This window comes from Salvelinus alpinus, chromosome 21, assembly GCF_045679555.1.
Source record: "Salvelinus alpinus chromosome 21, SLU_Salpinus.1, whole genome shotgun sequence".
Classification (NCBI taxonomy): domain Eukaryota; kingdom Metazoa; phylum Chordata; class Actinopteri; order Salmoniformes; family Salmonidae; genus Salvelinus; species Salvelinus alpinus.
In genome coordinates this window covers 27,399,512-27,471,600 of record NC_092106.1, presented here as the reverse complement: position 1 = coordinate 27,471,600, position 72,089 = coordinate 27,399,512, and the positions used below count along the sequence as shown (strand labels likewise).

The 72,089-nt window shown below is 44.4% G+C and overlaps 1 long non-coding RNA gene across 1 annotated transcript; it reads right to left on the bottom strand.

Moving 5' to 3' along the window:
• Window positions 1-48,951: 48,951 nt before the first annotated feature.
• Window positions 48,952-61,635, bottom strand: LOC139548162 (uncharacterized). The gene is made up of 4 exons (XR_011669663.1): window positions 60,881-61,635; window positions 60,467-60,611; window positions 59,358-59,513; window positions 48,952-49,908 (listed from the first exon to the last, which is right to left on the bottom strand). It is a non-coding gene; the product is annotated as an uncharacterized lncRNA (long non-coding RNA).
• Between the last annotated feature and the right edge of the window lie 10,454 nt (window positions 61,636-72,089).

The window sequence follows — 72,089 nt, the reverse complement described above, 5'->3', positions numbered from 1 at the left end:
ACACACTCGCATTCAAACGCACACATGTGCACACACACATACACATGTAAATAGTGCCACACATGCACTAAATGCATACAGTTGGCCTTGCTGTTTAGATTTTTTGTTGTCCTTGATGTCTTCTGTTTTTTGCATTGTTGTTTTTCTATTTTTCTATTTTAGTTTCATTTTGTTGGTTGTTTGCTCATTGGGGGGGAGGGGCGGTGGCTTGGGGGGGAGAGACGGGAGGGAGGGTGGTTTGGGGGTGAGGTGTGGAGGTGGACAGATTTTTTTGGTGGATTTTTTTTGGGGGGAGTGGGTATTGTGAGGGAGGGGCAGCTCTCGCATGGTTGAGGGGCAGCCCTCGGGAAACTGTGGGGGGATCTTGGATGATTGGTGGCCTAGCGGTTGGGAGCTTGGGCTAGTGGCATATAGGCTGCTGGTTCGGGTCCCCGATTTGACTTGGTGGGAGATCTGTCGACGTGCCCTTGGGCAGGGCACTTGACCGTGGTTGCTCCTGTGGGTCGCTCTGGATGGGAGTGTCTGCTTGATGACTGAATGTAATGTAAATCTTGAGCGGCTTCACTGCAGGTAGATTTTTTGTTTTAGTATTCAACATTTTTTTTCCAAAATAAATAAATTAACTAGCAGTGTGATTTCACAGTATACAAGCCCTCACTTGCCAATTAAAAGGAACCCATCATGTCACTTACATTACAATCAGTCCAATGTTGCCAGCCTGTCTGTCTGTCGGTCTCTGTCTGCCTGTCTGCCTGCCTGTCTGTTGGTCTTTGGCTGTCTATCTGCCCATCCGTCTTTCTGCTAAGTATGTAAACATCATAACACGTCATGAAGGATTAACAACACAAAACCACAGAACCATGTTTACATTTTTGAATTTAATCATAACTTGTAATCAATGTTTAGCGTGATCGTGTCCCTGTTGCCAGCTCTAATACCATTATGAAAGAGTGAGATTAAAGGTAGTATTTCTGTGCGTGCGTGGACTGGTTCAAGCGTACACGCTGTTGGCAAGGGGTTTGTGTGTGGCTATGAATTCTGGGACAGTTTTAGAGAGCTCATTGTGATTGCCTGAGGTGTTGGTGTGTTGTTTATGCTTTCATCTTGGTAGCAGTGTGTATATGCCTGTCCACATGTTACCTCAGGGTCAATATGAAAGGCTCCGGTTTGAATGGGGCCTCTTGAGCTCTTTGAAATCTCCTCTAGCCTATTCTCACTGGTCCAGCCTGTCCACCTCTCTTTCCATCCCTCTTTCCATCTCTATTTCTCCATCCCTGTTTCACCCACTTTCTGTCTCTTTTTTCATCTCTCTTTCCGTCTCTCTCTCTTGCTCGCTTGCACACACACACACACACACACGCACGCATGCACGCACGCACGCACGCACGCACGCACGCACGCACGCACGCACGTAAGCACGCACGCACGCACGCACGCACGCACGCACGCACGCACGCACGCACGCACACACACACACACACACACACACACACACACACACACACACACACACACACACACACACACACACACACACACACACACACACACACCAGCTATTTACACTTTCCGCGTTTCATCATCAATGAAGTGCTCCTTCTCTGGGTGTTTAATCTCCCACACGTTTGGCACTGCCCCCTCAATCAGTCTGCCTCACTACTTCACAGACAGATTGGTATCACTGCTCACCTCGACTGCCTCTCACACACACAGCACCCCACCAAAACACACATCAAGTACAGTCGCTCTCCTCTCTTACATTTATGACGTTTGTCATGAAGGTCATCTGAGTTAATAACACGAAAACAGATTTTGTAAAAGACATCCATTTTTATTTTCAAATAGCAAAGATGATTTGTAAAGTAGCCCTATGTCATAGGTGATGACATAGGGCTACTTTACAAATCATCTTTGCTATTCAAGAGGTATTACTAACCTCTTGTTTAGTCATGTGTGTCCATCACATAATGCTGGCCCATGATTGAGAGGAGTCCAACCATAGGAAGAAACCAAATAACTAAACAAACCAACAACTGAACAAATAGGCGCCAATCTCTTACATGTACGTTACATTTATTCATGATTTCAAACTTGTTTATTATTCCGGGGTCCGCTCTTTCCAGAGACAAACGAATGCAGGCTGATAGGAATCTGGCCATGTGGTCTGGGAGTCTTGGGAGATAGAGGGGCCGAAGAGAAAAAAGTTAGATAGAGAGGGGAGAGCCTGGTAGCAGAGGGAAATTAAATATATTTGAAAACAGAAGTGTTTCCTGACTGTCTGGTACCTGTTTTACATTTGGCTTCAGGATAATAAGTTCCTGTCCCTCCCTCACTGAGATGACAATACAACCACCTTGTTCCTAATTCTGCACTCTCTTCCCCACAATCACACAGTCAAGACAATGGATGTTTGCGTGTGTGTGTGTGTGTGTGTGTGTGTGTGTGTGTGTGTGTGTGTGTGTGTGTGTGTGTGTGTGTGTGTGTGTGTGTGTGTGTGTGTGTGTGTGTGTGTGTGTGTGTGTGTGTGTGTGTGTGTGTGTGTGTGTGTGTGTGTGTGTGTGTGTGTGTGTGTGTGTGTGTGTGTGTGTGTGTGTGTGCGTGTGCGTGCGTATGCGTGTGCGTGTGCGTGTTTGAGCGCATGCATGCATATTTACGAGATATTCTGCATACAGTGCTGTTGTGTCTGAACAGCACATTGGGTATATGCTAGCTAGACATTGTATGTAACTAACAATGTGAGCCACAAGTTCAGAATAACCCTCTTTTTCCTCATAATGAGGGCAGCGGTTTCTGTTAAACCAATGTGATTTACTTGTGATTTTGCCAAATGTTTCTAATCTTACAGTTAAGATACAGTAATCTTGTTCATAATTGGCATTTTAAAAATAGAAGTTATTAAATTAGCAGAAAAAAGACTCATATGGTCAATTAGAAATAACACTTGGCACAGGAAGCTTTGGACCTGAGCCATATAAGGGCTTAAATTAAATAGAACTGTAAGGCCCTGATTATAGAACTGGTGAATATAGAAGCAGTACGGTAATTCTTGATGCAAGACTTTCTCTAATGTTGGATCAATGGCTAGAACTTAAATGTTGAAACTACTGTCATTTTGATAGTGTAACATCACTGGTCAATGTTACAAACTTGCATGCACACGCACACACACACGCACACACACACACGTGTACACACAGAAACACATACACATAAACACATACTGCTTCCAATTCATCACCCAGCACGTAGTGAGGAACAGGTTAAGTCTCAGGCCTCCACTACAAAGGGACTGTGAAATGTCGAAATCAAAAAAGTCAACAAGCGACCAAACGAACAAACGCCACACCGATGCCTTTTGGTCTCAACTTCATAGGGCAAAATGCATATTCATGAAGTAAGCAACTTGTGATCCCAAACAAAGTAAAGCTCTGGCTCAGAGAGATTGGCCAAGCCGTAATGACTTCTTCGTTTTAAGCCCGCATAAGAAAGCCAGATTCCCTGTGCTTGTAGTCCATGAGAATATTTAATACCGTTATTAATCATTTTTAATCCGTTTGCTTTTAATTAAGAAACAGCATGTTGCTGTCCTATCAGCGTGTGCCAGGGCTCAGATTAATTGTAGCTTAAGATAGCTTGCCTTGATTGGTGTAATGTATTAGCTAACAAGACGCAGGCTTCTAAAGATACTTGTATACTACCTTGGGAACTTGGCACCACTCCATGGACCCTCTCTCTCTCTCTCTCTCTCTCCCCCTCTCTCTCTCTCTCTCTCTCTCTCTCTCTCTCTCTCTCTCTCTCTCTCTCTCTCTCTCTCTCTCTCTCTCTCTCTCTCTCTCTCTCTATCCCTTCCCTCTCCCTCCTTGCTACCTCTCTATCTCTTTTCCCGTGTGTCTGCCATTTGAAGCTGCAGTCTGGAGTCATAGCAACACCTCTCTCATCTCAGCAGTGGTGGGAAAAGTACCCAATTGTCATACTTGAGTAAAAGTAAAGATACCTTAATAGAAAATGACTCAAGTAAAAGTGAAAGTCACCCAGTAAAATACTACTTGAGTAAAAGTTTTAAAGTATTTGGTTTTAAATATGCTTAAGTATGAAAAGTAAATGTATTTGCTAAAATATACTTAAGTATCAAAAGCAAAAGCATAAATCATTTCAAATTCCTTATATTAAGCAACCCAGACGGCACAATTTGTTTTTTTACAGATAGCCAGGGGCACATCATTACAAATTAAGCATGTGTTTAGTGAGTACGGTTCACCAGGGATGTTCTCTTGATAAGTTTGTGAATTAGACCATTTTCATGTTCTGCTAAGCATTCAAAATGTAATGAGTAATTTTGGGTGTCTGGGAAAATGTATGGAGTAAAAAGTACATTATTTTATTTTGGAATGTAGTGAAGTAAAAGTAAACGTTGTCAAAAATATAAATAGTAAAGTACAGATACCCCAAAAAACTACTTAAGTAGTACTTTACACCACTGCCTCTCAGCATGGTGGTTTATGTGTACCTCTGTTACGACTAGGGCTGGGGCTAGGGCTGGGACTAGGACTGGGGTTGGGACTAGGGCTTGCACTAGGCAGGATACAAAGGAGGAGGTTCAGTATGAGGACGTGGGAACTAGGATCATACACATAGAGATCATATAGTGGTAGGTGCTCTGGGAGGTGGAGAGGAGAGGGTGACAACGAGAGGGTGGCAGGGAGATGGTGACAAGAAGAGGGTGGCAAGGAGGGGCTGCTCTACGGGGTGGCAGTCAGTAGAGATGGTGCTGAGGGAGGGGCTTAACTACTGGTGTGTGAACAGCAGGGGGTGCTCAACTCTGTTACCATACTATGAGGGAGGGGGGACATAGTATTTACACAGATGTACTGTTGCAGTTAAACTGGGAATATTTCTGAATGTACTCTAGGATTACTGTAGAAGTGAACCCAGTGACATTCTTCTGTACTCCTACACTATTGCATCCTCCTTTTGACATGATTTGTGCCAGGCAAGCCATCGCCATCTTGATCAATCATAAAGTTATGGACTGCGTGTGTGCATTTGTGTGTGTGCATGGTTGCAGACATGTGCACCTAGATTAAGGTAGTTGCAATTCTGTTGGAGTGAGAGGTGGGAGTGTGTGTGAGTTGTTGGTAATTTAGAGTATGAATGAATAAATAGATGGCTATTTCCAGCACTAATATCTGCGGCTGCCTAAAATACCCGGTCCCCTCTCTCTCTCTCTCTCTGCTGTGAAGAGATGCCCATTGTGTGTGATGAGAGTTTGATTGGATGTGTCCCCCGGGGAGTGCTCTCCATTAGCTAAGGTGATCTAACAGGTAATCAGGAGATAATTAAAAGGCTTCACTTTCTGCAAGAGCTCTACTGGGATGGGGTGGAGGGAATAGGGGTCTTTGAGTGTGTGTGTGTGTGGGGGGGGGGCTTTCTACAGGCAGTCTAGATCACAGACTGGTGGCTTGCTTGAAGAGTGGCTAACAGCAGGGTATCAGTAGCGAATCAGCACCACTTAAGCGGACAGCGACAAGAACAGAATTCTGGAGTTCAGTCCCACTTGGCGATGGACAGCGACATCTCCGATGCAGACATTCTCCATGGGGAGAATCTCTGAAGGTAAATAGGCCAGTAGCCATAACCAATAAAAAGCCTAGAAGCCTACAAGGGAGAGGCACCCCTTCAAACTCTATTTGCCATCCTGTTCAACCATATTAACTTCACAAGAAATCATTAGACACGTAAGTTATTAGGAATAAATTGCAACAAAGAGAAAATACACCTCTTCATTGTTTCTTTGAGTGTGGAGCACATTTTCTCTTGTGCAGTGACATCATGCATCTTACTCTGGCATTACTCTGGTAGCACTCTGACACACATGCATGCATGCACAAGGTGAGCCTTTAAGTGCTCTGCTGAGAGCCTGCATAGTGGATGGGGCGGCCAGCGATTAAGATTATATTAACAAATAGGTCAATGTCTATTTTCTGCTCAATTTAAAGCCTCACTGCGGTAAAGACTGCCTACTCTCCCTGGAGAGCCCACAAAATACAGAAAGACAGAACAGAAAAAGAGAATGTGTGTGTCAGAAGGAGGCTGAGGTAGATCGATAATTGTCTTTGATGGACTGATTGGAGGTTTGTGCCTGACGTTCTGGATGGACAGACAAGCAGCGGAGCACACCTACACACACTCCTGTAGACACACAAATACACACACACACACACTCCTGAAGGCACTCACAAATACACACACTCCTGTAGACAATCATACACATTTCAAACCGATACTTTTTGCCGCCAACTTTAGCATGCCACCAACTTTTTGCAGACTTTTCTTTATAGCTGAAAGGTTCAACAAAGCCTGTACTTTTATTTCCGCCAACCAACCTAGGGACTCTATTTAATCCGTATAGTGGAAATTCAGTTACAGCGTGATTGAAATGTAAAGGCAATGTTTTTGCGTTAGCGGAGACTGCCTTCATGTTAAACGCTGCATGTGTCGGCTCAATCTAAATTGTGTTCAAATTTCTACGTGCAATATGTAACACTTCAGCGATACAGATTGAATAGTCATGATTGCGGTAACATGTTTAAAAGTCCCGCCAACCACTCCATATAAATCAGTGGAGGCTCCTCAGAGAACGAAGGGGTTGACCATCCTCCTTAATAAATGTAATAAAAATAAGATTAGTGAAACATTTAAAAAGCTATCCTTTTTAGATAAGACTACACTAAATATATTCACGTCACCAAATAATTTATTAAAACTCATTGTTTTGCAATTAAGTTCTACAGTAGCCTCAACAGCACTCTGTAGGGTAGCACCATGGTGTAGTCGGAGGACAGCTTGCTTCCGTCCTCCTCTGGGTACATTGACTTCAATACAAAACTTGGGATGCTCATGCATCTCACCCCCTTCCATAGACTTAAACAGTAGTTATGACAAATCCCGGAGGACGTCCTCCAACCTATCAGAGAATGAACTGACATATTGTCCACCCAGTCAAAAGGTGGATTAATCTAGTACTGAAAGCATACGCTAAAGCTAGCTAGCACTGCAGTGCATTAAATGTGGTGAGAAGTTGACTCAAAGAGAGAGAAAGACAATAGTTGGATAGTTTTGAACAAATACATTTCTTCAAAAATGAAAGTGGAGCGAGAAAGAGAGAGATATTTTATGATTTTGTTTCACTTTCACTTACTTAGCTAGCAAATACAGCCTGCTCAAACATCCGGCTCAAACAATGGGATGCTATGTTTGCTAGCTGGCTATGACTATCCCGCACTGGAACTCTTCCAAGTCAAGGTAAGCTTTTGGTTTGACAAATGTATTGCCACCTGGTGGATGGTTAAGGATTATAATGCTAATGTCTACCCTAACCCTAAAGGTTGAGTGTACGAATCTCATCACGGACAACCTAATCTAATTAGCCACTTTGCAACTACTTTGCATGTTAGCTTCCCCTAACCCTAACCCTCACATTAACCATTTAACCTAACTCCTAACCCTAATCTTAACCTTAAGCCTAACCTTAACCCCTAACCCTAACCCTGAGCCTAGCTAATGTTAGCCACCTAGCTAAGTTTATCCACAACAAATTAGAATTTGTAACACATTCTACGAATTGGAATTTGTAAAATATCATACGCAATGGATGCTGGACCTCCACAAAGTAATACATACCATACAAAACATAACATATCATACTAATTGTAGTGTCACGGATTTACATTTAATATGTTAATTCTACACCTGAGTCCAGGTTGAGTAATTTTTATTCAACAGGAAAATTAACACATTACAAAGTAATTATTTACAAATGATTTACAATATGGCGTGCTGTTAACTTACTGTTATGAATGTGAAGAAATAAAAGAGAATTCTATCAGGGTAATTCAGAATAACTTGCTGCTGTCATGTCAGGTTACCATGACAAGCGATGCAACAACAGGGTCAAAGTTGAATGTCTCTTGCTTCTTGCTGGCTAAAGCAATTATCTGTGCTATCTGGGATCCTTGGTAAGTCCCTACCCCATTGAAGTTGACATTTGAAATTGTTAAGGTAAGGGTTAAGGTTAGGGTTTAGGGTAGGGACATCCCAAGGATTCCTGATAGCACTGACCCTAAAGCAATTGTGAATGCTGACAAGAAAAAGTTAGAAAGGGTGATGTTTGATAGGAGATCCTATAAACATTGGCCAACTGTTTTTACAGGTAGCATAACGTTAATCTTTTGTGAAAACAGTATCACAGACACAATTCACAAAACCGCTGCAAGACAAAAAGTAGTTTAATTGTTCCCCAACGTTAGCCAGTGTATGGTCTCCCAGCCTTTAAGGGCATTGTCCAACATGTCAATAACTATTAACACAACCATGCTGATCTCTTGATTCCTCATGATTCACCTCTACCTCTCAGAACCCTAACTAAGTAATTGCGTATTATAGGAAAGTTAAAAGCACTGGCTAAGTGAAAGTAACATGGAGTGCGCCTACCGGGAACTTACTGTCCCCTATCCACTTATTTTAAATACCAGAGAGGAGGATGAGGATAGTGAAACCTCTTTAGACTATTGAGATATACCCGGGCACCACAGCCCCCTCTTCATGTGCCTTTGTTCCATACTTGTTTTGGCCAACCAACCTCTCCCCTGGGTGAGGCAGGCAGAGTCTCTGATCCTGAATGCCCTTTAAGCGTTTAATCGGCTCAGTAATTACTTAAACGACCTCGGGACGCAGGATCACTCCACATAATTATGAATCGTGAGGCAGGAGAAGATGGAGCTTCTCGTTTTGGGTGGAAAATTAGGCAGGAAATCTCCTTGTTGATCTCAGGTCCTTTACCAAGTCCCACAGGGTGTAGAGGACTGGAGAGAGAGAGGTGGCGAGTTCTGGGAGTGTGTGTGCGTGTACGTGTACATGTGTGTATTAGTCCCAAACGCATAATGCAGCATTGGCTCTCTACTTCCCAGACCCCCTTGCTCATCAGCTGGAAGATTGATCCATGTCAAATCCAATCTGTCAATCTCAACACAGATAGACCAGCCCACCAGCTGGCAGTCCTACAGCATCAAGCCCTATCCATTGCCTCATCTGGTCCCAGCCTCAGCACCAGCACCCAGCCCAGCTCTACGACCCTGCCTCTGTACCAACAGTACCATTGCCAGTTTAAACAGCAATGCCGAGCCACTGAAGCCCAGCCTAAAACACAGAACCCCATCTTCAGCACGCTGCCAACCAACAGATTTTCAGCTGTGAATTAAATAAATTGACGCAGAATAAAAATATTAATCAGACATGATTGATCTGTGGGTGCTCAGATTGACACATACGGTGCATTCGGAAAGCATTCAGACCCCTCAGACCCCGATTACAGCCTTGAGTCTTCTTGGGTATGACGCTACAAGCTTGGCACACCTGTATTTGGGGAGTTTGTCCCATTCTTTGCTGCAGATCCTCTCAAGCTCTGTTAGGTTGGATGGGGAGCATCGCTGCACAGCTATTTTCAGGTCTATCCAGAGATAGTCGATCAGGTTCAAGTCCAGGCTGGGCCACTCAAAGACATTCAGAGACTTGTCCCAAAGCCACTCCTGCATTGTCTTGGCTGTGTGCTTATGGTCGTTTTCCTGTTGGAAGGTGAACCTTCGCCCCAGCCTGAGGTCCTGAGTGCTCTGGAGCAGTTTAAAAAAAATCAAAGATCTCTCTGTACTTTTCTCTGTTCATCTTGCCCTCGATCCTGACTAGTCTCCCAGTCCCTGTCGCTGAAAAACATCCCCACAGCTGCCACCACCATGCGTCACCGTAGGGATGGTGCCAGGTTTCCTCCAGACGTGATGCTTGGCATTCAGGCCAAAGAGTTCAAACTTGGTTTCATCCGAACAGAGAATCTTGTTTCTCATGGTCTGAGAATCCTTTAGGTGCCTTTTGGTAAACTCAAAGCGGGCTATCATATGCCTTTTACTGAGGAGTGGCTTCCGTTTGGCCAATATACTATAAAGGCCTGATTGGTGGAGTGCTGCAGAGATGGTTGTCCTTCTGGAAGGTTCTCCCATCTCCACAGAGGAACCCTGGAGCCCTGTCAGAGTGACCATCAGGTTCTTGGTCACCTCCCTGACCAAGGTCCTTCTCCCCCGATTGCTCAGTTTGGCCGGGCGTCCAGCTCTAGGATGAGTCTTGGTGGTTCCAAACTTCTTCCATTTAAGAATGATGGAGGCCACTGTGTTCTTGGGGACCTTCAATGCTGCAGAAATGTTTTGGTACCCTTCCTCAGATCTGTGTCTCGACACAATCCTGTCTCGGAGCTCTAAGGACAATTCCTTCGACCTCATGGCTTGGTTTTTGCTCTGACATGCACTGTCAACTGTGGGACCTTATATAGACAGCTGTGTGCCTTTCCAAATCATGTTCAATTAATTGAAACTGGATGCACTTGAGCTAAATTTTGAGTCTGATAGCAAAGGGTCTGAATACTTATGTAAATAAGGTGTTTCTGTTTTTTATTTTTAATACATTTGCAAACATTTCTGTGTGTAGATTGCTGAGATTTAAAAAAAAAAATGAATCTATTTTAGAATAAGGCTGTAACGTAACACAATGTGGAAAATGTCAAGGGGTCTGAATCCTTTCCGAAGGCACTGTATCCCCAGGGGAAGGAACTGAAGGGGTTACACACACACACACACACACACACACACACACACACACACACACACACACACACACACACACACACACACACACACACACACACACACACACACACACACACACACACACACACACACACACACACACACACACCGCTGATACTGTATGTATTCAGTGATATGCATGATATAGCTAGACTGTTTTCAGGTAGACAATGTATCTACTGTTGTATTGTGTTGGATGGTGACATAACAGCATATTCGTTAGCAGAAAGGTTGAAATAACAATGCATTCTGTTGAGTACCTATTCGCCACCTGTTGTACAGTCTATTATTATATAATAGCAGTGTGTTTGGTGTGTACATGTGTGTTGGTTTGTTGATGCATGTTCATGAACATAATCAAAGTTGGTGTCTGTGTTGATGTGAACGTGTTTATCAACATAATGACAATATGTGTGCGCACATGCATGCTTGTGTGTGTGTGTGTTTATGAACCTAATGTGTGTGTGTGTAAGTATGCTTGTGTAAGTGTGTTTATGATCCTAATGTGTGTGTGTAAGTGTGCTTGTGTGTGTGCGTTTGTGAACCTAATAAATGTGTGTAAGTGTGATTGTGTGTGTGCGTTTGTGAACCTAATGTGTGTTTGTAAGTGTGCTTGTGTGTGTGTGTGTTTATGAACCTAATTTGTGTAAGTGTGCTTGTGTAAGTGCGTTTATGAACCTAATCTGTGTGTGTGCGTGTGTGTGTGTGAGGGTTAACCTGGCGAGGGCCCTTGTAATGAGTAAGCATCCAGTCGTCGGGGGAAGATAAATGGAGGGCCCGGCACTACTGCAGCAGTCAGCAGGAAGAGAGGCCCGCGGCTTGTTTGTGCCAAATGGAGCTCGCAAAATATCAAAGGCCAGCCATCCAGAAGACGCCCGCGTTTGACAAATTTTAAATTAGCCAGAAAGATAGAGAGTGAGGGAGAGGGAGGGAGAAGAGGGAGGAAAGAGATGGGGGGGGGGGGGGGGGGGGAGAAAAAGCAGAGTAAATTATGCAATCCTTTCTGTTGTCCAACACACTGAAATCCATACCCGTCTGCCGTTTTTTAAAACATTTTTAGGGGACCAAGCCAACTATGTCTTACAGTCTCACATCAGAATAAGAAGTTCAACCATGTTTCTCAAACGTCACATTTCAAAGGTGTTGCAAATGTCACATTTCAAAGTGTTTAAGGTTAGTTTAGGCATTAACTCCCAATTTTTAAGTCTGGGTTAAGGTTTGGCATAGGCTTAAAACAAAAATCTCAAAAACAACTTTCTATCGCTGGATTCAGACTTGCAACCTGTGGAATCAGATGCTTTCGCTCATCCGCCATCCATGTCCACAACACTCCATAAAAATCTAAACCTACTTGAAGGTAACAGCGCTCACTGTTGCCCCTAGTGGCCGATTTCCACCTCATCTCCCGACGTCCTTAGACGTGGATGGACGTTGAATACTGACTTGGATCAAGTGTAACCTGGCTGGTCCAAGCAGTGAAGCTGACATACTGTACATGCTTAAACACAAACACACAGACGAATGCACGCAGGCACACATGCGCACACACACACAGTTTGGGAATAATGTGTGCTCGCCCCAGGCTTAATTGGTTTTAGAAAACTAAACAGGGATCTCTGTTTAGTGGTGGCGATTGCAGGCCTTCTTCCTCTCTTTCCCTCCCGGTCAGCTCAAACACACCAGCAGAGTCAAAGGCTGGTTCTTTACACACACCATTTCTCTCCCAGCAGCCGCTGCCTGCTCGCAACTCCACAGCACAGATCACAACGGCCCATTGGCATGGAATGAGGCACAAAATGACTACCCCAGGCAGGAAGAGATGCTGAGAAGCAGAGGGAAGGGAAGACAACAAGGTCAGTGGTGTCAATGGGCTGTATGTATGCACTGGGTTGTGGTGTGTTGTGTTGTGTTGTGTTTTGGCTATGTGGTGTGGTGTGTTGTGTTGGGTTTTGGCTATGTGGTGTGGTGTGGTGTGTTGTGTTGTGTTTTGGCTATGTGGTGTGTTGTGTTGTGTTGTGTTTTGGCTATGTGGTGTGGTGTGTTGTGTTGTGTTTTGGCTATGTGGTGTGGTGTGTTGTGTTGTGTTTTGGCTATGTGGTGTGATGTGTTGTGTTGTGTTGTGTTTTGGCTGTGTGGTGTGTTGTGTTGTGTTTTGGCTATGTGGTGTGGTGTGTTGTGTTGGGTTTTGGCTATGTGGTGTGGTGTGTTGTGTTGTGTTTTGGCTATGTGGTGTGGTGTGTTGTGTTGTGTTTTGGCTATGTGGGGTGGTGTGTTGTGTTTTGGCTATGTGGTGTGGTGTGTTGTGTTTTGGCTATGTGGTGTGGTGTGTTGTGTTGTGTTTTGGCTATGTGGTGTGGTGTGTTGTGTTTTGGCTATGTGGTGTGTTCTGTTGTGTTGTGTTTTGGCTATGTGGTGTGGTGTGTTGTGTTGTGTTTTGGCTATGTGGTGTGGTGTGTTGTGTTGTGTTTTGGCTATGTGGTGTGGTGTGTTGTGTTTTGGCTATGTGGTGTGGTGTGTTGTGTTTTGGCTATGTGGTGTGGTGTGTTGTGTTGTGTTTTGGCTATGTGGTGTGGTGTGGTGTGTTGTGTTTTGGCTATGTGGTGTGTTGTGTTGTGTTGTGTTTTGGCTATGTGGTGTGGTGTGTTGTGTTGTGTTCAGGCTCAAACCCAATAACCCAACCCGAGGACTCTGTTCTGCCACCTCTGGTCTCTTGGCCCTCCCCCCTTCGGCAGGGCAGCTCCCGCTCAGCCCAGTCTAAGCTCTTCTCTGTCCTGGCACCCCAATGGTGGAACCATCTTCCCCCTGAAACTATGACAGCAGAGTCCCTGCCCATCTTCCTAAAACATCTGAAACCCTACCTCTTCAAAAGAGTATATTAAATAATACCACAGCCCCCCCCCCCCCCCCCCCTTCGTACACCCTTCTCAACCCAGAAAAAATAAACTAGCTCTGACTTTGCTGATAATACTTTATTGAGGAAAATGTACTTACTATGACTGTGATATACGGTTATCTGTAAGTCGCTCCTGATAAGAGCGTCTGCTAAATGACAAAAATAAATGTTTTGTTGTGGTGTGGTGTGTTGTGGTGTGTGGTGATGTGGTGTGTTGTATTGTGGTGTGTTGTGTTGTGGTGTGTGGTGATGTGGTTTGTTGTATTTTAGTGTGTTGTGGTGATGTGGTGTGGTGTGTTATATTGTGGTCTGTTGTGGTGTATTGTGGTGTGTTGTGTTGTGGTGTGTAAGGTAATCCACATTTTACCCCAATCACTGGCTCCATAGAATTCCCCTTTCTGATGTAGATTTGTATAGCATAGTTTTTAACTTGCAGGGATCCACAACAATATTGTATGTCCGATACATATAGTGGTGTAAGTAAAGTCAATGCTGTGGAATGATTTTTATTGTGTGTTTTTTGGCAAGTGTGTGTGTGTCAATGTGTATTGAATGTTGCAAGACAGGACTGCGGTATTAATTTCCAGTGCATTTCACGCGTGGTGTCTCGCCCACAAGGGTCACCGGTGGTTCACACACACAAACACCACTTCCACCAATGGAGTCTCACAATCCCCTTACACCCACAAGCACACACACACACCCACACACCCACACACACACACACACACACACACACACACACACACACACACACACACACACACACACACACACACACACACACACACACACACACACACACACACACACACACACACACACACACACGCACACACACACACAATTCAATTCAATTCCGCTTTATGCTGAATAACCTTGTACTTAGATTGAAACACAAAGAATGTGATACGCTACTCCGAGACACAACATCCAAGCTTTTTTTCTGGCGTTCTTATTCTCTCCCATTGCCCATTGTCACGATCGTGTACTGGAGAGAATGAGGACCAAGGCGCAGCGGGATATGAATACATCTTCTCTTTTTATTTAAACGACGAAGATGAACACGACACGAAACGCTTTAACAAACTATACAAAACAACTAACGACCGTGAAGCTAAATAACGTTGTGCACATACACACACAGGCTACAAACGTTCCACATAGACAATTACCCACAAATACATGATGCCCATGGCTACCTAAAATATGGCTCCCAATCAGAGACAAATGAACAACATCTGTCTCTGATTGAGAACCAATCAGGCAACCATAGACATACCTAGACACAACACTCAACCATAGACTATACTAAACACCTACACTGAACACAACCCCATCTACTCTATGAAACCCACTCAATCACACAAACCACACTATACCAATACAAAAACACATACTAACCCATGTCACACCCTGACCTAACTAAAATACTAATGAAAACAAAGATAACTAAGGCCAGGGTGTGACATAACCCCCCCCTTAAGGTGCGAACTCCGGACGCACCAGCATAAAGTCTATGGGAGGGTCTGGGTGGGCGTCTGTCCATGGTGGCGGCTCTGGTACTGGTCGTGGTCCCCACCCCACCATAGTCACTACCCGCTTTTGTAGCCTCCTCCAAATGTCCACCCTCCAACTTAACCCCACTGGATTCAGGGGCAGCACCGGACTAAGGGGCAGCACCGGACAAAGGGGCAGCACCGGACAAAGGGGCAGCACCGGACAAAGGGGCAGCACCGGACAAAGGGGCAGCACCGGACAAAGGGGCAGCACCGGACAAAGGGGCAGCACCGGACAAAGGGGCAGCACCGGACAAAGGGGCAGCACCGGACAAAGGGGCAGCACCGGACAAAGGGGCAGCACCGGACAAAGGGGCAGCACCGGACAAAGGGGCAGCACCGGACAAAGGGGCAGCACCGGGATAAGGGGCAGCACCGGGATAAGGGGCAGCACCGGGATAAGGGGCAGCACCGGGATAAGGGGCAGCACCGGGATAAGGGGCAGCACCGGGATAAGGGGCAGCACCGGGACAAGGGGCAGCACCGGGACAAAGGGGCAGCACCGGGATAAGGGGCAGCACCGGACTAAATGGCGGATCCTGGCTGGACGGCTCTGGCGGATCCTGGCTGGCTAACGGCTCTGGCGGATCCTGGCTGGCTGACGGCTCTGGCGGATCCTGGCTGGCTGACGGATCTGGCGGATCCTGGCTGGCTGACGGATCTGGCGGATCCTGGCTGGCTGACGGATATGGCGGATCCTGGCTGGCTGACGGATCTGGCGGATCCTGGCTGGCTGACGGATCTGGCTGCTCATGGCTGGCTGACGGATCTGGCTGCTCATGGCTGGCTGGCGGATCTGGCTGCTCATGGCTCGCTGGCGGATCTGGCAGATCCTGTCTGGTTGGCGGCTCTGGCAGATCCCGTCTGGTTGGCGGCTCTGGCAGATCCTGTCTGGTTGGCGGCTCTGGCAGATCCTGTCTGGTTGGCGGCTCTGGCAGATCCTGTCTGGCGGAAGGTTCTGGCTGCTCCGGTCTGGCGGAAGGCTCTGGCTGCTCCGGTCTGGCGGAAGGCTCTGGCTGCTCCGGTCTGGCGGAAGGCTCTGGCTGCTCCGGTCTGGCGGAAGGCTCTGGCTGATCCGGTCTGGCGGGAGGCTCTGGCTGATCCTGTCTGGCGGAAGGCTCTAGCGGCTCCTGTCTGGCGGAAGGCTCTAGCGGCTCCTGTCTGGCGGACGGTTCTGTAGGCTCATGGCAGACGGGCGGCTTTGCAGGCTCATGGCAGACGGGCGGCTTTGAAGGCTCAATACAGACGGGCAGATCATGCGGCGCTTGGCAGACGGACAGTTCAGACAGCGTTGGGCAGACGGGCAGTTCATGCGCCGTTGGGCAGACGGGCAGTTCAGGCGCCGCTTGGCAGACGGGCAGTTCAGGCGCCGCTTGGCAGACGGGCAGTTCAGGCGCCGCTTGGCAGACGGGCAGTTCAGGCGCCGTTGGGCAGACGGCAGACTCTGGCCGGCTGAGACGCACTATAGGCCTGGTGCGTGGCGCCGGAACTGGAGGTACCGGGCTAAGGACACGCACCTTTAGGCTAGTGCGGGGAACAACAACAGAGCATACTGGACTCTCGATGCGCACTATAGGCCTGGTGCGTGGTACCGGAACTGGAGGTACCGGGCTGAGGGCACGCACCTCAGGGCGAGTGCGGGGAGAAGGAACAGTGCGTACAGGGCTCTGGAGACGCACAGGTAGCTTAGTGCGTGGTGCCGGAACTGGAGGCACCGGGCCGGAGACACACACCACAGGAAGAGTGCGTGGAGGAGGAATTGGGCTCTGGAGACGCACTAGAGGCTTGATGCGTGGTGTAGGCACTGGTGGTAATGTGCTGGAGACACGCACCACAGGGCTAGTACGTGGAGGAGGAACAGGGCTCTGGAGACGCACAGGAAGCTTGATGCGTGGTGTAGACACTGGTGGCAATGGGCTGGAGACACGCACCTCAAGGCTATTGCGGGGAGCAGGAACAGTGCGTACAGGGCTCTGGAGACGCACATTAGACCTAGTGCTTGGTGCCGGAACTGGTGGTACCGGGCTGGGGACATGCATCTCAGGATGAGTGCAAAAGGTAGGAACAGGACACACCGGGTTGTGAAGGTGTACTGGAGACCTGGTATGTACGGCCGGCATCAAATCCTCCGGAACTTTAACACCAGTTTCAGGCTGAGTACGAGGAACTGACCCAGGTGGCATCGGACAGCTAACACGCTCCTCAGGGAAAATGCCATGCATACTCTGCCAAACCAACAGCTCTCTCTCTTCACTCTCCTCCAATTTCGTCAACAACTCCTCGAATGTCTCATAATCTCCCCTTCGTTCACTCTCCTCCAATCTGTCCAATAACTCCTCGACCATCTTAGACTCACCCCTCAACTTCGCCGACTGCTCCAAGTGCCCCCCTCCAAAAAATGTTTTGTGCTGTTTCTTGGGCTTCCTATCGTGTCGCCGTGCTGCCTCCATCTCTGCCTTGGGGCAGTGATATTCCCCTGGCTGTGACCAGGGTCCTCTCCCGTCTAGGATCTCCTCCCACGTCCAGGAGTCTTGACATCGCTGCTGTTGCTTTATTTTCCGCTGCTTGGTCCGTTGGTGGGTAATTCTGTCACGATCGTGTACTGGAGAGAATGAGGACCAAGGCGCAGCGGGATATGAATACATCTTCTCTTTTTATTTAAACGACGAAGATGAACACGACACGAAACGCTTTAACAAACTATACAAAACAACTAACGACCGTGAAGCTAAATAACGTTGTGCACATACACACACAGGCTACAAACGTTCCACATAGACAATTACCCACAAATACATGATGCCCATGGCTACCTAAAATATGGCTCCCAATCAGAGACAAATGAACAACATCTGTCTCTGATTGAGAACCAATCAGGCAACCATAGACATACCTAGACACAACACTCAACCATAGACTATACTAAACACCTACACTGAACACAACCCCATCTACTCTATGAAACCCACTCAATCACACAAACCACACTATACCAATACAAAAACACATACTAACCCATGTCACACCCTGACCTAACTAAAATACTAATGAAAACAAAGATAACTAAGGCCAGGGTGTGACACCCATTCTTTTTTTCTTTCTTTTTTTACTGGCTAAATTAGAGTGCTATTCCCGCCCAGTAAAGAGTTTTCTTTTACTAATGTCAATTTACAGCCTAGCAAGAGGTAGCTGCCTCTAATCTTCTCCTACTCATTACACACCATTTCCAAGTCGTTTGGCCGCCACGCCGATTGGCTCCTTGTGGTGTGTGCAGTGACGGGCGACCTGATTGTTTATTATATATTTATTTATTTACTTACACATTCTCTCTCTCTTCCCCCTCCACCCCCGCTCTCCCCCATCTCTCTCTCTCTCTCCTCCCTCTCTCTCTCTCTCCCCCCTCCCTCTCTCCCCCATCTCTCTCTCTCTCCCCCATCTCTCTCTCTCTTCCCCTTCTCTCCCCCCTCTCTCTCTCCCCCATCTCTCTCTCCTCCATCTCTCTCTCTCTCCCCCATCTCTCTCTCCTCCCTCTCTCCCCCCTCTCTCTCTCTCCCCCATCTCTCTCTCTCCCCCCTCTCTCTCCCCCATCTCTCTCTCTCCCCCATCTCTCTCTCTCTCCCCATCTCTCTCTCTCTCCCCATCTCTCTTTCTCTCCCCCATCTCTCTCTCTCCCCCATCTCTCTCTCTCTCCTCCCTCTCTCTCTCTATTCCTGTTCTCTTTCTCCCGAGCCCTTCTCCTGAATTTTCGATGAATAATCAAAGTGGTGCTTAAGCAACTGGATCTGCTCCCCTGCATCCGCACGCACGCACGCACGCACGCACGCACGCACGCACGCACGCACGCACGCACAGTCACACACACACACACACACACACACACACACACACACACACACACACACACACACACACACACACACACACACACACACACACACACACACACACACACACACACACACACACACACACACACACACACACACACACACATACACACATACACACAGCATGGAAAAACATGCATAGTAGGAAAACAAAACACACAGCAAGCCAGTACGAGGTTAGAGTGTGGGCCAGAAACCGCAATGTCGCTGGGTCGCTGGGTCGATTCCCAGAGCCGATAAGGTGAAAAAATCTGTTGGTGTGCCCTTGAGCGAGGCACTTAACCCCAATTACTCCAGGGGCGCTGGACCATGGTGACCTTGGCCGTGACCCCACTCCCTGCGGTGTCACAGGTGGAGTTGGGATATGCAGAAACATATTTGCATTACACAATTGTTTTTAACAGGACAAATATAAGCACCCCCCATTTTATTGTTATACAGAGCTCTACTTTGTTGCTAACCATAGCCAACTCCTCTATACTTAAAGGGCAAAGGTGTACACTGATATTGACTACAAGCTGGTTTGACACTGCCTAGGTGAGAAAGGACCAAGGCTCATCCTCACGTAAACCGTGCAGCCGGGAACTCCTATGATGCACTGCTCCGCCACCTCCCTTTTGTCCGTCTTCGTGTTCCCCCGGCAACAGGGCTGTGGGCCATGGTTACCAAGTGGCCCATGACTATCAAAAATAGGAGAGCAGGTGTGTTTGATACCTAGCTGTCAGTCGACGCACCATCAACCAATGCACAGTCATACACATATACAGTGAATTCAGAAAGTATTCATACCCCTCAACTTATTCCACATTTGTGTGTTTTTTCTCACACATCTACACACAATATCCCATAATGACAAAATGAAAACATGTTTTTAGAAATGTTTGCAAATGTTTTGAAAATGAAATACAGAAATATATAATTTACATAATGTATTCACACCCCTGAGTCAATACATGTTAGAATCACATTTGGCAGCGATTACAGCTGTGAGTCTTTCTGGGTAAGTCCCTAAGAGCTTTGCACACCTGGATTGTACAATATTTTCCCATTATTCTTTTCAAAACTCTTCAATCTCTGTCAAATTGGTTGTTGATCGTTGCTAGACAAACATTTTCTAGTCTTACCATAGATTTTCAAGCATATTTAAGTAAAAACTGTAACTCGGCCACTCAGGAACATTCACTGTCTTCTTGGTAAGCAACTCCAGTGTAGAGTTGGCCTTGTGTTTTAGGTTATTGTCCTGCTGAAAGGTGAATTCATCTCTTAGTGGAAAGCAGACTTAACCAGGGTTTTCTCTAGGATTTCGCCTGCGCTTAGCTCCATTCCATTTATTTTTTATCCTGAAAAACTCTCCAGTCCTTAACAATTACAAGCACACCCATAACATGATGCATCCATCACTATGATTGAAAATCTGGAAAGTGGTACTCAGTAATGTGTTGTATTGGATTTGTCCCAAACATAACACTTGGTATTCAGGACAAAAAATGAATTACTTTGCCACAATATTTGTAGTATTACTTCAGTGCCTTATTGCAAACAGGATGCATGTTTTGTAATATGTTTATTCTGTACAGGCTTCCTTCTTTTCACTCTGTCAATTAGGTTAGTATTGTGGAGTAACTACAATGTTGATCGATCCTCAATTTTCTCCTATCACAGTCACTCAACTCTGTAACTGTTTTAAAGTCACCGTTGACCTCATGATGAAATCCCTGAGGGGTTTCCTTCCTCTCCAGTAACCAAGTTAGGAAGGATGCCTGTATCTTTGTAGTGATTGGGTGTATTGACACACCATACAAAGTGTAATTAATAACTTAACCATGCTCAAAGGAATATTCAATGTCTGTTTCTCTTTTTATTTTACCCATCTACCAATAGGTGCCCTTCCTTATGAGGCATTGGAAAACCTCCCTGATCTTTGTGGTTGAATCTGTGTTTGAAATTCACTGCTCAACTGAGGGACCTTACAGATAATTGTATGAGTGGGATACAGAGATGAGGTAGTCATTCCCCCAATTTTTTTAACACTATTATTTCACGGAGTCCATGCAACTTATCATGTGACTTGTTAAGGAATGTTTTATTCCTTAACGTATTTAGGCTTAACATGAGAAAGGGGCTTAATACTTATTTACTCAAGACATTTCAGCTTTTCATTTTTAATAAATGTGTAAAAATTTCTAAAACACGATTCTACTTTGACATCATGGGGTATTGTGTGTAGGCCAGTGACAAAAAATCGACACTGAACAAAAATATAAACGCAACATGCAACAATTTTATTGAGTTACAGTTCACATTAGTAAATCATTCAATTGAAATAAATTAATTTGGCCCTAATCTATAGATTTCAACTGACTGTTGATCACAGATACCTTTAAAAAAGGTAGAAAACCAGTCAGTATCTGGTGTAACACCCATTTGCCTCATGCAGCGAAACATATCTCCTTCACATAGTTGATCAGGCTGTTGATTGTGACCTGTGGGATGTTGTTCCACTCCTCTTCAATGGCTGTGCGAAGTTGCTGGATATTGGCGGGAACTGGAACACACTGTCATACACGTCGATACAGAGAATCCCAAACATGCTCAATGGGTGACATGTCTGGTGAGTATGCAGGCCATGGAGGAACTGGGACATTGTCAGCTTCCAGAAATTGTGTACAGATCCTTGTGACATGGGGTGGTGCATTATCATGCTGAAACATGAGGTGAGGGTGGTGGATGAATGGCACGACAATGGGCCTCAGGATTTTGTCACTGTATCTCTGTGCATTCAAATTGCCATCGATAAACTGCAATTGTGGTCGTTGTCCATAGCTTATGCCTGCCCATACAATAACCAACCTGCCACCATGGGGCACTCTGTTCACAACGTTGACATCAGAAAACTGCTCGCCCACCCAACTGACTGTCTGCCATCTACCCGGTACAGTTGAAACTGGGATTCATCTGTGAAGAGCACACTTCTCCAGCGTGCCTGTGGCCATCGAAGGGGAACATTTGCCCACTGAAGTTGGTTATGACGCTGAAGTGCAGCCAGGACCCTGTTGAGGACGACAAGCAGGATTATCGTAATCATGATAGCATCCACATTAATGTGCTTAGACATTTTCTATTCTTATTTTCAATAAAAGTGACTCCAAAATGATACAATACAGTTCATACTTTTCTATTGTGCACAAAATAATTTGAAACACAACCAAATCAAACAGCAGATGTATCCAACAAATGTATAGAGTCACAAGCTTGATGTATATCTGTCCGACTTGTCCTATGTGCCCGATTTATACTATACAGACCTTGTCCTAAGTCAAGCAGATAACATAAGTCAGCCAGATAGCATATGTTCCATCGGCCAGCAAGACAGGATTCGTTTGATGGGCTGGCCAGCAAGGACAAGTCTGCTAGATAGGACTAGTCGGCCAGATAGCATAACTTCAGCCGGCCGGCCAGATACCATATGTTTGGCCTGCTGGCCTGTTACGAACCCCTTTGGCCCTGCAGTCTAGGGGGAATGAAACGAGACCCGTAACATATCTCATGCAAATCATAATAGTGAAAAGGAACAGCAAGAACTAATAACAACAGACAACCTAAATCTACCGTCAAACACTTATGGTTTATTTGTTTAACACACGGTGGGTGGGGGGGGTTAGGGAGGGGCTGAGCTGGACCCAAGGAAAAAAATAATAAATATCCCAAAAAACCTAAGCTAGTCTTATTTGCTTCAATAACCGCTAGCTAACTAACCAATAAAATACAGTGGGTGGTCCGCCCAGTTCTAACTAGGGTTCTTAGACAATGTTTTCCTACGGGTAGTGTATCCCCATGGGTGACTTGTCTTGGTATACCCTTTTCCCACCAACAAACAAACAGTCATACACCATAACAATACATACTCACATAATAATGGACAAATGAGAGAGAGAGAGAGAGAGAGAGAGAGAGAGAGAGAGAGAGAGAGAGAGAGAGAGAGAGAGAGAGAGAGAGAGAGAGAGAGAGAGAGAGAGAGAGAGAGAGAGAGAGAGAGAGAGAGAGAGAGAGAGAGAGAGAGAGAGAGAGAGAGAGAGAGAGAGAGAGTGTTTGGGAAAACAACTGACTGGGTTTTTAAACCAAGGGAAAGGGGATGTGATTGGGTAAAGGAAAAGACACAGGTGTGTCTTCTGATTGGCGACTGATCGGCGATTGATGAGTGACACCCATGACTAGGGCAGAAGGGAAGAAAACAAATACACACACAGGATACCTGTATGGCCAAATAGGTAGAAGTTCGGCCGGCTGGCCAGACAGAGTCAGTTTGACAGAGAGGACAAGTTCAACAGGCCGGTCAGATAGGATACATTTGGGTGGCCAGATAGCATAAGCTCGACCAGCTGGCCAGATAGGCATAGTCAGCCAGATAGGACAAGTCTGCCAGATAGGACAAGTCGGCCAGATAGGACAAGTGGGCCAGATAGCATAGGTTTTGCCGGCTGGCCAGATAGCTTCAGTTGGGCCTGCCAGTCAGAAAAAACAAGTCGACCAAATTGCATACATTTGGCAAAACAGGATACGTTCGGATGGCTGGCCAGATAGATAAAGTTTGGCCCGCTGGCCGAACTTATGCCATCTGGCCGGAAGTTTGGCCGACCGGAAAGATGAGACAAGTCGGCCAGATAGTCCCAGATAAGTTTGGCCGGCTGGCTAGATAGGATACATTTGGCATATAGGCATAAATTCAGCTGGCCGGCCAGATTAGACAAGGTTGGCCGGCTGGACAGATTGGACAAGTTTGGCCGGTCAACCAGACAGGCCAAGTCTGCCAGATAGGAAAAGCCGCCCAGACAGCATACGTTCAGCCGGCCAGCCACATAAGATAAGTTGGACAGATAGGGACAATATCTGTCTGATTATCGATTATACACTACCGTTCAAAAGTTTGGCGTCACTTAGAAATTTACCTTGTTTTTGAAAGAAAAGCACATTTTTTACCTATTAAAATAACATCAAATTGATCAGAAATACAGTGTAGACATTGTTAATGTTGTAAATGACTATTGTAGCTGGAAACGGCAGATTTTTAATTGAATATCTACATAGGCAAGTAGACAAGTACATTAGAGTGTCTAGTTTGAGAAACAGACGCCTCACAAGTCCTCAACTGGCAGCTTCATTAAATAGTACCAGCAAAACACCAGTCTCAATGTCAACAGTGAAGAGACGATTCCGGGATGCTGGCCTTCTAGGCAGAGTTCCTCTCTCCAGTGTCTGTGTTCTTTTGCCCATCTTAATCTTTTATTTGTATTGGCCAGTCTGAGATATGGCTTTTTCTTTGAAACTCTGCCTAGAAGGGCAGTCATTTACAACATTAACAATGTCTACACTGTATTTCTGATCAATTTGATGTTATTTTAATGGACAAAAAATGTGTTTTTCTTTCAAAAACAAGTACATTTCTAAGTGACCCCAGTGTATGTTAAGTTGTCCAGACAGATAGGACAAGCTCGGCAGGCCGATAAGGTAGGATAAGTTCAGACAGCCGGCCAGATAGAATAAGTCAGTCTGATAAGACAAGTCGGCCATATGGCATAAATTCGACCAGCCCGTAGATAACTTTAGCATACAGGCATAAGTTTGTCCAGCCGGCCAGATAAGATAAGTCAGGCAGATAGGACAAGTCAGCCCGATAGCATACACTGGCGAAAATGATCAATATCAGGGGATATCTTTTTAAACAATAAGGCACAATGGTGTGTGGTATATGGCCAGTATACCATGGCTAAGGGCTGTTCTTATGCATGACGCAAAGTGGAGTGCCTGGATGCAGCCCTTATCCATGGTATTGGCCATATACCACTGTAGAAAAGGCCCATGGAGTTGGTGGAATAATCCTTTAATTCATGGCCACTTGCTCAGCTGGGCCAGGGGCGTTTTAATTAGGTCAGGTGGAAATGCCCAACAGATCTCAACTCATTAAAAGGAGGAAATCGCCATCACCCGACCTTGCTGCTTCCTCTTCCTTAACTCCGTCTAATCCAGACATTCTGTGCGTCCATGAATCCACGTAAATCCACCGAACCTGTTACCTGTCATGTGAACTATCTGTTGTGATCGGGAGAGCGGGCCATCAGTTATTGTTTATAGTTATTACCACAGAGCATGGCTTGGAGCGCACGCTTCAAACCTATTGCGTAATGTGAATGGTCAATGCTCACGGCCCTACAGATCATAACAGGCCAATTATGCAATCGATATATGGTTAATATGTAATGAAATTACATGTACAGTACATATGAAAACAAACTTGAAAGGGTGATATAATGAAACGTCATTGTTGTTTGCTGAACTGATCAATTCTGATATCAAACTGATGGAGATTATAGATTTAAGAACCGATCACTGATTGAATTATTTGAATTATTATTCTCCTGATTATGATGAATAGTTATGAGCAAATGTATTTATTGAAATGAATTGCTGAATCATCTAATTATGTTAATAATGAGAATGATTATGATTTGACCTTAGTGATTATGAATTTGATTGGATACATGTTATTCTGTTTCCTTTGTTATGCAGCACAGACAGACTACCCAGTAAATATGCCACTTCATGGATAAAGGAATTCCTGCCTCAGTCTCATCCATTCCTCTGTCACCTGACCCGTGACCACCTGTTCACCTTCACTGTCAGTTATCCTAACTGTCCCGTACCCACACAGATTCCAATAAACGTTCAATGGTCCTGCAAGCTGGATGATGACTGAAACAAAGACAGGTGAAAAGAAAATGGAGGAGGAGAAGGAAGAATTGTCTCCACTGGAAGGAAGGAGAGAGGAGGAAAGAGCAGCTGAGGGAAAAGTATTGGAACAAATAAAATATCCAAGAGATAAGCCTAAAGCAACAAAGAAGGCTTCATCCTCAACCACCAGCAGCACCAGAAGAACCAGGCAACAAATGAGCAGACAAGCACCTGGTTATCTTAAGGATTATGTGGTGGAGAATCCCACACCAAAGGGCGAGCCCACCAGAGCTCAAAGCGGCGATGGATCAACTGTACGTTTCAGCCATCAACCATCCCCTTCGAGCCAAAGACCGGAAACTGCTTTGGGACAGGGAAGTGGTCTACAGGAAGAACCCATGGAGGAGGTAACTCCCACCACACAGGTTGACCAGCTTCCTGAGGCGGGCTCCCCTCACCCTTAAGTAATGGGAAATTGTTGAGGAACTCTAGACGGAGTGAGAGTTCGACCAGTGGATACCCCTTTGGAAGTGGCCATGGCAGCCGCCATTCACTAGCCCTCAGCGATTCACAGACCACTGTCCTACGAGAGAAGATGAAACTACTAGCGATGGAGGAAATTGAGCGTCAGATTGAGGAGGAACGACAGTCTGATTAACAATGGCACCTATTGGATGTGCAGGCCCGTAGAGCTCTACAGGAATGGGAATTCATTGCCAAGGACCTGGCACAGCAGCGACGGCACCGTCAAGCAAGAAGGAAATTGGAGGAGGCACGGATGGTCTCATCCTTCCTGGAGAGGAACAAACAGGGAGTTGACCTGACCACGACTCCACATGGACCTGACCTGTCTGCCTTTCTTTCCCAATCTGCTCCTCTGGTACAGCATGGCACACAGTCACCGGAGGCTCCGAGGTCAACAGCCAACACAGAGCACGGGGGACAGGCCGCTCCGACAACGCCCTCTATGCCAGTGCCACAAGTTAGCATTCCTCCTTCATCTAGACAAAGCACCACTCTTTTGTCTTTCCGCCAATTTTCAACCATGGCAAATCGTTCCTCTCGTCCAGGGCCTGGGTCAGGCCAGTCATCAACCATCAGGTGGGAGGGCTCTCACCCAATTCAGGCTGCAACCAATGGAGGAGACATTGTCTGGGACAGTAGGGGACAGACTCAATGAGGCCACAGTGAGTTCATCAGCAGTCCTGGGTGTATCCTTCACGCAACCAGAAGGAGCCAACATCATGAAACTGCTAGTATCCTCAGCCTATGGAATTCGCAGACACAAACTGCCATACTTTGAGAGCGGAAGGAGAGTGATTTTGTTCTTTTGGAAATGGCATTGAAGAGCCTACTGGGTATTCACAGTCATCTGAACGCTACAAATACCAAGTACTGATGGATCACTTACGGTTTCCCAGTGCATACAAGCTGGCCAAATCCTTTATGCACTCCGCAACACCACGCACTGCCGCTCTCCAGGCCCTGAGAGTGAGATATGGTGAGCCACGCCAGCTAGTCCAGAATGAACTAACAACATCCTGAATACGTCTCCAACCAAATGGGAGACCATGCTGCCTTCCAAGAGTTCTCCCTTGCTGTCCAATCCCTGACCTCGATGCTCCAATCCATTAAAGGAGAAGATGGGAACGAGCTGAAATGTGGCTCCAACATGGACAAGCTTCTTAACAAGCTTCCAGCCTACCTCGGAGACAATTTATCGAACATTGTTTGAACAAGGTCATCCTGAAAGAGGGCTCGAGAGGCACCTATGCCCTCAGAGACCTGGCTGCATGGTTGCAGGTGAAGGTGAGGGTGACTAGCATTGCTCACCAGGCCACAATCTCGGCCACAGCCTCCGGGGTAAGGAAGGAGGGACATAAAAGGCAAAATCCTACTACCATGTACTTAAATAGTAAAGCGAGGGAAGAACCCGGGAAGAAGACCTCTCTCAAGAGCATCAAAGAGCATCAAATCGCAAGAACATCAAATTCCAGCCTTACTGCCTCTATTGCAATAGTAAGGGGCACTTCCTTGGCTCATGCCCCAGGGTACAAAAGCTCACTCAACCTCAATTGAAGTCCTCGATAACGTCAGATGAGCGATGCTACAAGTGTGCCCGTAGCCATAAGGTGGAGACCTGCACATTGAGGAAACCCAGCAATCGCTGTAAGGAAATCTATCTCACAATGTTGCATGATGTAATTCTCCAAGCAGCAAGGGAGCAGAGTATGCTCATGGTAGGAGCTGCAAAGGAGCAGTACCTCGACCAGCAGAACCGGTCTCCAAGGGTCATGTTGAAGGTGGTAAAGGTTACTCTGCAAAGTGAAGGGAGGAGCATGGATACATTCGCCGTTCTAGATGATGGGTCTGAAAGAACAATCATTCTCCCTGCTGCCGCCCTACTAGCCTAACCTGGAGGGGACCCCCGAGACCCTTAACCTCAGAACGGTGTGACATGATGTTATCCAAGTGAAAGGCTCTGCTGTGACCTTCTGCGTTTCACCTTCAGGACAGAGGGACGTGGCCTATAATATCACCAATGCCTTCACGGCAGATGTCCTGAATCTCGCAGAGCACTCCTTCCCAGTGAGAGTTCTACAGCAACAATATCCTAATTTCCGAGGATTGCCTCTTTCTAACCTGGCCAGGGTTGCGCCACTCATCCTGATTGGGTCAGACCACCCACATCTTGTCACTCCGACCGAGCTTATACGAGCTGGACCAGAAGGAGGGCCCGTTGCTGTCCATACATCCTTGGGTTGGACTGTGCAGGATCCAGCCCATCTACTTCTCTCCACCCAAGCTGTACAGTCACAGCAAGTCCTCTTCACCAGAAGCAATCCAGCTCCATCCCCCTGTCCAGCCACTGAACTCCTTCGGAATGTGGAGATGCTCTGGAAGATGGACACCTTCTCCAACCGGAAGCTACAGGAGGTAGCCCGCTTGAAACATGACTCCTATGCATTAGACCTCCCGGAGAAGCACACCGCCACCACTGAAATGGATGGCATTCAGAGGTATGCGACCCCACTGCTACAGGTGCCCAACCATCCTCCTATGGCAACCATGACACGGGCTGTACTCCACTACTGTGTGGAACAGAGCGACGCCTGGTGAAGAATCCTGAGGTTGCTGAAGTTCATAACCGAGAGATTCATAGCCTGCCTTCACAAGGTTATGTCACCAAAGTGACAGCGCATGAAGAGGGAAACCCACACTCAATGAATCCTGGTATCTCCCTCACCATGTTATCCAGCAACACGGTGAGAAGTACAGACTTGTCTTCAACTGTTCATTCCAAAATGCTGGTCAAATCCTGAATGACTGTCTACTCCCCAAACCAACCTTAGGTCCTTCCTTGCTCGGTGTCCTTCTCCAGTTCTGGCAGCACTCCACAGCCATCAGTGGAGACATCAAAGCTATGTTTCATCGGATTCGTCTGCTGCCTTTCGAAACCACACTGCTCCGGTTCATATGGCGAGATATGGAACGAGAAGCGGAGCCCACAATCTATGAATGGCAAGTACTCCCATTTGGCACCACCTGAATAGTTATGAGCCTAAATGACTCAATGATGATTCCTATTGACTTCTTATTGAACTGAATTGCTGAATCACCTAATGATGCTAATAATGAGAATTTGATTTGACCATTGTGATTATGAATTTGATTGGATACATGTTATGCTGTTTCCTTTGTTATGCAGCTAAGACAGACTACCCAGTAAATATACCCTTTTATGGTTAAAGAATTTCTTGCCTCAGTCTCATCCATTCCTCTGTCACCTGACCCGTGACCACCTGTTCACCTTCACTGTCAGTCATCCTAACTGTCCCGTACCCACACAGATTCCAATAATCTTTCAACCACAAACCCCTGAGGTGCCTTATTGCTATTATTAACTGGCTACCAACGTAATTAGAGCAGTAAAAATACATGTTTTGTCAAACCCGTGGTATACGGTCTGATATACCATGGCTGTCAGCCAATCAGCATTCAGGGCTCGAACCACACAGTTTTTACATGTACAGTATATATACAGCACCAGTCAAATGTTTGGACACACCTCATTCAAAGGTTTTTCTTTATTTTTTCTATGTACTACATTGTATAATAGTAGCAAGTCTCTTCTTCTAATTGGTGTACTTTAGTAGTGGTTTCTTTGCAGCAATTTGACCATGAAGGCCTGATTCACGCAGTCTCCTCTGAACAGTTGATGTTGAGATTTACTTGAACTCTGTGAAGCGTTTATTTGGGCTGCAATCTGAGGCTGGTAACTCTAATGAACTTACCCTCTGCAGCAGAGGTAACTCTGGGTCATCCTTTCCTGTGGCGGAAGTGAGAGCCAGTTTCATCATAGCGCTTGATGTTTTTTGCGACTGCACTTGAAGAAACTTTCCGGATTGACTGACCTTCATGTCTTAAAATAATGATGGACTGTCGTTTCTCTTGCTTATTTGAGCTGTTCTTGCCATAACATGGACTTGGTCTTTTACCAGATAGGACTATCTTCTGTATACCACCCCTACCTTGTCACAACACTGATTGGTTCAAACGCATTAAGAAGGAAAGAAATTACACAAATTAACTTTTAACAAGGCACACCTGTTAAATTGAAATGCATTCCAGGTGACTACATCATGAAGCTGGTTGAGAGAATAAAATATATATAAAATATAACACATTTTTGGTTACTACAATATTCCATATGTTATTTCATAGTGTGGATGTCTTCACTATTATTCTACAATGTAGAAAATAGTAAAAATAAAGAAAAACCCTTGAATGAGTAGGTGTGTCCAAACATTTGACTGGTACTGTATATCCAGATACACTATAAATATACTTCACAATAACAGCACTTACAGTTAACTGGGGCAGCTCTAGAATGGCAGAAATTTGACGAACTGACTTGTTGGAGGAGTGGCATGCTATGACTGTGCCACATTGAAAGTCACTGAGCTCTTCAGTAAGGCCAGTCTCCTGCCAATGTTTGTCTATGGAGATTGCATGGCTGTGTGCTCAATTTTATACACCTGTTAGCAACTGGTGTGGCTGAAATAGCCAAATCCACTAATTTGAAGGCGTGTCCACATACATTTGGCCATGTAGTGTATCTGGGGTGAGATCCCTTCAAGACACGCCCCTGATGCGTGTGCACCCGATTACATATTTGTAGACTATTTTAACACCGGAAAGTGCATGTGTCAACATGCTGACGTACAGTACAGTACCTTTATACTTAGGCATGAAGGAATCCACATACTTTCAGAAATGTATCATATCTCTAGACATTACCTGATAATTTATGGATCCGTACTTCTCACAAAAGTACATTTCAATGTAATATTCATCCTCATATGTCTGATTCAGATGGGCTAAATTCGACGCATGATCAATGTCCAGTGCCCAAATTATTTTACCTGTTCAGGCGTCAAAAATCATTGCTTTTTCACATGAAGGTGACATAACCAGTGGCAACCTGTCACTAACGAGAAATTCCTGCCCTGTTCGTTATGGACGACGGATGCGATGGGTGCAGATTGAGTCATCAGCGGCGCCGGCGGTGGTCCCGCGCAGTCCAGACCTAGCGTGGTGGTAGTTTTGGTCTGTGATCCAATCCAAACTGTTGCATATATCATTAATCAAAATTGTGCCGATGTTGCAAGAAAATATTGTCATTTTACATAACCATACCACAACTAGGATTGCACATTTTGGGGAATAATTAGAGGTGGAAACCTTCTGTGGGAATTAAAGGGAATATATGGGAATTAGGAAATATATGCAAATGTTAATTAATACCATTTAAATGTAGATGTTTTTTTGCATTGGATATATTTACCATATCATATGGAGACAGAAACATTCATATTTTACCTTATCATAAGGAGACATAATTGCAAATGATTAAATCCTTCTAATAGATATTTAAAAAACGATTTAGTTACGGATTGAACTTTAATTAAATGAGTTGACTTCACATGGGATGATTTCACTGAACAACAAAAGAAAGGGAATATTGAATGATCCCCAATGATCCAAAACGTTTTCAACATACATCTCTAAAATGATAGTTTAGAAACTAAAGCTTTGGTTGTCTTCTTCTCAGGCTTCCATGTCTTCTCCCTGGACCTCCTCAATGTCCACCTCTTGAACATCAGACTCTGAGGCCTCATCTTCACTGTCACTTTCCAACCTCGTTGAGGATGGCTCGTTGTCAGGCTCAAAAAAACACAAATTTGCCCGGATGGCTATCCATTTTTCAACCCTTGTATTGGTCAGCCTGTTGCGTGCTTTAGTGTGTGTGTTCCCAAACAAGGACCAATTGCACTCTGAGGCGGCTGATGTTGCTGGGATTTGGAGGATGATGGAGGCAACAGGGGAAAGAGCCTCAGATCCATAAAGTCCCTTCTACCAGGTAGCTGATGAGATATGTTGGCACAACTGTCATATTGCATCTCCATGCCAAAGCCCTTGCTTGGAAGTGTACTTCGCCAGACTGCAAAGAACCTTGCCCTCATCCAAGCCAAGGTGGCGAGACACGGAAGTGATGACACCATAGGCCTTGTTGATCTCTGCACCAGACAGGATGCTCTTGCCAGCATACTTGGGGTCCAACATGTACGCTGCAGTGTGTATGGGCTTCAGGCAGAAGTCTTCACACTTTTTGATGTATTTCAGAACTGCAGTTTCCTCTGCTTGAAGCAAGAGTGAAGTGGGCAGGACAGTACGGATTTATTCTCTTACATCTGCAAGCAGAGTCTGAACATCAGACAGGATGGCATTGTCTCCCTCAATCCGTGCAATGGCTACTGCTATAGGTTTCAGGAGTTGCAGGCTGCTTACCACTCTCTCCCAAAATACATCATCCAGGAGGATCCTCTTGATGGGGCTGTCCATATCGGCAGACTGTGATATGGCCATTTCTTGGAGAGACTCCTTCCCCTCCAGTAGACTGTCAAACATGATGACAACACGACCCCATCGGGTGTTGCTGGGCAGCTTTAATGTGGTGCTCTTATTCTTCTCACTTTGCTTGGTGAGGTAGATTGCTGCTATAACTTGATGACCTATCACATACCTCACCATTTCCTTGGCTCTCTTGTAGAGTCATTGATGACTGCCTTCAGCTCATCTGCAATGTAGAGACCTGCTGTCCCTTGTGTCTGTGTTCTTGTAGAATACTGGTTGAGGGGTGGAGATGTACATACTACCTCATTTGGGCCGACCAACCAGTGCTCCCGCACATTGGCTAACCGGGCTATCTGCATTGTGTCCCACCCACCACCCGCCAACCCCTCTTTTACGCTACTGCTACTCTCTGTTCATCATATATGCATAGTCACTTTAACCATATCTACATTTACTTACTACCTCAAACTAACCGGTGTCTGTATGGAGTCTCGCTACTTTTATAGCCTCGCTACTGTATATAGCCTATCTTTTTACTGTTGTTTTATTTCTTTACCTACCTATTGTTCACCTAATACCATTTTTGCACTATTGGTTAGAGCCTGTAAGTAAGCATTTAAAATCAAATCAATCAAATCAAATCAAGTTTATTTTATATAGCCCTTCGTACATCAGCTAATATCTCGAAGTGCTGTACAGACACCCAGCCTAAAACCCCAAACAGCAAGCAATGCAGGTGTAGAAGCACGGTGGCTACGAAAAACTCCCTAGAAAGGCCAAAACCTAGGAAGAAACCTAGAGAGGAACCAGGCTATGAGGGGTGGCCAGTCCTCTTCTGGCTGTGCTGGGTGGAGATTATAACAGAACTATGCCAAGATGTTCAAAATGTTCATAAGTGACAAGCATGGTCAAATAATAATCATGAATAATTTTCAGTTGGCTTTTCATAGCCGATCATCAAGAGTTGAAAATAGCAGGTCCGGGACAGGTGGGGGTTCCATAACCGCAGGCAGAACAGCTGAAACTGGAATAGCAGCAAGGCCAGGTGGACTGGGGACAGCAAGGAGCCATCACGCCCGGCAGCCCCGACGCACGGTCCCAGGGCTCAGGTCCTCCGAGAGAGAGAAAGAGAGAGAGAAGGAGAGAATTAGAGAGAGCCAAGATTTTCAAAATGTTCATAAATGACAAGCATGGTCAAATAATAATCAGGAATAAATGTCAGTTGGCTTTTCATAGCCGATCATTAAGAATTGAAAACAGCAGGTCTGGGACAGGTAGGGGTTCCATAACCGCAGGCAGAACAGTTGAAACTGGAATAGCAGCAGGGCCAGGCGGACTGGGGACAGCAAGGAGTCATCATGCCCGGTAGTCCTGACGTATGGTCCTAGGGCTCCGGTCCTCCGAGAGAAAGAAAGAAAGAGAGAAGGAGAGAATTAGAGAGAGCCAAGATTTTCAAAATGTTCATAAATGACAAGCATGGTCAAATAATAATCAGGAATAAAAGTCAGTTGGCTTTTCATAGCCGATCATTAAGAGTTGAACAGGTAGGGGTTCCATAACAGCAGGCAGAACAGTTGAAACTGGAACAGCAGCAAGGCCAGGTGGACTGGGGACAGCAAGGAGTCATCATGCCCGGTTTGCCGTGACGTATGGTCCTAGGGCTCAGGCTCTCCGAGAGAGAGAAAGAAAGAGAGAACGAGAGAATTAGAGAGAGCATACTTAAATTCACACAGGACACTGGATAAGATAGGAGAAGTACTCCAGGTATAACCAACTGACCCTAGCCCCCCGGCACATAAACTACTGCAGCATAAATACTGGAGGCTGAGACAGGAGGGGTCAGGAGACACTGTGGCCCCATCCGATGATACCCCCGGACAGGGCCAAACAGGAAGGATATAACCCCACCCACTCTGCCAAAGCACAGCCCCCACACCACTAGAGGGATATCTTCAACCACCAACTTACAATCCTGAGACAAGGCCGAGTATAGCCCACAAAGATCTCCACCACAGCACAAACCAAGGGGGGGCGCCAACCCAGACAGGAAGATCACGTCAGTAACTCAACCCACTCAAGTGACGCACCCCTCCTAGGGACGGCATGAAAGAGCACCAGTAAGCCAGTGACTCAGCCCCTGTAATAGGGTTAGGGGCAGAGAATCCCAGTGGAGAGAGGGGAACCGGCCAGACAGAGACAGCAAGGGCGGTTCGTTGCTCCAGAACCTTTCCGTTCACCTTCACACTCCTGGGCCAGACTACACTCAATCATATGACCTACTGAAGAGATAAGTCTTCAGTAAAGACTTAAAGGTTGAGACCGAGTCTGCGTCTCTCACATGGGTAGGCAGACTATTCCATAAAAATGGAGATCTATAGGAGAAAGCCCTGCCTCCCGCTGTTTGCTTAGAAATTCTAGGGACAATTAGGAGGCCTGCGTCTTGTGACCGTAGCGTACGTGTAGGTATGTACGGCAGGACCAACTCGGAAAGATAGGTAGGAGCAAGCCCATGTAACGCTTTATAGGTTAACAGTAAAACCTTGAAATCAGCCCTTGCCTTAACAGGAAGCCAGTGTAGGGAGGCTAGCACTGGAGTAATATGATCAAATTTCTTGGTTCTAGTCAGGATTCTAGCAGCCGTATTTAGCACTAACTGAAGTTTATTTAGTGCTTTATCCGGGTAGCCGGAAAGTAGAGCATTGCAGTAGTCTAACCTAGAAGTAACAAATGCATGGATTCATTTTTCTGCATCATTTTTGGACAGAAAATTTCTGATTTTTGCAATGTTACGAAGATGGAAAAAAGCTGTCCTTGAAACAGTCTTGATATGTTCGTCAAAAGAGAGATCAGGGTCAAGAGTAACGCCGAGGTCCTTCACAGTTTTATTTGAGACGACTTTACAACCATCAAGATTAATTGTCAGATTTAACAGAAGATCTCTTTGTTTCTTGGGACCTAGAACAAGCATCTCTGTTTTGTCCGAGTTTAAAAGTAGAAAGTTTGCAGCCATCCACTTCCTTATGTCTGAAACACAGGCTTCTAGCGAGGGCAATTTTGGGGCTTCACCATGTTTCATTGAAATGTACAGCTGTGTGTCATCCGCATAGCAGTGAAAGTTAACATTATGTTTTCGAATAACATCCCCAAGAGGTAAAATATATAGTGAAAACAATAGTGGTCCTAAAACGGAACCTTGAGGAACACCGAAATGTACAGTTGATTTGTCAGAGGACAAACCATTCACAGAGACAAACTGATATCTTTCCGACAGGTAAGATCTAAACCAGGCCAGAACTTGTCCGTGTAGACCAATTTGGGTTTCCAGTCTCTCCAAAAGAATGTGGTGATCGATGGTGTCAAAGGCAGCACTAAGGTCTAGTAGCACGAGGACAGATGCAGAGCCTCGGTCTGACGCCATTAAAAGGTAATTTACCACCTTCACAAGTGCAGTCTCAGTGCTATGATGGGGTCTAAAACCAGACTGAAGCATTTCGTATACATTGCTTGTCTTCAGGAAGGCAGTGAGTTGCTGCGCAACAGCTTTTTCTAAAATTTTTGAGAGGAATGGAAGATTCGATATAGGCCGATAGTTTTTTATATTTTCAAGAGAGGCTTTATTACTGCCACTTTTAGTGAGTTTGGTACACATCCGGTGGATAGAGAGCCGTTTATTATGTTCAACATATGAGGGCCAAGCACAGGAAGCAGCTCTTTCAGTAGTTTAGTAGGAATAGGATCCAGTATGCAGCTAGAAGGTTTAGAGGCCATGATTATTTTCATCATTGTGTCAAGAGATATAGTACTAAAACACTTGAGTGTCTCCCTTGATCCTAGGTCCTGGCAGAGTTGTGCAGACTCAGGACAATTGAGCTTTGGAGGAATACGCAGATTTAAAGAGGAGTCCATAATTTGCTTTCTAATGATCATGATCTTTTCCTCAAAGAAGTTCATGAATTTATTACTGCTGAAGTGAAAGCCATCCTCTCTTGGGGAATGCTGCTTTTTAGTTAGCTTTGCAACAGTATCAAAAAGAAATTTTGGATTGTTCTTATTTTCCTCAATTAAGTTGGAAAAGTAGGATGATCGAGCAGCAGTGAGGGCTCTTCGGTACTGCACGGTGGTACTGTCTTTCCAAGCTAGTCGGAAGACTTCCAGTTTGGTGTGGCGCCATTTCCGTTCCAATTTTCTGGAAGCTTGCTTCAAAGCTCGGGTATTTTCTGTATACCAGGGAGCTAGTTTCTTATGACAAATGTTTTTCGTTTTTAGGGGTGCAACTGCATCTAGGGTATTGCGCAAGGTTAAATTGAGTTCCTCAGTTAGGTGGTTAACTGATTTTTGTCCTCTGACGTCCTTGGGTAGGCAGAAGGAGTCTGGAAGGGCATCAAGGAATTTTTGTGTTGTCTGAGAATTTATAGCACGACTTTTGATGCTCCTTGGTTAGGGTCTGAGCAGATTATTTGTTGCGATTGCAAACGTAATAAAATGGTGGTCCGACAGTCCAGGATTATGAGGAAAAACATTAAGATCTACAACATTTATTCCATGGGACAAAACTAAGTCCAGAGTGTGACTGTGGCAGTGAGTAGGTCCAGAGACATGTTGGACAAAACCCACTGAGTCGATGATGGCTCCGAAATACTTTTGGAGTGGGTCTGTGGACTTCTCCATATGAATATTAAAATCACCAAAAATTAAAATATGATCTGCTATGACTACAAGGTCTGATAGGAATTCAGGGAACTCAGAGAGGAACGCTGTATATGGCCCAGGAGGCCTATAAACAGTGGCTATAAAAAGTGATTGAGTAGGCTGCATAGATTTCATGACTAGAAGCTCAAAAGACAAAAACGTCATTTTTTTTTTTGTAAATTGAAATTTGCTATCGTAAATGTTAGCAACACCTCCGCCTTTGCGGGATGCACGGGGGATATGGTCACTAGTGTAACCAGGAGGTGAGGCCTCATTTAACACAGTAAATTCATCAGGCTTAAGCCATGTTTCAGTCAGGCCAATCACATCAAGATTATGATCAGTGATTAGTTCATTGACTATAACTGCCTTTGAAGTGAGGGATCTAACATTAAGTAACCCTATTTTGAGATGTGAGGTATCACGATCTCTTTCAATAATGGCAGGAATGGAGGAGGTCTTTATCCTAATGAGATTGCTAAGGCGAACACCGCCATGTTTAGTTTTGCCCGAGGCACAGACACAGTCTCAATGGGGATGGCTGAGCTGACTACACTGACTGTACTATTGGCAGACTCCACTAAGCTGGCAGGTTGGCTAACAGCCTGCTGCCTGGCCTGCACCCTATTTCATTGTGGAGCTAGTGGAGTTAGAGCCCTATCTATGTTTGTAGATAAGATGAGAGCACCCCTCCAGCTAGGATGGAGTCCGTCACTCCTCAGCAGGTCAGGCTTGGTCCTGTTTGTGGGTGAGTCCCAGAAAGAGGGCCAATTATCTACAAATTCTATCTTTTGGGAGGGGCAGAAAACAGTTTTCAACCAGCGATTGAGTTGTGAGACTGCTGTAGAGCTCGTCACTCCCCCTAACTGGGAGAGGGCCAGAGACAATTACTCGATGCCGACACATCTTTCTAGCTGATTTACAGGCTGAAGCTATGTTGCGCTTGGTGACCTCTGACTGTTTCATCCTAACATCGTTGGTGCCGACGTGGATAACAATATCTCTATACTCTCTACACTCGCCAGTTTTAGCTTTAGCCAGCACCATCTTCAGATTAGCCTTAACGTCGGTAGCCCTGCCCCCTGGTAAACAGTGTATGATCGCTGGGTGATTCGTTTTAAGTCTAATACTGCGGGTAATGGAGTCGCCAATGACTAGGGTTTTCAATTTGTCAGAGCTAATGGTGGGAGCCTTCGGCGTCTCAGACCGCGTAACGGGAGGAGTAGAGACAAAAGAAGACTCGGCCTCAGACTCCGACTCGCTACTCAATGGGGAAAACCGGTTGAAAGTTTCTGTCGGCTGAATGAGCGACACCGGTTGAGCATTCCAACAGCATTTCCCTCCAGAAGCCATGAGAAAATTGTCCGGCTGCGGGGACAGTGCGGGGGGATTTATACTAACGTTACTATCTGTACTTACTGGTGGCACAGACGCTGTTTCACCCTTTCCTACACTGAAATTACCCTTGCCTAACGATTGCGTCTGAAGCTGGGCTTGCAGCATAGCTATCCTCGCCGTTAGGCGATCATTCTCCTGTATATTATGAGTACAGCGAATGCAGTTAGAAGACATCATGTTAAAGTTACTACTTAGCTTCGGCTGTTGAAGGTGCTGACGAACCATGTCCAGATAAAGCGTCCGGAGTGAAAAAGTTGAATGAGGGAAGAAAGTTGTGATGGAAAAACTAAAAATATAAACGTAAAGTTGTCAGCTAGCAAAGCAAAGCTAGCAAAGTAAAGTTGGCAACAAAACGCACAGCAACACGTCTGCAAATTCAAGAGGTAGACTTACATTTCACTGTAAGGTCTACACCTGTTGTATTCGCCGCACGTGACAAATAAACTTTAATTTGATTTGAGATGATGTAGTTAATTATTCCTTGCCCACGAACATTCTCCCACCAATCAGAGATAATTGCAATACAGTCTGCTTTCTCTATGATTTGCTTGACCTTCACTTGAACTCTGTTGAACTCTGCATCCAGCAAATGAGTAGATAAAGCATGTCTGGTTGGAGGGGTGTATGCTGGGTGAGGACATTCAGAAATCTCTTCCAATACACATTGCCTGTGAGTATCAGATGGGAACCAGTTGCATACACAGCTCGAGCAAAACATTCATCAGCATTTCTCTGACTATGTTCCTCCAATGAGTCAAAAAAACTTCTGGTTCCAGGAGGACCATGAGCTGTTGCTATTGATAAGGTGTCTGGTTCATAATTTTCACCTCGAATAGAAGTAGAGGGACTTTTGTCAGAGGTTGCTTGTTTTGAGCACTGAGGGAACTTTATGCACTTGGCCAGATGATTCAGCATCTTTGTTGCATTCTTCACATATGATTTGGCACAGTATTTGCAAATCTACACAGCTTTTCCTTCTACATTAGCTGCAATGCCTGTGGAATTTTCCTGTAAAAACAGTTTATTTTTATTTTTTTATAAATAAATACAATTCCTTGTTGCATTCTTCACATATGATTTGGCACAGTATTTGCAAATCTACACAGCTTTTCCTTCTACATTAGCTGCAATGCCCGTGGAATTTTCCTGTAAAAATAGTTTAAAAAATTGTAAAAATAAATAAATACAATTCCATGTTCAGATAAATAGTTAGGCAGTTAGATTAAACAACTCCTTTGTAAGATAAATGTTTTAAAATGAAACATGTATGGAAATAGGTGAATTAACACTCCTCAGTTAGCAGGCTCAAGTAAGCTAAAACCCACATGGTAGCAAAAACAAGCAGAAATTGTTAACAAGTTAGAAATTATTTAAACACACTTTGCTGTAGGCTACTATTTACCTGTTAACAAAAAATCATGTATGTCATATAAAATATATTTACCCCACCTAGTATTGCAATCAAAACTTACCAGAAAGCATGTAGTCCTTGGCTCAGACAGTGTAGTAGTGTGGGCTCAATAGTATCTCATTAGTGTGCAAGATCTTGTGAATCAGCAATGCATGTGATGGAAGAGTGCACTGCACATGTGATAGAAAATGCACTGTGCATGCAGAGGGTTGCAATTCCATTCAATTGGGGATAGTTTAACCAAAATATGCCACAAGACCTAGAATTGGCTTATGTGAAGCCCGCAAAAACGGTTCACTGTTATAAGCTAACTTTTTTGATGAATTTAAGAAAAATTCCCCAAATTCCCAGGCTTAACTTCCAATGGAAAATGTCCAGAAATATACCGGAAAGTTTCCGACACTTTGCAACCCTAACCACAACACAAGGTTGCTACACTTCCTGCTTCATTCATGATGAGAAAGCTAACTGGAACAAGCTAGCTATCCAAGTTGCTGTTTAGCTAGCTGGCTAAGTTAGTTAGCTATCTTATATTAACCAGTAAGGCAAAATATGCCCAAATGTTTTAAAACGTTAGATGTCATTGCTTGAGGCTTGATGGGGGTAAAAAAAAATCCCTGAAGGGAAGGGAATGTTGTTATTTGTTAGGTAGCTAGCTAGCTAGGCTATCAGTTAGCTTTTACACCCTATCAAGCCTAGCTAGCTAGCTAGCCATACTGGCTATTTGCCAAATTAGCTAAAGTTCCTGATTCTAGTTACTAAGACAAATAAAACATCTCAAATTAGCTACTCACTTTAGCGTTAACTTCTTTGAGGTATTTTTTTTAACAACTACTAATTTCTTTGTTTCTCCAGTTATCAGTTCGGCCACATAGCATTTACAAATTAATTTGTGGCACCCAAATTAAAAAAGGATGTTTTTTGCGCGCCTTTATGTAAAAGGTTTATCTAGTGTCTCAAAGATATATCTGGATTTAATATTTGACAAATTATTGAACATGTCCTCAAAACTCAAATAAGATTCAGAAATCGTTCTTATTTAGCATATCAAAAAGCATATCAAGATCCGGATTTGGACCTAAGCCAAGAGAAGCTATATCGATATAGCTTAATGTCCAAATATCATATACAGTATGTCTAAAAGACACATCTGGATTCAGAATTTGTAAGGATCTGGTGCAAATCCACAAAACTCAAAATATGCTTTGGAAATGGTCTGTATTCTGTAGAATATCAAAAACTTGTAATGTAAAGATTTCCCCTGAAATTGACCCTTTTCGCCCAGTGATAAGTTTGGCTGACCAGGCTTGGTGGGTTAGGCCAGGTGGCCAGATTTGGCTGGTCAGACAAATAGGACAAGTCGGCAGACAAGTTCGGCTAAGTTCTGCTGGCTGACCATATAGGCTAAATTTGGCCTACTGGCCAAATAGGATAAGTTCGACCAGCCAGATAGTACAAGTTCGGCTTATTTCTGCTGGCTAGCCAGATAGAATAAGATTGGTCGGTCGGGCGGTCAAATAGGACAAGTTGGCTGGATAGGACAAGTCGCCCAGATAGCATAAGTTCCACCGGCCGGCAAAACAGGATACGTTCAGCGGGCTGGCCATACAGGCAGATAGGTAGAAGGATGGGTTCGGCCGGGTGGCCACATATAGGCCGGTCGGCCAGATAGGACAAGTCAGCCAGATAGGACAAGTTGCCAGATAGGTCAAGTTCGGCCAGTCAGACAGTACAAGTTCGGCTTATTTGTGCTGGCTGGCCAGATAAGATAAGATTGGTCGGGCGAACAGATAACATAAGTTCGGCCACATTTTGCCCACCCCTGGGACAGGACGTAGGGAGTAGTAAGGGGTAGGGTTTAAAATAACTGATCTGAGTGTTAAGTACAGTGAGGAGACAGGACTGACCTTCAACCCTACACAGGCACATGTTATAGCTACATCAGGCCTAAATGCTTTCGTCTAGGCAGCCACCTGCCACCTGCCTCTATGTGCTAGATGAGTGCTGCTGGAGATAGGAGGGGGTCAGAGGGAGGGAAGAGGGGATGATTGTATGGATAGAGGGAGGAGGGAAACGGCCATGGGGTCACCGTGAGGGCAGTGCATTAGTCTGTCTGACACGTATGTGTGTGTGTGTGTGTGTGTGTGTGTGTGTGTGTGTGTGTGTGTGTGTGTGTGTGTGTGTGTGTGTGTGTGTGTGTGTGTGTGTGTGTGTGTGTGTGTGTGTGTGTGTGTGTGTGTGTGTGTGTGTGTGTGTGTGTGTGTGTGTGTGTGCGCGCGCGTGGGTGAGTGAGTGAGTGAGTGCGTGGGTGGGTGGGTGAGTGTGTGGGTGGGTGGGTGAGTGTGTGCGTGGGTGGGTGAGTGAGTGCGTGCGTGCGTGGGTGAGTGAGCAGTACCTTTGTCTTTATGTTCAGGTTAGCAGGGTCAGCTTGGACAGACAGAGCCACAGATTTTGTCACCAAGGCAACCAGTCTTGTAGGAATTTCACCGAGGCCAACAACCGGCAGCAACACTCATCACCGTCACTGGACACGCATCCTGGAAATGCTCACAAGCGCTAACAGACACACACACACAAACACAAACACACACACACAACCATCACAACCAACAGCAGCCTACATTCAAACTATGACAGACTCACAATCCCATTGTAACAAATAATTTTTGTTCTGTCATACTTTATAGTACTCCAATAATACTCTGTTCATTATCCTCAATGGAGCCTTTGTCGATTCCATTTTGCCCTGTGTCTGTAATGGCATATCACCAATTCCAATAGCATTCTGCTGTCATTACCAACCACCAAGCAGCCATCAGTGTCATTGGACACTCACAAAAGTAGGGCCCTATCCAGACAGACCGACAGACAGACCTACCGACCTATGGTGGACGGACAAGCTGACTTTGGCTTCACACACACATTACCATCTCTGCCCGTCCCTGCTCTATTCAAAGTGTAACTGTGTAATTGGGATGTTTTTCATTAGCTGTTAGATGAGAATCCAGAGATTAGGGGAGGAAATGGCCTCATCATGGTGTGGATGTGTGGTGTCACGCGCGTGTGTGTATGTTTCTGTGTGTGCGCGTGCGTGCCTGCCTGCCAAGCGGCCCGGAACGAAGACGCTCCCGCTCAAAAAAGGGAACAAATTGCCCTGGCTCTTATAACAGCAGGCCTTATTCCACCATTACCACAGAAGAAGACAAGGAGCCATCCCACAAGCCAAAAAAGATTGCTTTAAAGAGAGAGAAAAAGATGGAGAGTTGGAGAAAAACAAGACCAGGGATGAGGAGGGGAAAATGAAAAGAAAAGATGAGCTGATGATGAGGCAATTGGTTGGGCTGGGATGAAAACGAGAAATAAGATAGAGGGACAAATGAAACGAGAGAGAGGGAGGCAGACAGATGGAGGGAGGGAGAGAGAGAGAGAGAGAGAGAGAGAGAGAGAGAGAGAGAGAGAGAGAGAGAGAGAGAGAGAGAGAGAGAGAGAGAGAGAGAGAGAGAAAGAGAAAGAGAAAGACAGAGAGAGAGATAGGGAGGGAGGGAGGGAGAGAGGGACAAATTAAACGAGAGAGACAGATAGGGAGGGAGGGACAGAGAGAGAGAGGGACAAATTAAATGAGAGAGACAGAGAGAGAGGGAGGGATAGAGAGAGTGAGGGAGAGAGAGGGAGGGAGAGAGAGACAGAGAGAGAGAGAGAGAGAGGGAGGGAGAGAGAGAGACAGAGAGATAGAGAGAGAGAGAAAGAGAAAGAGAAAGAGAGAGACAGAGATAGAGATAGGGAGGGAGGGAGGGAGAGAGGGACAAATGAAACGAGAGCGAGAGAGCGAGAGAGGATGGGAGGGAGAGAGAGAGAGAGAGAGAGAGAGAGAGAGAGAGAGAGAGAGAGAGAGAGAGAGAGAGAGAGAGAAGCAGCCCAGTGAAGCAGAACGGTGAGGGGTTAGAGAGGGACAGAGCAGTCGGGGGTAAATGTGGTTTATATGAACCTGGAACATATTTGATGTTTGCAGTGGCCATACTGTTTATAGAGAATACACAGTATATGTTTTGGGATATTCAAACTGTGTATTCAATGTTTACTATACAATGTGTGAATGTATTTTGCTGATTGTGGAGTTTGGAGAGTTCCAGTGTGTGTATGTGTGTGTGTGTCTAATGCGTGCGTGTGTGTGTGATGCTTTATCTCACGCTGTGGTCTGGTGGATGAGACAGGGACTGACGAGCACACAAAAGGGCCCTCTCAGCACTTCTCTTTCCCTCTCCCCCTTCCCTCCATCTCTCCATCTCTCCCACCCTCTCTCTCTCTCTCTCTCTGCAGTGTTAGCACAACAGTTCCAGAGGTTACCATTCAATTAAGCGTCAGCGCTCAGCTCGGGCTAGACAAAGACTCCACTCCTTCTCTCTTCCTTCCCTCCCTCCTTCCCTCCCTCTCTCTTTCCTCCACCAAACTTGTAATTACAATGTTCAACACTCTGTTCCTGTGTGACCCACTGTAAAATATGACTATCAATTTGGACCTTATCCTTTCATCAGGCTTGCTTGGCCGATGCTGGGTGATTCTGGCTAGGCCCCCGTCATGATGAAGAATATTGCTGGCTGCTATCTCCCGTAATGAATTACTTTCACTTTTCACCTTACCCAGATATCAATTTGAACTTATCTCCACAAATCATTTTTTTTGTTTCTTTTTTTTAACCTCCACCCTCCCTTTTAACCATGTAGGCTTACACTAAATGAAAATGTGAAGTCACTCCATTTAGAAGTTGCTGCTGCAAGCATGTGTGATGTAGAGGGATAACGATGACCTGAAATAAAAAAGACGTGATTAAAAAGAAAAATATAGATCTTTTAGAAACACAGAAAACTCCCACTCTAATTTGAACGCTGTAGATTGTAGAGGCTGTTAATGTGGCCGGACCGTCTCCAGCCAAAGAGAACATAAATCACACAGGGGGTGGGGGTGTGTGTGTGTGTGTGTGTGTGTGTGTGTGTGTGTGTGTGTGTGTGTGTGTGTGTGTGTGTGTGTGTGTGTGTGTGTGTGTGTGTGTGTGTGTGTGTGTGTGTGTGTGTGTGTGTGTGTGTGTGTGTGTGTGTGTGTGCGTGTGTGTGAGAAGAGTATGTTCAGTGCTTACCCAGTAGCCTACAGTAAGGGTGTTCATGCTTTGGTTGTGCATGTGTTTGTGCATTTGAATGTGTGTGACATGTGTTTGTTGATACATTTTTTCCACCGTTTATTATGACATTTGAAAGCCAAACTAGGCAAGCTGACTAATAAAGGCAGTCGATTCCACAGCGTTACAAAACACCTCAAGGCTTGGCTACCTGCCACAGACCACTGTGTCCAGGGCAATGTGTCCCACTGATAACTTCAGTGTCCAGGGCAATGTGTCTCACTGATACCTTCAGTGTCCAGAGCAATGTGTCTCACCGATACCTTCAGTGTCCAGGGCAATGTGTCTCACTGATACCTTCAGTGTCCAGAGCAATGTGTCTCACCGATACCTTCAGTGTCCAGGACAATGTGTCTCACTGATACCTTCAGTGTCCAGGACAATGTGTCTCACTGATACCTTCAGTGTCCAGGACAATGTGTCTCACTGATACATTCAGTGTCCAGGACAATGTGTCTCACCGATACCTTCAGTGTCCAGGACAATGTGTCTCACTGATACCTTCAGTGTCCAGGACAATGTGTCTCACTGATACCTTCAGTGTCCAGGACAATGTGTCTCACTGATACATTCAGTGTCCAGGACAATGTGTCTCACCGATACCTTCAGTGTCCAGGACAATGTGTCTCACTGATACCTTCAGTGTCCAGGACAATGTGTCTCACTGATACCTTCAGTGTCCAGGACAATGTGTCTCACTGATACATTCAGTGTCCAGGACAATGTGTCTCACCGATACCTTCAGTGTCCAGGGCAATGTGTCTCACCGATACCTTCAGTGTCCAGGGCAATGTGTCTCACCGATACCTTCAGTGTCCAGGGCAATGTGTCTCACTGATACCGTCAGTGTCCAGGACAATGTGTCTCACCGATACCTTCAGTGTACAGGATAATGTGTCTCACCGATACCTTCAGTGTCCAGGGCAATGTGTCTCACCGATACCTTCAGTGTCCAGGACAATGTGTCTCACTGATACCGTCAGTGTCCAGGACAATGTGTCTCACTGATACCTTCAGTGTACAGGATAATGTGTCTCACCGATACCTTCAGTGTCCAGGGCAATGTGTCTCACCGATATGTTCAGTATACAGGACAATGTGTCTCACCGATACCTTCAGTGTACAGGACAATGTGTCTCACCGATACCTTCAGTGTGCATGGTAAGACTAAGTCTGACTCTGAGTTAATGTATTTCTTAACTGTTATTTTTATCTGAAAGAGACAAATTAATGTGAAACCACTGAATCTCTGTATGTACAGTATGATCAGAAAGTATTCAGACCCCTTGATTTTTTCCCACGTTTCGTTACGTTACAGCCTTATTCTAAAATTGATTAAATTGTTAGTTTTTTTTATCACCAATCTACACACAGTACCCCATAATGACAAAGCAAAAATATTCCATTTACATAAGTACACAGACCCTTTACTCAGTACTTTGTTGAAGCACCTTTGGCAACGATTACAGCCTCGAGTCTTCTTGGGTATGAAGCTACAAGCTTGGATGGTGAGCGTCCAACCTAACAGAGCTTGAGAGGAGCTGCAGAGAAGAATGGGAGAAACTCCCCAAATACAGGTGTGCCAAGCTTGTAGCATCACACCCAAGAAGACTCGAGGTAGTAATCGCTGCCAAAGGTTGGGCCACTCAAGGACATAAAGAAACTTTTTCCAAAGTAGCTCCTGCGTTGTTTTGGCTGTGTGCTTACAGTCGTTGTCCTGTTGGAAGGTGAACCTAGCAGGTTTTCATCAAGGATCTCTCTGCACTTTGCTCCATTCATCTTGCCCTTGATCCTGACTAGTCTCCCAGTCCCTGCCACTGAGAAGTGGCTTTCGTCTGGCCACTCTACCATAAATGCCTGATTGGTGGAGTGCTGCAGAGATGGTTGTCCTTCTGGAAGGTTCTCCCATCTCCACAAAGGAACTTTGGAACTCTGTCAGAGTGACCATCAGGTTCTTGGTCACCTCCCTGACCAAGACCCTTCTCCCCCGATTGCTCAGTTTGGCTGGGAGACCAGCTCTAGGAAGAGTCTTGGTGGTTCCAAATTTCTTCCATTTAAGAATTATGGAGGCCATTGTTTTTGGGGACCTTCAATGCTGTATAAATGTTTTGGATCCCTAGATCTGTGCCTCAACACAATCCTGTCTCGGAGCTCTAAGGACAATTCTTTCGACCTCTGACATGCACTGTCAACTGTGGGACCTTTTGCAGACAGGTGTGTGCCTGACCACAGGTGGACTCCAATCAAGTTGTAGAAACATCTCAAGGATGATCAATGGAAACATGATGCACCTGAGCTCAAATTTGAGTCTCATAGCAAAGGGTCTGAATTCTTATGTAAATAAGGTATTTCTGTTTTTATTTTTTGTAAATTTGTCATAATTTCTAAAAACCTGTCATTATGGGGTATTTTGTGTAGATTGATGAGGCGAAGAAATATTTAATCAAATTTAGAATACGGCTGTAATGTAACAAAATGTGAAAAAAGGGGAAAGGTTCTGAATACTTTCCGAACGCACTGTACGCCAAAGATATAATTCTCCACTCTGATAAACCAAAAAGCATTTGAAAATGTTCAGAAAATGAAATGCTGTACACGTTCACTTCCTGGCTTCATCTCTTAGAGGAGGACCTCTGTGATAAAAGGCTGGATGTGTGTCTGTGCACAAATATCTGGGGGAAGTACAGTCAATGTAGGTCCTAGGCTGAAGGTTCTAGGCTGAATTTTTTTATTTTATTTTACCTTTATTTAACTAGGCAAGTCAGTTAAGAACAAATTCTTATTTTCAATGGCAGCCTAGGAACAGTGGTTTACTGCCTTGCTCAGGGGCAGAACGACAGATTTTTTTTATCTTGTCAGCTCAGGGATTCGATCTTGCAACCTTTCAGTTGCTAGTCCAACACCACTAGGCTACCTGCCGCCCCGAATGTTTGCCACTGGGCAGGACTGGTGTCATCGTGTCTATAAACACACAAAGAGCTATACAATATACTACCTGGCCAACAGGCATACAGACACAGGTATATTACCCTCCATGCTCCCCACTGCCTCCCCCTCTGATAACAGAAAGGACTACCTTTGATGATACCGATTCACAAGGCCGATTCTCATCTCTCCTGTGGAGCACAGCACCACTGATGGTAGGGCTGTCAGGGCCACCGTAACCCCCAACCCTCCACACACAGCAGCAGTATTGTTAGAGAGGGGTAAAGATAAAGATTTTTGTTGGGGTGCAAGGCAGATATTTACACTGCTCAAAAGAGTAGGAGAGAAAGAGTACTGCTACTAGAAACACATCAGCAGAACAGACATACTATAGTGTAGCCTGTTTACCAGTGGATACTAAAATGTAGCCTGTTGGCCAAATAGCCAGTGGAGACTAGAGTGTAGCCTGTTTTCCAGATAGCCAGTAGAGACTAGAGTGTATCTTGTTGGCCAGATAGCCATTGGAGAGAAAGGATAAAACACACCATATAACCACAAGTTACAGCACAGGTAAACCAACCAATAATACCTTATACAATAATTATGGCGAAGCAATTCAAAGGCAACTTCATAGAAACAACTGACAAGAAACAACCCATTCATAAACTGTCACGAGAAATTTCAATCCTAATGATGATAACAATCACTATAGCTTTGATCAATTCCTCCTAGGTTGTAAAGCTAGGGTTAATAAGAATTAGGCAAAGACTCAGATTCTGCAAAAGGTTCGTTGTAGTTTATTCATGAGAGCTCTCAAGTCAACCAAAATTTGAACAGACTTTATAACCCCCTCTACGCGCGCACACACACACACACACACACACACACACACACACACACACACACACACACACACACACACACACACACACACACACACACACACACACACACACACACACACACACACACACACACACACACACACACACACACACACACACACACACACACACACACACACACACACAGAGAGACAGTTTTATCACTTTCCTACCAGCCTTGGAAGTTTCTCGCAATTCTCTTCCTCCCCAGATAAGAGAGGCCTTGGAAGGGCCCTCCTGTTGTCAGCTTTTTCAGAGTGATCATGTGTAGTCTACCAGCCTCTGATTTCTTCACATATTTCTCCCTCTTAACTTGTCCCACACATGTATTATTGGAATATAGTCTTATATGTTTCAGGGTGGAATTCTTTAGTCCTTACCTTAAACATAAAAATTCCCTTATCAATCCACCCTTTGACTAAATATTACACACTGATACGTCAACCTTGATTGTGATTGAAATGATAAATGTCACACAAAATCAAACAAAACCAATACATATAATTACATCATATACCCATCAACGACTGTTCTAGGCCTATATCCAATATAACTCTTCTTTTTAGGATTTTCATTATAGTCTTTATTAAATGAACAGTCTGTCTAAACATTGAAGATAGACTCATCCAACATGGGCATCTCGTGGTTGAAAGAATCGAAGCCATCTACTAGGCCTGGAGGCATGTAGTTGTCATCCCACTGGTCGGAGCTCGGAATCGGTCCGTACCTCATCATTTGTTGCGTCATCGATCTCTCTAGAGTCCTGGTAATTAAACCTCTCACACATGGGATCAAACAGCATCCACACAACACCAACACACTCATGCAGGTGAAAGCAGCCCACAATACAGTACTTACAGCATTTTTCAATTTTCCGAACATACCATCGAACCACCCAGTCAGGGAGGTATCCACCCCAGAGATCTCTGCTAACTCATGAGCTAATGTGGTTAAACCGGCCAGGGCCTTGGTCACAGATCCATCTGGAGATGTGTTATTAGAAATACACGTGCAACAATGAACCCCAATTATTCTACATACCCCACCCTTTTTTGCCAATAACATATCAAGAGCCAGTCTATTTTACCAGGTCATGAGTTAGGTGGCGGATAATTGGTCAGAGAACCCCTTTACTGCATCCCCGGTTTCATTCATGAATCTCTGTTGATTATAATAGATGTAATTAATCCAATCCACATTTTTATTTATTGTCAACCACCAAAGAACCTAGTGGTAAAGCCTTCACCTATTTGATTCATAGCTTTGTATTCATCTGGAACTTCCCTGGAGATGCCAATAGCATCCATCTAGACAAAGCTACTCCCATCCTGTGAACTAAACGCGCAAACAAAAAGGAGGTATTTGGACATAAATTATGGACTTTATCGAACAAAACAAACATTTATTGTGGAACTGGGATTCCTGGCAGTGCATTCCGATGAAGATCATCAAAGGTAAGTGAATATTTATAATGCTATTTCTGACTACTGTTGACTCCACAACATGGCGGGTATCTGCATGGCTTGTTTTGGTGGCTGAGCGCTGTACTCAGATTATTCCATGGTGTGCTTTCGCTGTAAAGCTTTTTTTGAAATCTGACACAGTTGCATTAAGGAGAAGTATATCTTTAACAAACAGTCTTCTCATGTGTTCTGCTATTATATCTCCAACTGCTATGTCTTCCTGTTCTGGTCTCCCTAACTCTGGCATTCTATATGGTCTACCTGATTAGCTGAAATGTAATCCATTGTTTAAAGAAATAGATCCTATTAAACCAACTCTAGGGATAATATCTGGATCTAATATTTTAGCTACCATAATCGTGTCCGCCAAGTAAGTTGGGAATGCTTCTACCCATTTGCTGTATATATCTATTATATATGTATTTTTAAGTAGTTCGTAACCTGCAGTGTTTCCTATGTGTCATCAAGGCAAAGGGTGGCTACTTTGAAGAATCTCAAATATAAAATATATTTTGTTTAACACTTTTTTGGGTATTACTTGATTCCATATGTGTTATTTCACAGTTTTGATGTCTTCACTGTTTTTCTCCAATGAAGAAAATAGTAAACATTAAGAAAAACCCTTAAATGAGGAAGTGTGTCTAAATTTTTGACTGGTACTGTATATATTTGATGAAAAACTTGTTTGGACCTTACTCCTATTAGCCCATACAAAAGCTACAGACAATTTTGTTAAATCAATATTTTCAGGATGTCTCATGGTCTGACAAACACTGCTCAGCTCTGTCACCTTTCACTGCTGATGCGGAATTGTTACATAGGCGGATTCGGTGGGAAGTTTTACAGCTGCACCATCGAGAGCATCCTGACCAGTTGCATCACCGCTTGGTATGGCAACTGCTCGGCATCCGACTGTAAGGCGCTGCAGAGGGTAGTGCGTATGGCCCAGTACATCCTTGGGGCCAAGCTTCCTGCAATCCAGGACCTATATACTAGGTGGTGTCGGAGGAAGGCCCAAAAAATTGTCAGACTCCAGTCACCCAAGTCATAGACTTTTCTCTCTGCTACCTCACGGCAAGCGGTACCGGAGCGCCAAGTATAGGTCCAAAAGGCTCTTTAACAACATTCTAAAGACATCGTTTGACATGTTTCTACTGACTGTAACGGAACTTTTGGACATTTCGTCACGTTATAGTGGACGCGCTTTGAGATTTTGGTTAGGGAGTTTGGTAAACAATTCGAAAGTAGCTAATTGGACATAAATAACGGACATTATCGAACAAATCAAGCATTTATTGTGGACCTGGGATTCCTAGGACTGCATTCTGATGAAGTACATCAAAGGTAAGCAAACATTTATCATGTATTTTCTGGTTTCTGTTGAGACCAACATGGCGGCTAATTTGGCTATTGTTCTGAGCTCCGTCTCAGATTATTGCATGGTTTATTTTTCCGTAAAGTTTTTTTGAAATCTGACACAGCGGTTGCATTAAGGAGAGGTATATCTATAATTCCATGTGTATAACTTGTATTATCATCTACATTTATGATGAGTATTTCTGTTGAAACGATGTGGCTATGCAAAATCACTTGATGTTTTTGCAACTAGTGAATCTAACACGCCAATGTAAACTCTGATTTTTTTATATAAATATGAACTTTATCAAACAAAACATGCATGTATTGTGTAAAATGAAGTCCTATGAGTGTCATCTGATGAAGATAATCAAAGGTTAGTGATGAATTTTATCTCTATTTCTGGTTTTTGTGAAAGCTATCTTTCGCTGGAAAAATGGCTGTGCTTATTGTGGTTTTGTGGTGACCTAACATAATCGTTTGTAGTGCTTTCGCTGAAAAGCATATTTGAAATCGGACACTTTGGTGGGATTAACAACAAGATTACCTTTAAAATGATATAAGACACATGAATGTCTGAGGAATTTTAATTATGAGATTTCTGTTGTTTGAATTTGGCGCCCTGCACTATCACTGGCTGTTGTCATATCGATCCCGGTAGCGGGATTGCAGCCATAAAAGGTTTTTAACATACATCTTGAATAACGTTCCAACCGGAGAATTACATCGACTTCAATTGACCGATGGAACGGAGCTCACTCTCACGTGAACGCGCCTGTTCAATGCGTGGGCACCTCATGGAAGTGATTACTCATTCCTGTCTCCTTCGGCCCCCCCTTCACATTAGAGTCATCAGACAAAGTTCTATTGACTGTTGACATCTAGTGGAAGCCGTAGGATGTGAAAACCCATCCATATCTCTCTGTATTTTCAATGAGAGCTTGGTAGAAAATCTGGCACCCCCAGAAAATATCCAAACAGGAAGTGGAACTTCTCAGGTTTTTGCCTGCCATATGGGTTCTGTTATACTCACAGACATAATTCAAACAGTTTTAGAAACTCCAGAGTGTTTTCTATCCAATACTAATAATGCTCTGCCCATGTGTCAATATTGCCGCATAGCTAAACAGTGACTTAGGTAGGCCGATACTATCTGTTTCTTTATTATGAGCCTCACACTTACAAATAGCTAACTTTTCTAGATGCTGGCAAAAGTACAGCATCTAATAGATTCAAAATCAACTGAGCATGTGTAATAGGTTTCCCAGAGGTATTTACCATACCTATGTGGCAGGTACATTGCAGGTTAGGAAAGACTTTAGAGCAGGTGGTAGAGCAGGTTAGGAAACACTGCAGGTTACGAACTACTTAAAAAAATGTTTTAAGTAGTTCGTTATCCCATAGGCCACAAAGTCTTTCGTGAACTGCAGTGTTTCCTAACCTGCTCTATCAACTGCTCTACCATCCTTCCTCCCTGTTGACACATGGCTCTGCCCATGTGTCAATATTGCCGCATATCTAAACAGTGTCTTTGGTAAGATTAGTAAATGATCCTTATGTCCGACATGATCTTGTAGGATTGCCCCTTTCTTTTTCCACATGTCCAATTCTTTCTGGGGCATTTGTTCTTGGCTATCCCGTAACAATTCTCTGTCAATTGTCTTATCTTAAGATGTATCTGTGCTGCTTTGTATGGTTTTAAATGCATATGTGCTGTCTGTGTAAGTAATAACCTTTCTCTCCTTTCTTATTTCGCAGGCTCTAGTCAATGCTACTATTTCGGGCTGCTGTGCAGAATAATTTCTAGGCAATAGTTCAGTGTCTAACACCTTAGTTCCTGAAACCAACTAAGCTTTCATTCCCCTTTTAGTTAGGGTAACAACTACGTTCAATAAAATCATCATATCTCTTCCTAGCGAATTTACTAAACATATGCTGGTCTCCACTCAGTAACTGTTATCTACCCATTCTGTGTCACTTTTATCTCCTCTCCATCCTGGCTTATTATGAAATTCTAACCTTCTGCTCTCTATCTTTCTCTCCTCCTCTCTTCCTACTATTCCAAAACCATCAAGGTCTCAGCATAGTGCGGGGGAGGACTTTCTCATAACAGTCAGTATCAAATATGGTTTCTGTTTCCAAATATTGACTAAATGTCTCACTGTCTCCCTGTTTGCACTCATGGATTTTAGAAAAATCAACATGTCTATGGTAGTAATCTCTAAGATTATTACATAGTTGATTAAGTTTATCTCGATACTCTCAATGATCCTGGATCACCACAGATGTCATACATCCCTGTCCTGTTGGCTTAGAATATGTCCTAAATACTTAACAGAAGTCTACCAGTATTAAAACTTATTCTTGCTAACTTTATAACCTTATTCAACAACAAACTATAATAATACTATTATATAAATTTCACAGCCTTGTTGTGCTAAATTTCTTACACTGCATACAACAACAGCTGACTACCTAAGGGAAAATAAAACTTAGCTAGGTTACTAAACATTACTTAAGCCAAAATAGTGGGAGTTTCAAAATAACCTTATGACCATTTTTTATAAACCCACCTTCGCCCCATTTTTAACACATAATTCTCCATGAGAGTAATGTATAAAAAATACTACTACTACTGGTCAAAAGATAAAATAACATTTCAAATAACATAATTAGAACAAAATCACTACTCTGAAACCCTCCACAAAGAAAAATGATTGTACCCTTATGGTCATAGGAAGATAGACTTAAGGACGCCTACCATTAGTCAAAGGCTATGCCCTTTCTCTCTTCTCATTGGTTCAAATTACAAATATGTCTAAGAACTTTAAATTACATTATTATTATCAATTACACAAATGACCTTAAAATCAGTATTACAAATGACCTTAAAAACTTCTTGAGAATACAGGGGGTGCTATTTTCCCATTAGCATAATTTGCTCTACAGATTAAACTGCCTCTTATTCAATTATTGCTCTTACTATATGCATATAAATAATACCATTGGAAAGAAAACAATCTCTAGTTTCTAAAACCGTTTCAATTTTGTCTCTGAGTGATACAGAAGTCATTTGACAGCACTTTCCCTGACCAAGAAGAAAAAAGCAAGATGTGTTATGCCAGCTTCAACGCTCTGCCTATATATGGTCGTGCCCCCTATGACCCGAAACACACCTCATTGGCCTTCCTCTGGGTGACAAGAGGACGTCAGAGGAAAAATATCTTGTTTATCTGGGACTGACGTGAAATGAGAGCTAATTCTTTGGCGTGACCGACAACTTCCGGTTCTCTATATCGTGCGACTTGGAGCTGCGATTGTCTTCTGTTGTACGGCCATTATTATCTCCGTCTCGAAGTTTGTTTGATACATGTGACCAGATCATCGTAATGTATGTTTTTTCAATATAGTTTAATCAGATTATTTGAATTTTTTCGGGAGTTTTGCGGTGTTCCGTTGTCTGATTTTATTATCGTTTGAGAAATCCGTGCCACTCGACCAGTACCTGTGCTAAATGGAGTGGGAAAGGAACCATTCTGAACGCAACCAACGACTCATCTTGACAAAGGACACTTTGATCAACATTCTGATGAAAGATCAGCCATAGTAAGACCCAATTTACGATGTTATATCATATCTGTTGTGCATGTGAACTGGCCGTGGGCGCCCAGCCGAATCTGCCTGGTATAGCTATGCTAATTTAGCGCTACATTTTGTTTTCATTATAAAACATTTAATAAATCTGAAATATTGTTTGGATTCACCAGATGTTGGGCTTTCAATATCTGTACGCTGTGTATTTTTTTGAAATGTTTTAAGATGAGTAATTCGTTATATGACGTTGGTCTCTGTAATTGTTCTGGTTGGGTCAGCACTATTTCAGATTGCAGCTGCAATGTAGAACTGTGATTTATACCTGAAAAATGCACATTTTTCAAAAAAAGAACTATGCTATACCATAAATATGTTATCAGACTGTCATCTTATGAAGTTGTTTCTTGGTTAGTGGCTATATATATTTTTATTTAGTCGAATTAGTGATAGCTACTGACGCAGGAAAAAACTGTTGGGAGTAAAGAAATCGTGTCCTTTGCTAACGTGGTTAGCTAATAGATTTACATATTGTGTCTTCCCTGTAAAACATTTTAAAAATCTGAAATGGTGGCTTTATTCACAAGACCTGTATCTTTCATCTGGTGTCTTGGACTTGTGATTTAATGATATTTAGATGCTACAAGTTACTTGTGACGCTATGCTAGCTATGCTACTCAGTGGGGGGGTGGTGGGGGGTGCTCCCGGATCAGGGTTGGTGACTCGTTAGAGGTTAAATTCATTATCCAAATGGCTTTCCAATGAGGCTGATCATACCACAATGGAAAGTCATGATAGAGGTCATAGGTCATACTAACCCTTCAAAGAAGTGTTTCTTACTATATTAGACAAATTAAAGAAAAAGCGTCAAACATTTTCTACATGTAGTATCCCAGGTTCGCAGAACATTCTGTTATCAAAAGAATTCACGTGTTTAATTAGTACTCAGAAAATAAAACTTCTAAAATTCCATGTGTGTCCGTGCCCCTTTAAGATATCGTGGCACTAAGAAAAATGGAAATCTCCTTTTAAGATATTGTGGCACTCAGACAAATGGAAATCTCCTTTAAGATATCGTGGCACTAAGACAAATGGAAATCTCACCAAACCCAAAGGAAATAGAACACACCAATCCAAACATTGTATTTTAAAAATATCAACAAATAGTTATACACTATTTGTTGTGTGTGGGTATTTGCAAACCCTAGGTTAAAAACAAACAAAACATTTCCAGGTCTTTTCAATTTGGTAGTTTTTATGGCTCTATCTCACTCACTCTCCCCAAGATTCTATCCCCAGGAAACATTCCAAGGAGAGAGAAAACAACTGATGCCCCTGAGACAGATGTCTATGTATCTGCTAATTTCCAAAACATATTAAATTGCTTGACTACAGAGGTAACAAACTGTACTTCAAATCTATGATACTCCCCCACTTAACATACTACCTGACTAGTTTGGCCCAAGTTTGCTTTACAACATTAAAACCCATTCAGTCTGTTCTGCAAACAGGCTCTCAAAGTGCTTGATAGGAAGCCCAATAGCTATAATCACTGTTACATTCTCCGATAGCATGAGCTCCTGCATTGGAAAAAAATATTTAGCAATAAACTGATGCATATCTCGTATTCAAGATTCTAAATGTCCAGGCTCCCCCTCCACTCACTAATGACCGGACATTGTTCCACGTAATGGAAACAGATTATAATGTTAGAATACATTAAACGTCCTGCTCAAATTCACCAAGCAACAATAAACTTCTCAATATTTTATTTCATCAGATCATTTAGGCAACAGACAACGTATTACATCGAAATCGCCTCGCTATTATTTTGAATGAATTAGTCTTTCAATTGAACCTAAACAAGCTATTATAACGTTCAGTCTATATCTTAAACCAGGCAAAACATACCAATAGTTGAATTACAATCAAGAAATCCAGATTTTAGTCAATTGGTGCATAGGCTGGGAAACAAACCCGAGCCTCCCATGTGGCAGGTGAGAATTATACTTTATTATACCACTGAACCACCAAAGCTATTGAAATGACGAAGACTCCTAACAAATAACCCTATTTATAATTGCCTGTAGTCGTAAAATCAGGCACGTACTACCGAGACAATTCCCAGAAAATAGCCCTAATTTAAAGGTCCAAGCATTTCTCCAGCGATGATTCTCATTACTCTCGCTCTCGTTGTCTCTCTCTTTTTCTCTCTATCTTTCTGTATGTCACCTTATCTTTTCTTTTCCTTTCCTCTCTTAACTTTTGTCACCCTCTCTATCTCCTACTCAGAATTTAGGAATAATTACTATTGTGACTTTTGATAAGTTATTAGGTCTCACACGCACATAATTTTTCCACTGTTGATATCCTTCTTGAAACTTTCTCTCTCTCTTTCTCTACTCTTGCCTTCTTTTCCGGGCTTCAGACAGCCACACCCTGGCTGTATCTAGCCCTCGACCTGCTGTTTCCCTTAATTATCTACACACATCTTATGTATCTGCTTTATCATTAATTCAAATTTTTCTATATTTAAACGTCCTTCAAATTCATACTTTTTTCTCCATCTTGGGCCAAAATAAATGTTCCTTCTATATATCTCCCATTTCCGGTTAATTCCGGAATCTCCTTAGAGGATCTGCCACCCATGTTTATTCAATTACTATTGTTGTTATTATGCTTATTCTCACAATCTATGTGTGTGTTTCTATAATTTGTTATTATCCTTAATTTATATGTATGTGCTTTTACTTTCTATGTTGATGAATACCTCTTTCTCTATCTCTCCTAGGATCTTAGAATAATTATTTTTATTTGCTTTTGATAGATTATTAGGTCTCACACGTATACAACAATAAGCTATTTCCCAGGGGTTGTAAGGCCCTGGTTAACAGCCCATTTTTCCGTTGTTTCTTATGACTTTCGACTGATTAATATATCTATCTTATTCGCAAGTAATTATCTTCTTATCCTTGTTGAAAACTTTCTATGTGTGTGCTTTTTACTTTCTTACTCAATTACTATAGTAATTTTCTAATGTGTATTCTTTCTATGTGTGTGTCATATATCTCTCATCTCTTCCACCCATGGTATCCTCTATTGGTTTTAGAGAAATTCTCCTATACGGTATAGGGTTATATGGTTGTTATTTACCTACACGCGTTCTTAGAATAATCCTAACCCCTTTTCAATTGGATTTCTATCTGTTAACTATTTGAATGTATCTCTACACCAATACTTAACAAGTTCAATCCTAGCGGGATTTCTATCTATTAATTATTTTTTATTTTATCTCGACACCAATACTCAACAAGTTCAAGCCTAGCGGGATTTCTATCTGTTAACTTTCTTAATGTATCTCTACACCAATACTCAACAAGTTCAAACCTAGCGGGATTTCTATCTGTTAATTATTTTAATGTATCTCTACACCAATACTCAACAAGTTCAATCCCCCCTGTATACTTTTAACAGTCTTGGACTATCTCGATACCGGGTAGTTTCTTTTGGTAATGGCTTTAACTACCACGAATCATTTCGGACCCGTCCCCTTGTTTCCCCGATCTGTTACCCAGTGCCGCCAACACTAACATAGATACTTTTGTATTTAAACTTTCTCTACATTAGATTATATGGACGGTATACTCGATACAAATCTTACTTACTGTTAGTTTTACAGTTAAAATCCTCCCTCACATTTATCTTGACCAATGCTTTATAGGAATGTAATCCAGTCCATAACTAAGTACATTTTTAGTAAGTTTAAAATTTAACCCCAAACTAATGAATAAAGATTACTGACCTTATCTTGAAGCTGAGAATTCAATGTAGGTTGGATCTCGTCACCGCATCTGTCGTGTACCAGTTTACCACTGGCCTGAAGTAGACCCTCAATCTTAGAGGTCAGGTCTTTGTCTTACGGATCCGTGATCCGCCCGTGCACGGTTTTCAGCAGTTCCTTGGGATGACAGAGGCAGGGATTGAGATCTGGCTCGAAGGACCAAGCTGTCACGAGAATCTTCAATCGCAATGATGATAACAATCACTATAGCTTTGACCCATTCCCCCTGCAAAAGGTTCGTTGTAGTTTATTCATGAGAGCTCTCAAGTCAACCAAAATTTGAACAGACTTTATAACCCCCTCTACGCGCGCACACGCACACACACACACACACACACACACACACACACACACACACACACACACACACACACACACACACACACACACACACACACACACACACACACACACACACACACACACACACACACACACACACAGAGACAGTTTTATCACTTTCCTAACAGCCTTGGAAGTTTCTCGCCGTTCTCTTCCTCCCCAGATAAGAGAGGCATTGGAAGGGCCCTCCTGTTGTCAGCTTTTTCAGAGTTATCATGTGTAGTCTACCAGCCTCTGATTTCTCCACATATTTCTCCCTCTTAACTTGTCCCACACATGTATTATTGGAATATAGTCTTATACATTTCAGGGTGGAATTCTTTAGTCATTACCTTAAACATATGAATTCCCTTATCATAAACCTTAGAGAATTTTCTATATTCTGTCTTACCCCCCAGTGTAGGAGTGAGGAGGGTATGAATGGATGTGTGGGTGTGTTAACTTCTCTGCGCTACGGATCCCTTTAGCGGGATCATTTTCCTAAACAACCGCTGAATTGCAGGGCGCAAAATATTACTAAAAATATTTATAATCATGCAATCACAAGTGAAATATAGCAAAACACAGCTTAGCTTGATGTTAATCCACCTATCGTGTCAGATTTTGAAAATGTGCTTTACAGCGAAAGAAATCCAAGCTTTTGTGAGTGTATCAATCGATGCTAGAACAGTTAGCCCCAAATTAGCATGGTCACGAAAGTCAGAAAAGCAATACAATTAATCGCTTACCTTTGATAATCTTCGGATGTTTGCACTCACAAGACTCCCAGTTACACATAAATGTTATTTTTGTTCGATAAATATTACTTTTATAACAAAGAAACGCCATTTGGGTTGCGCGTTATGTTCAGAAAACTACAGCCTCGTTCCGGTCCTGAAAGGCAGAAGAAAATTCCCAAACGTATCAGATTCAAAAATATTACAAAAAATATTTATAATCATGCAATCACAAGTGAAATATACCAAAACACAGGTTAGCTTGTTGTTAATCCACCTATCGTGTCAGATTTTGAAAATATGCTTTGCAGCGAAAGCAATCCAAGCTTTTGTGAGTGTATCAATCAATGCTAGAACAGTTAGCCATATATTAGCTTGGTTAGCTTGGTCACGAAAGTCAGAAAAGCAATAAAATTAATCGCTTACCTTTGATAATCTTCGGATGTTTGCACTCACGAGACTCCCAGTTACACAATACATTTTATTTTTGTTCGATAAATATTACTTTTTTAACAAAAAAACGCCATTTGGGTTGCGCATTATGTTCAGAAAACCAAAGCCTCGTTCCGTTCGACGAAAATTCCAAAAAGTATCTGTAATGTTCGTAGAAACATGTCAAATGTTTTTTATAATCAATCCTCAGGTTGTTTTTAATAGGCAAAAACAAAGAAGACCTTAAAATGTCCCAAGTCTCCTTGGCCAAATCACAATAGTATCACAAAAAAAAGACCTAGTCCAATCAATAAACCAAAATAATTAACCATCTAAAATGCACTCCATTGAAGACAAATGTCAAAAACAACACGGCCAGCAGGGCAATAATAGTCCAGCGACAGTGAACATCAAATGACGCGCAGTGAAAAAGCACTGGAGTGAGATAGGTCAAATGTGAGTGAGAGAGAGGGGGGGCGTCTTTGCTGTGGACTTCAGAATTGCAGTTGAACTTGTCTGTCTGTCCAATACTCCTGATGGTTTGTTGGTTAGTTTGTCAAAGCTCACAACAATGCTGCTACTAATCCATGCGATTAATGACAGGAGCGGTCCCAACAGATTAACACCGCCAATAGACTTAAAAACTTTACAAACTAAGCACGCTGAAAATAAACGAGAGTTGCAAACACTGTGAAACTCCCGCGCCAATCGAGAGCTCTCACACAGAGCTGGAAGAGCCATCTTCCTCCCTTTCCTCCTTCCTGACTGCTGATTCCATCTTAAAGTGGCAGCGCACGATGAAGGCTCTGTGCAGGATTTTGCAAAACACACACACACACGCACACGCACACGCGCACGCGCACACGCACACACACACATAGAGGGTTTTAGTGGACTGATTACGAAGCTGGGTGAGACTATGTGATGGTACACAGCAGGATAGGGGGCTCAACAGGATGAGACAGGACTGGACATAAACACACACACTCTGCGACTGTGCCGACGCAGCTGCCTCGGACATGCAGGCTCCATGTGTCACAGGCAGTAGGGGAGCGATGCTCTTCCCAGCACAGCTAATCAATCACAGAGACCCCATCCTCCAAGGTTCAGCACAACACCACAGGGTACAGGGCAGAGCACAGAGCAATGCTCCAAAAACACCCGAGAGAATTCTCACCACGACTTCAGTCAGGTCAAATGAGAGAGAGGGATGGAGTTGACATCTGATTTTCCTTTGTGACAGAGACAGGAAACAAAGGTGAAAGATGGGCATTTTGGTGTCCATTATTCTTTGCCCCCGTAGTTGGCCCCTCGTCTTTTGAACCTCAAAGTTACAGACTGTGAGTAATGCTCCAGAAACCACATACAGTTGCCTCTTTCTGTTTTCAATGGTTCCCTCTTCACTTTCTTTCCTCCTGTCTACAGTATGCCTTCCTCTTCTACTCATCATCCCTCTCTCCACAGCTGAGAAGAGAAGAATAAGCAACAGATTCGTGTTAATGGTCGGTCGTTTCAGTGTTGTCCCCCTTAGTGAGCCTGCCATCTGGCCCGGCATGTAATGGCTCTCGTAATCTGCCCATTATGGGTCAGGGACGAGGATTACGTCACCAGGGCAGTCCAAGTCCCAAGTCCCAGGGACCTCTGGATCAATGAAGGCCTCCACAGGGACTCCTGCCCTGGCAGACGTCAAAACTGTCCATTGGGTATTAAAGAGCAGTCCGTCAGGCCGTCTTCACTAGAAGGTTCGGGCGTGGGCCGGGGTGGATGGGGGGTCCCTCTCCCCTAAGGGAGGCCTCTGTAACCTCCAGTGTGTATTAACACCCCAGCGGGTCTCCAGTGACATGCCATACCTCCTGAGTATCGACAGATCGGGTAACAAAGGGCCTCCTCTGGGCCCTCGTTCTCCTCCGCACTGCGGTGTGGTGTGATCAGCCTGAGGAGAGGAGAAACCTAACTCTTCCCCTCTCAAACTACTCTTTCTCAGTTTACACAGGCAGTGAATGTTGGGGGATTTGGTATTATGATTTTGAATGGGCATTTTCTTTACTGAGCTCTCCCCGCCCCGGACCTTTGCCTGTTCTCAGACCGATGGCCACTGCATGCCCGCTGTGTCCCTACCCACTGCTGCCTCTCTGCTCTGCAGCCCCCTGCAGCCCCCTGCACAGCCACCACCATCTGCTCCCTGCCACTACCCTGGCACTGCCCTCCGCTCTCCTCTCTCATGCAGGGCACTGGCGACTGCGCTGACACCCTCTCACCATGCTACCTCTCACCTGGCAGGAAGCACACACACACACACACACACACACACACACACACACACACACACACACACACACACACACACACACACACACACACACACACACACACACACACACACACACACACACACACACACACACACACACACACACACACACACCCTGCACGCTGGGAGCTGTGGTGCATCCGGCCCAAACATGAACCTTCTAATGTCACTGTGGAGATGACACATAGGAAACAAATAATGTAGTGTGTGTGTGTGTGTGTGTGTGTGTGTGTGTGTGTGTGTGTGTGTGTGTGTGTGTGTGTGTGTGTGTGTGTGTGTGTGTGTGTGTGTGTGTGTGTGTGTGTGTGTGTGTGTGTGTGTGTGTGTGTGTGTGTGTGTGTGTGTGCAGAAGTGTGAGCATCGCATGAAGGATGGTACCGGGGCCACTGAACTCATTTTCGCTTCTCCCACTACACCCTGACCTCTGACCCTTATGTCTCATTTACCCCACTTCCCATCATGCCGTTCACCCCAGAAAACGAGGGAGGGAGGAGGAGGGAAAGGGGGCGGTGTCACTGTCTTACCGTCTCATCCTCTTGTGTTTTAACCTCTTCACCCATCATCTCTGTTTATTTATGGCCACCATGGGTTATGGCGCCGGCCGTGCACCTAAAGCTGTCAAACCGGCCCAGGACCCCAGGCAGGCAGCACGGTCACCTTGGCCTGGAGACGCACAGCACCGCACACAGGCAGTAGCCCAGGACACAATGCACACCCACAGACACACACATTCCTCTCCTTTTGGCTCCCCAGCACCACTCCGCCAGAGGCGGGTTAATATTCCACAGGCGGTCGTATAAAGATTATAGCAGTCTTCTCTTTTTCTTCTCTTCCACTGCACCCCCCTCTCCTTTTTTATTTTCTCTTTCTATTTGCTGGTAATCAGGTGGTAATCAGGTGGTAATCAGGTGGTAATCAGGTGGTAATCAGGTTGTAATCAGGTGCTAATCAGGTTGTAATCAGGTTGTAATCAGGTGGTAATCAGGTTGTAATCAGGTGGTAATCAGGTTGTAATCAGGTGGTAATCAGGTGGTAATCAGGTTGTAATCAGGTTGTAATCAGGTTGTAATCAGGTTGTAATCAGGTGGTAATCAGGTTGTAATCAGGTTGTAATCAGGTTGTAATCAGGTTGTAATCAGGTGGTAATCAGGTTGTAATCAGGTGGTAATCAGGTTGTAATCAGGTGGTAATCAGGTGGTAATCAGGTTGCAATCAGGTTGTAATCAGGTTGTAATCAGGTTGTAATCAGGTGGTAATCAGGTTGTAATCAGGTGGTAATCAGGTTGTAATCAGGTTGTAATCAGGTGGTAATCAGGTGGCCAGCAGCTCAGATGACTGACCCTGTCGTTAATTAAGTGAATGCTTCCCTGGCTGGGGGGAGGCTGGGTAAGATTGTGGGTGATGCCGTCTTGCTGTGGACACCCCTGTAAACTGTCAGCAAGGCAGGGCAGGGTTGGGATGGCGGGGTACCCCCTTCTCAGTCTGGTCTGGCCCCCTGCTCTGAGGAGGCTGTGAGGGGGTGCGCTCCTACAGGGGTGTAAAGTACTTTTAAGTTAAAATACTTTAAAGTACTACTTAAGTAATTTTTGGGGGTATTTGTATTCTACTTTACTATTTATATTTTTAACTGTTACCTAAAGAAAATTATGTACTTTTTACTCCATACATTTACCCTGACACCCAAAAGTACTCGTTATATTTAGTAAGTTTAGCAGGACAGTAAAATGGTCTGATTCACACACTTATCAAGACAACATCCCTGATTGTCCCTACTGCCTCTGATCTAGTGAACTCACTAAGCACATGCTTAGTTTGTAAATTATGTCTGACTGTTGGAAGCGGGCTGCGACTATCCTGGCTATCTGCAAATTTAAAAAAACAAGAAAATGGTTCCGTCTGCTTTGCTTAATATAAGGAATTTGAAATGATTTATACTTTTACTTTTGATACTTAAGTATATTTTAGCAATTACATTTACTTTCAATACTTAAGTATATTTAAAACCAAATACTTTTAGAATTTTACTCAAGTAGAATTTTACTGGGTGACCTTCACTTTTACTTGAGTCATTGTCTATTAAGGTATCTTTACTTTTACTCAAGTATGACAATAGGGTACTTTTCCACCAACGCTCTCCTATTGTAATTATGAGGAGCTGCAGCCCAATATGGTGCCCGGAATATGGGTGAGTGGGTGTATCGAAAGGAGTGGGTGTATGGAAAGCGAATCAGCTAATTGGGCAGATTTATTGCCACTCAATGTTTTGAGTGGCTGATTGGGCAGCATGACGAGTCGATAAGTCGGCGACCAGTGCACCGGTGTGCATCGACATACTGCTGAACTGAATTGCTTCCTACTGGGCAGCTGCAAGGTCGTGTCGCCGGTGGTAACTAACGAGGCCATTTTTTCCTCCCATTATTGTTGTTCAACTATGATAGCAGCCTACACAATAAACTAATATTGATAACCATGTAGATGTGACCTTGATACATACATACACTCAATGGGGATGGCATGAATGGCAACAACACAGGGAATCAGTTCCCTTCGCTCCTGCTTGACAAGCACTACTGTCCAGCAACGGCATTGGAAGTAGATACCTGGTAGCCAATATCAAAGTGACAGTCACTATAAGAACATGTATTCAACACTGGAAGCAACAGTACACCCATCATCAGTACTTTAAATAAAAAATAAACTATCTTCAGTTTTATAACTGAAAATGTACAATTGTTTGTGGCAAACTAACAGTGAAATACAATTCAGGCTCATCCTCTGGCTTCAAAACACAAGTCCATACTCTCGCGGTACGGTAGCTCAATGTATGGATATTGCGTGGTAAGAAACGGAAGAAAAAGAACACAGCTCAATCAAAGCCGTCTAACTTATAGCAGAGCGCTTTCGACACACCCACTCATTTTTATGGATCACCTTCCTTTTTCTCTTTCCCATTGTGCCCGTGTGCCCGTGTGTGTGTGTTTGTGTGTGTGTGTGTGTGTGTGTGTGTGTGTGTGTGTGTGTGTGTGTGTGTGTGTGTGTGTGTGTGTGTGTGTGTGTGTGTGTGTGTGTGTGTGTGTGTGTGTGTGTGTGTGTGTGTGTGTGTGTGTGGCAGGGGAGCAGGGCTGGATAGCATCAGTGGGCTCTGTCTGTGCCAGCGGGTCAGAGACGTAGAGCTGACACATTCCCTGGCGCTGCGCCACACGCCCTGTCCAACTATATCAGCAGTGCGGGAACTCAAACACCCAGCGCCAACCCAGCACCAGCCCAGTATCAACCAGGTGCCATCCATCCCCTCCCCACACCACGCCACGCAGTGCCAAGCAGCACAGTGGTGAAAGTCACACCAACCCGACCAAGGGCAGCCGAGTAGGAAGAACGAGAGGGGGGGGTGGAGGGGGAGTGGAGGGATAGTGTTAGTGCTGCAGTGTGTTTATTCATATTGTGAATGCAATACATTAGAATATGTGTAAAGTCTGACTGGCCCTGACTGTGGCTGTGTCAGAGACACACTATGAACCGGTATCAGTGCCAGTGCTACAGAAACATCAATGTCCAACAGCACACATCCACACCGGCCTCTATAAAAAAAGTACATTGAAATGTACATGTTAGTGAGAGGTGGTGGTTCACACAGCGATTTGAGATGTCATCTAATTTCAAATCGAGCCACGCTAATTCACAGAGAGGGAAACGAGAGGATGGGGAGGGGTGGAGACTAGAATGAGAGATGTGGGTGGAGGAGGAGGAGGGGGTGGAGGAGAAAGGGGAGGAGGGATGAAGGGTTGAGGAGGAGAGGGAGAGAGGGAAAAAATCTCTGTCTCAGCAAAAGTTTCCATTAAAATTTGAGACAAATGATCTCTGTGTCCTTCTCCCATGCTGCCTGGGGCATCATGCTATTTCTATGCAAATAACAACCTCACGCCTTCACTCCTATTATATCTACTAGAGCTAATACAACATGACCCGAGAGAGGGAGCGAGAGGGAGAAAAGGAGAGAGAGAGAGCAACAGAGAGAGAGAGGGAGAAAAAATAACAGAGGGAGAGTGAGGGAGAGAGTGAGAGCACCAAGCACGTACCAGTGAGTGAGGAGAGACAGAGGAAGAGAGGGAGAGAGAGAGTGTGTGGGGTGGATTCACTGAGCTGTGAAAATATATAATGCCAAGAGTGTGAGAGAGAGACAAGAACAACACAAAGACATGGCCATAATTTGTCTCTGGCTGCCTCCCATTTAATATATGACACCCCTCCACTGACGCTTCGCTGGTTCACGGTGCACTGCTGTTTAACTGTACACTTACAACCACATCAAACCCTCTGCATTGATATCACAGTCACACACCTTCAGAATTACACACTGTACCGTGCCAAAGCCTAATACAAATAACAGACTTTAAAGCAGTATCATATGGAAATAAATAGTCATGGGAATGATTGCAAATGCATATGAAATTCTGAGCAAATATTTCACTCGAAATAACGCATTTGTAGTGGGCTTTTGTGCAATGCAGTACCATGCTTTCTTTAGTATCCTATGTAGACAGACGTTTAAATATCTGCAAATGCATATGCAATTCCAAGCACACATTTTACCCAAATTCAAATATGCCACTATTTACCTAATTTGTGGTCTCATCAAGCAGTGTCATATATTGAATATTAATACATGGCACAATGTCTTGTATTATAATAATGAAAGCAGGTGGGAATTGTGCCTGTTTGAGAAGACATGTCTCAACCTTTTCCAAGCAAACACTATGAATGGACATAGAAATGGAAATGTTTAGAGGTCCTCTACACGTTCGGTCTCAGGTGGCATTTCAAAACATAGAGCTATATTGTTCTGAGGAGGCCATGGCATTTTCCTATATATAAATATATATATATCCAGCTGACAAAAAGATACAATGCTGCTGGCTGACTATCCTATCCATAACCCACTCACAATAAATAGACAACCTCCCCTCATATCTAGCTTTCTCTATTTCTCCATCCCTCTTTCCCTCTCTATTTCTCCATCCCTCTTTCCCTCTCTATTTCTCCATCCCTCTTTCCCTCTCCTTTTACTCTCTCTCTCTCTCTCTCTCTCTCTACACACAGCCAGTGCTCTGAATGACAGGCACATACCCACTCAGTTGGCAAGACCGATCGATTTGCTCCTGTGTCTGTATCTGGCTAGCGAGATGGACAAGAAGAGAGGGTTTATGGGGTAGGAGGAGTGTCCACCTGCACAGACGGGCTCTGAGTCCAGACAGAGGCACCCTGTAGGGGGGCAGCTAGCTACCCAACTGGAACTGAACTGTAACACAACTGCAGTCAAAACAACATGCTGGTTAGCAACTAATTGCGCCTGCCTCCATATGGCGCGGGCTGACCCCGATATGTCCCAAAAGTAAGTGCGTGTGTGTCCGTGTGAGAGAGAGCCCACTCAGACTCGTGTGAAGGCAAAACAAAAAGCCCGACATCAGCGATGATAAATCTAGCCATTATTACATGTGAGTTGGGAAAACAGAAACAACCTGCGAATGACTTCTCACACATACCCAATCCCATACCTCTCCATTCCACCCCTGTCCCCCCATAGTATCCCCCCACTGTCACCCCAAAGGCTGCACCCCCCCTCCCCTTCCTCTCCTTAAGAAGGCACCTCAATCCATCTGCTACACATTGCCATTTGCATTTCATGCCTCCCGGCTTTTTTTTGAAGTGGCAATATTTTGATGCAGTCAGAAGGACACATTATCATTATTTCAATTTCCTTTGCGAGGGAAAAAGATAGATGAGAGAGGAATGGAGGTAGGGAGAGAAGGAGGGTGGGAGGAAAGGAGGGAAGGAGGGAGGAAAGGAGGGAAGGATGGAGAGAGAGAGAAAGAGAGAAAGAGAGTGTGAGAAAGAGAGTGTGAGAGAGAGAGTGTGAGAGAGAGAGTGTGAGAGAGAGAGTGTGTGAGAGAGAGAGTGTGAGAGAGAGAGAGAGAGAGAGAGAGAGAGAGAGAGAGAGAGAGAGAGAGAGAGAGAGAGAGAGAGAGAGAGAGAGAGAGAGAGAGAGAGAGAGAGAGAGAGAGAGAGAGAGAGAGAGAGAGAGAGAGAGAGAGAGAGAGAGAGAGAGAGAAGGACAGGGACTCTCAGTTTGTGAGTACAGATGTGCCTGGTAGCAATGCTGTCCACCTATCCCTGCCAGTGTACCTGTGGTGTGTGTCCACTTGTATGGATGTTCTGTATGTGCAGTAGAAAGAGGTAGAAGGAAAAAAAGAAGGCAGAGAGAGAGAGGAGGGGACACACAGAGAGAGATGAGAGAAAGGCAGAACGAGAAGCGAGAGAGTGGTGAAGAGAGAGAGATGAGAGAAAAGAGTACTGTGAATTTTGAGGTGCCGTCTGCAAGCCTCTCCTACAGTAATATGCTTTGTGCTTCGTGATGTGCCTCTCTCTCTCTCCACCCTAGCTCTCTCTATTCCTGAACAACGACACTGCCAGGCTAGCTCTGCAGAGAGACACTTATAGCACAACATCCTAAATCTCTCTCACTACTGGACTTTACGTTTTAGGAAAAACAGCGATATTAGAGCAGCTCTTCTTCAACCCGGGAAAGAATCATGAGCCTACTTAATTCTAGGTATATGTCTGCTATTTTGAATGTGATTTGAATGTTGGCTCTACAATGTGGATTTACATGCAATAGTAACAGACAGCTATCATAGAAAAGGCATAAAAAGGAGTGATTGAAGGCGACTAGAAAATAAGTCTGACTGGAGAGAGAGGTAGAGAGAGAAAGAGAAAGAGAACAATCTCCAGCTAACATGAGAGAGGATAGGACACATAGTCGGATTCTGCCAAAGCCACACTGGAAGCTACTCTCTGTGGCAGTGTTCCACATAACCCCCCTCCCCTCCCTCCATAAATCCACTGTGGAGAAATGAGAATGCACAACCCTCCATCCACCCTGCAACCAGCCCTCTCTTCTTCCCCTGTCCTGTCTATCCTGGTTCCATGGACCAGGTGGGCATGGTGACTGGGACTGCCTGGTTGGGCCTCCCTCCCCATCTGTCTGCGAGCATATTTTAAAAACTATCCAGCAGGGAGCCGGCAGTGGGGAGTAGAGGAGAGGAGCCCTATACAGGCTGTAACTCTCTCTTTCTCAGTCCCATGCAGCTTCCCAATGAGCTGGGTGTCCTTACTCATGTCTCAGTCTATACTACTGCAGCAGGGGGGAGTCGCCAGAGAGCTCTTATCACGGAAGGGGTCTGTGGGATGATGGGGAACCCGCACGGCATCCTTTCAGCCAGGCCAATATAATGTACTGTACTGCACTGCATGTCACGATACTGGAGATGAAGCTGTAATACAGTAGAACAGGGGTGGCCAACCCTCCTCCGGGAGAGTGACTGGATATGCAGGCTTTTGTTCCAGCCCTGCTCTAACACACCTGATTCAGCTCATCGTGGTCTTAAAGAGTTGTAGATGCAGGTGTATTAGAGAGGGGCTGGAGCAAAAGCCTGCATACCCTGTCACTCTCCAGGAGGAGGGTGGGCCACCACTGAAGTAAATACTTAATTGGACAGAAATAGAGCAGAGTCTAGATTGAACAGTACTTCCCCTATCCAGCACGTACAGTGTCAATGTATGGGAATGTCCTGCTCATGACAATGACAGTCATTGCCCAGGGGTAGAGTGAGATTGGATCTGTATTGCTCTCTGCCAGGCTAACAAGCTGACCTATCGTTAACATATTTACAACGCATTATATAGCATACAGCGGCAGTGGACTTCACATACAAAACCACACATGCATAACAAAGCTAACTCAATACCCTGGTCTGTGTGGATTGTTTCAGGCAAACCATTTTCACAGCTATATTGTTTTGGATTTGGTATTTCCCAGTGGACTGGCCCAAGATAGGCTGTTATTTACTGGGAATGCTGGGATCCATTAAAGAGCATGGGATTAACCCTCCGCCTTCAACTCTCGCTTTCTGGGTTAATGTTAATGATGGTCATAAAACGGCAGCGTGCTCAATCTCACATTACTTCCCTGTGGGTCAAAGCCATCCATATGGAATACATTAGAATAAATACCACTCTGTGTGGCTGGCTAGAGGTGGCCAGACATGGGCTGGAGCAATCACCATCAGAGAGAGAATACACACACACATATACACACACACACACTTTCTCACAGCAACATACAGCTCAAGTCCCTTCCAAAATCTCCATGTTACACCCCAACACTAAAATACTCCTGTGCTCTCGGCCTGGCTGGCAATTTCCAAGGAAATGAGAAGCTCTTGCATCAGTGGGTAGATTTAAACAAAAGCACATGAGATTGTCCTAGCAGACCAGAAAGGTAGTTAGTGATGTGTTTTTATGTGCAGATCAAAATGCAACCCCCAAATCATCCCGTTTGAATTAAGGGGCCAGGATATGGAAATACTGAGGGGACTAGCTTGGAGTTCGGAGTTAGCTGCGGACACAAACACGTGCACACACGCACGCACGCACGCACGCACGCACGCACGCACGCACGCACGCACACACACACACACACACACACACACACACACACACACACACACACACACACACACACACACACACACACACACACACACACACACACACACACACACACACACACACACACACACACACACACACACACACACACACACACAGCTTAACAAGAGATCAGCCAGTGAAACAGTTTTGCAATGGATTTCTGAAGAAAAAGAGGGACACCTGTTGGTAAAAATGAGGAACTGCACACTGTAAATGAGCCACTTCCATCGAGTTGTAAGTTTTGCTTCAGTTGAGATGTGCTCACAGTCAAAAGAGGCTAGCTGGATGTGAGCATGCAAACAATGTAAAGGAAATGAGAAGGAATCACTTTGTTTTGAAGGAAAT